The 69,759-nt window shown below is 47.6% G+C and overlaps 3 protein-coding genes across 13 annotated transcripts; 1 reads left to right on the top strand and 2 right to left on the bottom strand.

Moving 5' to 3' along the window:
- Positions 1 to 10,955: 10,955 nt before the first annotated feature.
- SETD4 (SET domain containing 4) lies at positions 10,956 to 24,982 on the bottom strand. Of its 11 annotated transcripts, none has more exons than XM_054655096.2 (11): positions 24,921 to 24,982; positions 23,938 to 24,040; positions 23,344 to 23,439; positions 22,533 to 22,570; positions 22,224 to 22,312; positions 19,737 to 20,166; positions 18,718 to 18,892; positions 18,173 to 18,254; positions 17,792 to 17,872; positions 16,089 to 16,212; positions 14,865 to 15,829 (listed from the first exon to the last, which is right to left on the bottom strand). In XM_054655096.2, the coding sequence occupies exons 2-11, from the start codon at positions 24,005 to 24,007 to the stop codon at positions 15,695 to 15,697; spliced, it is 1,320 nt and encodes a 439-aa protein (XP_054511071.2). In that variant the 5' UTR covers positions 24,008 to 24,040; positions 24,921 to 24,982; the 3' UTR covers positions 14,865 to 15,694. The 11 variants fall into 11 exon arrangements, 9 of the variants coding, with proteins under 9 accessions (XP_077049189.1, XP_077049182.1, XP_077049194.1 ...); XM_077193046.1 differs by having other exon boundaries at positions 23,887 to 24,040; positions 24,921 to 24,961; XM_077193030.1 differs by lacking the exon at positions 24,921 to 24,982 and adding an exon at positions 24,727 to 24,818.
- Positions 24,980 to 31,747, top strand: CBR1 (carbonyl reductase 1). The gene is made up of 4 exons (XM_054655098.2): positions 24,980 to 25,128; positions 26,696 to 27,015; positions 29,482 to 29,589; positions 30,781 to 31,747. The coding sequence occupies exons 2-4, from the start codon at positions 26,730 to 26,732 to the stop codon at positions 31,215 to 31,217; spliced, it is 831 nt and encodes a 276-aa protein (XP_054511073.2). The 5' UTR covers positions 24,980 to 25,128; positions 26,696 to 26,729; the 3' UTR covers positions 31,218 to 31,747.
- Positions 31,748 to 34,440: 2,693 nt separating this feature from the next.
- On the bottom strand, positions 34,441 to 37,919 carry ATP5PO (ATP synthase peripheral stalk subunit OSCP). The gene is made up of 7 exons (XM_054654540.2): positions 37,814 to 37,919; positions 37,608 to 37,658; positions 37,068 to 37,178; positions 36,442 to 36,571; positions 36,215 to 36,327; positions 34,933 to 35,019; positions 34,441 to 34,622 (listed from the first exon to the last, which is right to left on the bottom strand). Exons 1-7 carry the CDS (start codon positions 37,841 to 37,843, stop codon positions 34,509 to 34,511), a joined length of 636 nt encoding a protein of 211 aa, XP_054510515.1. The 5' UTR covers positions 37,844 to 37,919; the 3' UTR covers positions 34,441 to 34,508.
- Positions 37,920 to 69,759: the final 31,840 nt, after the last annotated feature.

The following is a 69,759-nucleotide window of genomic DNA, read 5'->3' as shown; positions in this document are numbered from 1 at the left end:
TAAAAATATATATGTATATATACACACACACATATGTATATATATGATTATATATACATATACATGTATTTATATGACAGGAATGGCAGATTTGTCTTTCCCAACAAGCTGTGGGTCTGCTGGTAAATAAAACCAGTACTGGGAGATAAAAGAAACAATGGGAAGGATTCCACTGATTGATGAATGGAAAAAGAGATTTGCTTTTACTAATGAACTTTGGGTTTGCTGATAAATGAAATTAGACACTGAGAGATGAAAGAAACAATGGGGAAGAAAAACCCCTAAATTCCATAAGAATTCAAAATGAAAAGGGAGGGTTGTACATTAGAGGGGAATCTCTAGTATCAGGTGTTTTGGGAAGTCTGAACCTCTCAAGTGCCTCAGGAATGGGGAAAGAGAGAAGGGAAATGTGGCTGGGAAATTGGGATAAAAAGGAGTCTGTGTCCTCCAAAAACTGGAGAGATCCCAGGGGAATGGCCCATGGCCTCTCCCTTTATTGGAATAAAGCCAAAGGACTGCTCTGTCTCCTTTTTGGCCATAAACCTCTGGTGTGTGTGGATGAATTTTCCTGACACCCAGGGATGGCGATTCCACCACTTCCCTGGGCTGGAAAACCCTGGATAATCCTCACCTGGCACTGAGCCCTGGCCAGGTTGGGCAGTGAGAGGCTCAAGGCACCATCTCCTGCAAATCCATGAGCCCATGAATGTCCCAAATATCTGGGAAGGAGCAGCATCCCAGAGCAGTGCTGCAGGATGTCCCAGATATATTTCATCTAATATCCAGGTGAATTTGCAGTAAAGTCTCAACACACATCCCCTGTCTTATTCCCTTGATACAATTCTCTATAAATCAGTCAGAAGCGTAATAAAAATTATCCTTACAGGGGAAAAGCTGTAAAACTCCTGCCTTTAAGACATTTCTTTGGCTCTGCAGTGATGTTGGGAGAATTACCCATGATATCACCTTTGGTTTGGGTTCTCCAAGGTGCCCAAGGCAATCAGGCACTTGAAATGTTGATTTTCTTTGGGCACACGTTTGAAAACTGCAGCTGGGTTTTTTTCCAAGCAGATTCAACCCCCTGGGAAAATCTTCCAGCGTGGCTTTGCAGCTCCTTTCCACCTCTCAGTGAGAGCCAAGGAATTGTTTTAATTCCTCTGCAGGAGTGTATCAGCCCTGAGGTTTTCGTGGTGAGCTGGGAGAGGAGTTAACAGCGCTATCAAACCTCAGTTGTTTTATCCCAACACGGCTGTGGTTTGGTCTTCAAACAAACCCAAAGATAAGGAAATATCGGCTGTGACCCTTCTTGCATCATGGATATTTGATGAGAGCAAACAGCGATGTGTAATGGGTGATTCACACCTCGCTGCTGCACCACAAAAGGTGTTCCAAGGGCTCTTATTCCTCCCCAAAGGGCACTGGAAGCTGCTCAGGGAGGTGGTGGTGATGCCTCAGGTTTAGATTTTATGATTTTTTTGGATTCTGTGCTGCTTTAGTGTGTGGGTCTGGGTTCACATTCTGGGATGGTGAGCTCTGTGCACAGAGCAGGGAGACAAAACAATTCCTGCTCCAGCTGGGCACCAAGGACAAATGATCCAAATCTCAGCCCCAGAGCACAAACCCCGTGGGCTGGAGAGAGAAAAACAAGCAGGGTGGGACTGCAGGGGCTAAAGCTGGGATGGGACAATGAACTGCAAGATGCAAATGGAGCAGAACTGATCCCAGGGACAGAGCCCGTGCCCGGCCGTGCATTTTGGGGCCATTTTGGTTCATCTTGGGTGCAGCCCTGGCTGGGCTCTGGTGCTGCCCAAGGTGCATCCATGGAGGAGATGCTTTGAATCAATCCCTGCTTTATTCTGTAGCCCTGCCCAGCCTCTGCTCTGGGTCAGGTTCTCAAGGCACCACTGGAGTTGCCTTGGTGTCCCTGGGAGTGTCCCAGAGGTGTCTGGATGTGCCCTTGGGGACAGGGTTTGGGGTGATGATGATGATGATGATGATGGTGGCACTGGATGGTGCTGAAGGGCTCTCCCATTGATTTTGGGATCTGCTCTCCCTACAGCCATAAGAGCATCCAGAGGATCCTGTTCTGGCTTTGCTCCAATTCTCACAGTGAATTCCTCATGAAAAACCTGGGAAAAATCAGCTTTTCTGCTCCTATTCCCTGCTTAGCTCCCTCTCTGTCTCCTCAGTTACAATCCTGTATTTAATGATTTGGTTTTGCCTTAAAACAACACCAGGATGATCCAAAGAGGAGAATTTTATTGCAGAGAAATTGCAAAAGGATCCTGGGAAGAGCAGGAAAAGGCACAAACCCCCATTCACGTCATGAATCACACAAGTCCAAACCCAAAAACAATTGCAATATTTCTCAACTCCCTCCAGACCTGACATTTAAAGATCACATACATTTCCTGCAAGCCTTACAAGAGCTTCTTAAAAATTTTCTTGGCTGCAGAGAAGTGGTGAAGCACCAAATCCAAGCCGTGCACACCAAGAATTTTAACCCAAATATTAATTTGTCTTTACTCTTTAAAAAAAAAAAAATAAATTAAGGAGTTAAAAAATCTGTGTAAGATGCACACTGAGCCACATCTGGAGGATTATAAGGGAGAAATAAAAGACCACTTGGTTTTAAGATGGATGATCAAGATCTTAAGGTCCTGAAATGCCACTAAAATCCACTAAACAGGTCATGTTTTTCTTTTAAACTCCATTGGATTTTAAATTATGTGCAGTTGAAGGAGTATGACACAGTGGCAGTCCTCTTCCCTTAAAAACTCATCATGGCTTAGTCAAACTTGCAGACCCAGAAAGGATTTGCCCCAGAAATGCTCCTTAAAACTGAAATAATAAAAGTGTTGAGCAGTTGTTAAGCCTGGCCTTAAGTCACAGAGTCAGAGAGCTTAGAGCAGAGCTGGGGATTTGTACAGGGTAATTCTTGTGAGGGTGGGCAGGCTCTGGCACAGGATTCCCAGAGAAATCGTGGATATTCCCTCCCTGGAAGAGTCCAAGGCCAGGCTGGATGGGGCTTGGAGCAACCTGTGGTAGCAGAAGGTGTCCCTGCCCATGGCAATGAGATGATTTTAATGTCCCTTCCAACCCAAACCATTTCTTATAGATACAGATTATAATACTGGCTTTTCACAAATATTAAAATGGATTTTATAGTGTGGTGTTAAAGTAACTTTGTTATAAAGATATGTTTTTATTTCTGTTGTTAATTAAGCTTAGTGAAACAGCTGATATCAGTGTGCTTGAGTTAAAATGCCTGCTGGGGTGGGATAACACCCAATGAACACAGGATGAGCACACCTGGACAGATCTGCCAGCCTGCAGCACTCACTGTCTGAAGGCAGCGTGGGCCAGGCCCCAAAGACTGAAGATGATGATGATAAAAAAGGACTAAAGCCACTCCCAAGGAATACACATGCTCTAAGAAAGTGAACCCAAGAAGAAGATATGCTAAATAGTTCTTGGAACATGTAAACTGGTTTGGGGAAAAGTTTACTGTGCATAAGGGTCTGTGAATATGCAAAGGGCTGATGTAATTAAAAGGTATTTAAGGGGCATCCCCAAGGATAACAGGGTGCTCTTGGCTGAGGAACAGCCTTTGCTCTGTGGTCCTTGTCTCCCATTGTCCTTTATTAAACTTTTTACATTTTCACAGGAGACTGAAGCTGTTTTTCACACATTCACGATCCTCTCCATTCAGGAAGTGGAACTCCCACCCAGTCCCAGTTCGTGGCTGCCAGGCACATCCCTCACCTTTGGTGGGGACAGAGCTTGAAGAGAGAGAGAGAGAGAGCAGCAGAAGCATCAGGGCTGAGGAAACATCATCTGGCAGCTTCCCAAAGCAGAGAGGAGCAGCAATTCGCTATGGGAAGGGACAGAATCCATCCCAGTGTCCCGCCAGGACAGAGACTCCGGGGAAAAGCCAAAAGCAGAGAACAAAGTGATGCTCTTGTCCCAGTTTGCATCCACTGGGGCTATCCCTGTCCCAACCCTTCTGGAAAACGTTTCTCCTTTTGGCCTCCAGCACATCTTGAGGCAATAAAGCTCCAGGAACCAATTCCCTACTGCTGGGAAAAGCTCTTTCCTTTGGTTTTTTGGCTTTATAATCCCACCAGGCACCCCCCACTGCTTGTGTTTTGGGAAAGAAGATTTCAGCTTTCCCTATCTGCCTTCTCTGTGCTATTCAGGATTTTATAGGCACCCATCGTGACCCTTCCCTACCCCATTTGTCCATTTTCCCAAACTTAGGGAAATTTCTATCTTAATCTTCATTTCTGCAGGGATCACTTCAGTCTCTGCTCTTTCCTTTAATTCTGCTGGATTCGAGAAGTGATGCCCAAAGCAGTGTCTGCTATACTTATTGTTTTAATTATATTATATTATATTATATTATATTATATTATATTATATTATATTATATTATATTATATTATTATATTATATTCCTATATTATGTTATAGCATATTATATTATTTATGTATTCTATTCTATTCTAGTCTAGTCTAGTCTATTTTATTTCTATATATAGAAATATAAATTATTTATATATATATAAATATATATATTTGTATTTATTTAAATATAATTTAAATAAATTACATTTATTTATATTGTATCAGTTACATATTCTATCATATTCTATCAAATTCAATTCTGTTATATTCTATTATATTCTATTTCTATATTATAGCATAATTTATTTATATTATATCACTTATATATTCTATTCTATCATATGCTATTCTATTCTATTCTATTCTATTCTATTATTCCTGTCTATTAGGATGTACATCCATGAGTTATAAAGGGTACAAAAAATGCTCTGTTCATGAATTTTTGGCTCTTGCTGATCACTGAGCCAGCATTTTCACCCACCACAACCCAACTGTCCCAAGGTGACACCTGTACCCTGCAGGCAGCCAAATCCCCCAGTTAAATTTGCCATCGAAATTCAAAGTGCCCCAGGTGAAGAATAAATCTGTAAGGGGGTAAGTCCATTCCTGAAGAAAAGGCTGGAATATGGCCAGGGCATCTGGGATGGACCAGGACAGGCTGGGCCCATGGGGTGAGGCCACCACAACCCCAGGGAGCTCCAGGCTGGGCAGAGGGGCTGGAAAAGGCCCTGGGGGTGCTGGGGACAGGGGCTGGACACGAGCCCAGGGGTGCCCAGGGGGGCAAGAGGCCACAAGAGCTGGGCTGGATGAGGAATTGTGTGTGCAGCAGGAGCAGGGCAGGGATTGTGTGGGGATCACAGATCCTCTGAACAGACAGAGACACAGTTCTCTGCCAGGATTTTCCTGGGAAGCTGTGAGAAAGTTCAGAGAAGAGAATGAGAAACAATTCTTATCTCCATTTGTTACACCTGTTGTTGTGTACATGTAGAATGTGTTATGGAGATTATTTACCAAAGAGTGATTTCTTAATTAGACACTGGATGGTGTTCAGAGGGATTGGCCAGTTAGGTCAGAGCTGTATCACACTGTCAGTAAGGGTAACAAACTTCTTAGTGAGATAGTATAATATAGTAGAATAATATAGCTTAATGAAACAATTGACCAGCCTTTTGCAATCATAGAGTCAATACCAATTATTCCCCATTCAGGGGACCATAACCACAACAGGATTGTCCCTCTGTGCTGGCTCTGAGAGACCCCTGAGGGCTGGGTCCAGTTCTGCTCCTGCAGGAGAGCCCTGGAGGGGCTGGAGCGTGTCCAGGGCAGGGAACGGAGCTGGGCAGGGGCTGGAGAATCCCTGAGGGAGCTGGGCAGGGGCTGCAGAATCCCTGAGGGAGCTGGGCAGGGGCTGCAGAATCCCTGAGGGAGCTGGGCAGGGGCTGGGGCTGGAGCAAAGGAGGCTCAGGGGCCCTTGTGGCTCTGCACAAGTCCCTGCCAGGAGGGCACAGCCGGGGGGGTCGGGCTCTGCTCCCAGGGCACAGGGACAGGAGCAGAGGGAACGGCCTCAGGCTGGGCCAGGGCAGGCTCAGCTTGGACAGCAGCAGCAATTTGCCCATGGCAAGGGAGCTCAGGCCTTGGCAGGGGCTGCCCAGGGAGCTTTGCAGTGCCCAGCCCTGCAGGTGTCCCCTGCAGGTGGCACTGAGTGCTCTGGGCTGGGGACAAGGTGCCCATGGGGCACAGCTGGTGCTCTGTGACATTGGAAATCTTTCCCAACATCAGAGATTCTGGGATTCTCTGATCTGCTGGATGCTCCAACCTCTCCATGGGTGTCTGGGCTTCTCTTGCCTTTTCTCTGACCACACAGCCCTGCACAAATTCAGAATTAAGTGACATTCAGTGGGGTCTGGCATTCCACTCTCTCCTTCTGGTGGAAACACTTTTTAAATAAAATCCTGATAATTTCTCACCCACATCACCAAGTCCTGAGCTCCTCGTGTCAGCAGAAGGGAGAAAAACTAAGGGTTCTTTGTGCATTTAATGTGCTGCTTATTAGTGACAAAAATAAAGCAAAACATCCCTGAATATTCTTAATAAGATTTACAAGAAGACAACAGTAACTGTTGGAGGATAATCACAAAAACACAAAACTTCTGACTGCCAGAGTTTGCCTTTAATTTTCCTCACAATCTCACATGGTTTTGTTCAATAATTGTGCTGTTGACTTTGGAGTCTCTGATGTGGCATTAATTTGGGAACTGTGAAAAAGTGACAATCAACAGAGTCATGGCAGATGTGGCCCAACAGCCACAAAAAAAAATAAAATAATACTCATATTGTTGATTTCTGCACTGTATGTTATTGCACCAAGTTATTCCATAGGCAGCAGAATCAATAAATCCCCTTTTCCAAGGGGTCTGAATCTGGCAGATCCACTGAGATGGGGTTTGGTGTCTCCTGCCCTGTCCCAAGGGAAAGGAGGAGAGGAAATGGCCTCAAATGGCACCAGGGCAGGCTCAGGTTGGAGATTGGGAACAGAAAATTTCCCTGGCAGAGTGGTCAGGCCTGGGGCTGAGCTGCCCAGGGAGGTTTGGAGTCCCTGGAATTGTCCCAGAGCAGTCTGGATGTGGCCCTGGGGACAGGGATTGGGGTGATGCTGGTGGGGCTGGGGTGGCACTGGGTGATCCTGAAGGGTTTTCCCAGCCTTGATCCTGGGATTCTGAGAAAATCCAACCTTCAGGGCAGGTTGGATCAGTCACAGCTCTCTGATGCTCAGCCTGGAGCAGAGGAGGCTCAGGGGGGACCTCAGTGCTCTGCACAGCTCCTGACAGGAGGGGCAGGGAAAAAATGAAAGGAAATGGCCTCAAATGGCACCAGGGCAGGCTCAGGTTGGAGATTGGCAAAGAAAATTTCCCTGGCAGAGTGGTCAGGCCTTGGGCTGAGCTGCCCAGGAAGGTTTGGAGGCCCTGGAATTGTCCCAGAGCAGTCTGGATGTGGCCTTTTGGGGACAGGGATTGGGGTGATGCTGGTGGGGCTGGGGTGGCACTGGGTGATCCTGGGGGCTCTTCCACCTTGGTCATTCTGTGCCATTCCCAAGAGTCTGGAGAGGAGCAGCTCCAGGGAGAGCTCAGAGCCCCTGGCAGGGCCTGCAGGGGCTCCAGGAGAGCTGCAGAGGGACTGGGGACAAGGCCTGCAGGGACAGCACCCAGGGAATGGCTGCCAGTGCCAGAGGGCAGGGCTGGGTGGGATCTTGGCCATGAGGAATTGTTCCCTGGCAGGGTGGGCAGGGCTGGCACAGGGTGCCCAGAGCAGCTGGGGCTGCCCCTGCATCCCTGGCAGTGCCCAAGGCCAGGCTGGGCACTGGGGACAGTGGTTGGACACTGGGGACAGTGGTGTCCAACCTTCCCTGCCCATGGAACTGGAGGACCTTTAAGGTTCCTTCCAGCCCAAACCATTCCATGATTCCACAATCCCACGCCAGGAATCCACAGGGTTAATGTAACATTCTGTCTGTCCTTTCTCTCTGAGTGACACAAAATCTCAGGGGCAGGGCAGAGGTGACCAGGGCAGTGCCACCTTTGTACAGCTGCAGGAGGGAAATGCTGATTTATGGCACGGGAATCTCAGAGCAGGACATCCCTTAGGAAGGAGCCACCAGAAGAAATCCACTTTTAAATACAAACCCAGCTGAAATGCAATAGCCACAGCTATCACTGAGACAATCTGCCACTTGCCAACGAGAAAACCACAAGAAATGGCTGATAAAAACCGACCTCTGTGAAGCACAGAAAGAAAATGTACATTACTGTTATGTTGTGGTTAATTCCCAGACAATCCTGCAAAATGAGGCTGAAGTGCTACTTCCTGTCACTGAAAGGCAGAGAAACCCAAACAGGGAGAATTCCTCAGGCTGAGGAATGCAGACATACATCATGTCTGCAGCAATCATAAAAAGATCAAATGCAATATTTTCTTTCAGTGCAGACAACAGCTTTGAGATTTCCCATCCAGGCGGCCTCGAAAAGCGCCTCCAGCGTTTCGCCAGCTCCTCCTGACAAAGACCATTTGGTAGTGAGTGATGTTTTAAGTGAAATAAAGCAGTGGAGAAAACGGAGCATGATGAAAGGGTTCTGTTCCTCCCCCTGAAGTGACTGCAGGTTCTGTGCTCACAGGGCAGGCTTTGAGCTTCCTGCCGGTGACAAATCCCACGGGGTGCCAGCGGGGAGGTGAGGGTTGTTTGACAGTAATAGGAAAGGAGCTGCTTTTCATGTTCTGTTCAGCAGCCAGAGAGTTTCTGGCCATAAACAAAGGAGGAGTTGCTGGGACTCCTGTTCCACATCATTCCTCAGAAATTTCAGGGCGTTAATGGAGGGAATGACTCCCCAGCGTTGAAGTGGGCAGAGGGCAAAAGAGGCTGGAGCTTTCTGCCACCAGCACTTGATTTATGAATCAGCTGCAACCATAAAGAACCAGGATAGTCCATCTTTTTAAATTATTTATTAGTATTTATTTTATATTATTTATATTTATTTTTTTGTGACGGTGTTCACAGGGGGTTCTTGGATGAGGGAAGAGATGAAGAATCTGACTCCATGTTTCAGAAGGTTTGATTTATTATTTTATGATATATATTACATTGAAACGATACTAAAAGAATGGAAGAAAAGGTTTCATCAGAAGGCTGGCTAAGAATAGAATAGGAAGGAATGATAACAAAGGCAGCTGTCTTGGACTCTCTGTCTGAGCCAGCTGGGCTGTGATTGGTTATTAATTATAAACATTTCAGATGGGCTAATCAAAGATTTACTTGTTGCATTCCACAGCAGCAGATAACCATTGTTTACATTTTGTTCCTGAGGCCTCTCAGCTTCTCAAGAGGAAAAATCCTAAAGAGAGGATTTTTCGTGAAAAGATGTCTGCAACAATTTTTAATTATTTATTAATCTTGGAGAGCTTCAAGACAGGTAAAAATAGCTCAGGCCCTCCAACTGTGTTTAAAGAATGATTTAAATAACTCACTGTTAGCTCTCTCTTGACTTTCCTCCTTTTAGACAGAGGATTTGGGTCCATTTAGCTGCACATTTGTATCTAAACTGTCAGGAGTGTTTGCCTCAGTCCTCGTGTCCTCTTTGCTGTCTGCTGGGCTCACAAATGCTGCCCCTACAACACCAAATTAGCAGAAATTTGTCTCTTCCTCCCAAGGGGAGCAGCATCTCTTCCTGAGTAACACAACCCAGCAGCAGCAGCAGCAGCTGCTTTGTGAATTACCCAAGGAACGCTCCCATTTCCCCTCCTTGACATTCAACAGTTGCATTTTGTTATTGACTTAGATCCAAATCTTGACCCAGAGGGGGAAGCAGGGGGAAGCTCCAGAGAATGTGGGTGCATTAAGAACATTTTTCACGCTGTTTCATCTTGCAGGGGTCTGGGGTTTCTTTGTTTCATAATCCTCTGCCCATTTTCTCTAAGGAAAACGTTTTACTTGGAAATTAGGAATGTTTTACCATTCCGATTTTTTCAGTGTTGTTTCTCTCTTCCTTTTTTTCTTCTTGCTCTCCACAACTCCCTGACTGATTTTTCTAGTGGAAGGTATTCCTGCCCTGGAAGGAACACCTGATTTTTCCAGTGGAAGGTGTTCCTGCCCTTGCCAGGAGTGGAACTGAATGGTCTTTAAGGTTCCTTCCAAGCCAAAAAATTCTGGAATTCTGGGATACACTGATATAACAGAAAATGAGAGATTTCCCACCTGGGATCTGTGTCCATATCCCTCTGTGCAAGGAGCAGTGACCAGTACAACAAAAAGGCCCCAGCACTGCCAAAAAAATCCCAAAAGGTCCCTCTTGATCCCTCCCCAACATCCTCTGCAGGCCAGACCAGCCCCAGCGAGCATCTCTGTCCTTGCAGAGATCATCTCATGGGAAGAACAACCAAATTCCCTGAAATGCCTTCCCTGGGACACCCAAATTCCCCCAAATTCCATCCCTGTCCTTTCAGAGTTCATCTCATGGGAAGGACACACAAATTCCCTGCAATTCTGTTGGATTAAGCCTTTTCCTGACCCAGAGATGGGGTAACTGAGAGGCATTTTAAAAAACTTTTATTCCATTTTCAGTGCCATGAGAAGGGTGAGACAATACAGATGTTATAATTCACACCATCACAATCAGAAGCCAATTATTTCCTAATTACAATACACTATAAGTTTGTGGTTCATTGATTGTTGTGCACAGTGAAGAACACAAGGCACTATTACTAATATTGTTACTTTAATAATTAATGTCTATAAACTTAATTATAACACTATATTATAATTATATAAAATTATATAAAATTATATTATATTATATTATATTACTATATTAATTACATTATAATAATTATATAATATATAATATTATGTAATATAATATAATATAACATAATATAATATATATTATATTATATTATATTATATTATATTATATTATATTATATTACATTATATTACATTACATTATATTAATTGAATAAACTTAAGTTGAAACACACTATACTTTGTGTAATAGACTTATTTTGTAGACACACTATATAAACCTTCTATTAAACATTAAAAATTTTCTATAAATCCATTTCCCACACAATTCCTTGTTGGTTTATTCTGCACAAGCTCTGGAGGCCAGCCCGGGCAGGCTGGTGCAGCCAGGAGTGGCACCATCCTCCTGCTGAGAGTGTCCCTTGTCCCCTCCTCGCTGCCTGCCAGGGGTCACAAGGGCCCAGCTGGCCCTGCCACAGCAGCCCCAGCACGAGGGAGCTCTAAAGGGGCACAGCCAGAGCCTCTGGAATGTCTGCAAGGGATGCAGAGCTCAGCTGGGATTCCTCCCACCATGGAATGGTTTGGGTTGGGAGGGACCTCAGAGCCCACCCAGTGCCACCCCAGCCATGGCAGGGACACCTCCCACTGTCCCCAGTGTCCAGCCTGGCCTTGGGCACTGCCAGGGATCCAGGGATGGAATTCCATGCCAGCCCTGCCCACCCTGCCAGGGAACAATTCCTCATTGCCAAGATCCCACCCAGCCCTGCCCTCTGGCAGTTTAAAACCATTCCCCCCTTGTCCTGTCACTGTTTGTCCATATAAAAAGTCCCTCTTCCTCCTTTTTAAAACCTTCTTTGGACACTGGAAGGGGCTCTAAGCTCAGCCCAAAGCTTCTCCTGTGCAGGTGAACAATCCCAGCTGTGCCAGCCTTTCCTCCCAGCACAGCTGCTCCATCCCTCTGCCCATCCTGCTTCCAAATCCCCTCCATCCACCAAGGGTGAAGCCCTGATTTCCCCAAGTGATGCTGCAGGAGTCTCAACAGGTGAACATTTAATCCCATTATTTTCTATTTTATGGGTCATTTTCCCTCCCAGCCCCATGGAACAACTCATTGCATCATTATTCATCTCTTTAAATCCGGGTGACTGAAAGCTCCCATGAAAATTCCAGCCCTGCCCTCTGGCAGTTTGAAGCCATTCCCTGTGTCCTGTCCCTCCAGCCCTTGGAAATTGCCTCTTTCCATGTTTTTTTTTTTCTGCTCCTTCAGGTCCTGCAAGGCCACAATGAGGTGACCCTGAAGTTTCTCTCCTCCAAATTCCCCCCAGTCAGTGGCAATGTTTCAATCTGCTCCATCCAAGGACATTATGGAGAGGTGTCTGTGCCAGAGATCCATCAGGCCCCTCATTCTGAAGGAATAAACCACAGGAGCAGACATTTCTGCACTGCAATCCCACTCATTAATCCATCAGAGGGGAGTTCTTGAAATCACCAGGGTTGGAAGAGACCTTCAAGATCATCCAGGCAATGATTTGAGCTCTGTCTTGAGTGACAGATCCAAGAGGAATGCCATGAGGAAACTTGTGAGAGGCACAACAAGAGAGTTAAATCCCAATAAAACTGAGCAGATAAAAGACTACAAACCTTCATGTTTCACTTTTAGAGCAAAAAGAAAATGACATTTTGAACTATTTATCTAAATACAGTAATGGTATCTCACTAGAGACAATGCTTTTTTCTGTTATAAATATAATACAGTAAATAGGATTATAATTGGCTGTGGATTTACTGTAATTCCTTTTTCTCTGCAGTACAGCTGCATCATCTAGTGGACAGCACAGAGATTGCATTTGGTTTATATTTTCTACAATTGATGTGGGATTAATTGTCTTTGGTTTTTCCCTGAATACGCTTCAGTGCAGTGCTTCCTAAACCTGAGTTCTGGGATTGTAGATATCCCCTAGAACCTGCAGGAAAATGAGCTGGAAATGGAATTTTTTCTTTCCATTTCTGGAATGGTTTGGGGTGGGAGGGACATTACAAATTATTTCAGCCCCTGCCAGGTTACTCCAAATCCCACCCAGCCTGGCCTTGGACACTTCTAGGGATCCAGGAGCAGCCTCCTGACCCTGCTACTGTTTAAAGAAACCCATAAAGTTTTTTGGGATATTTTCCTGTGCTCCAGAGAACATTAAATCCATCACTTGAATCACTGACTGCAAACGAACATTGCAAATTCTGCCCAAGTGTGGCAGTTTTTGGACAACACCATTTTTAAAAGCTCTTTCCTTTGGAAATGTCATCGGCAGTGTTTTCATAGCTTATTTAAAAGCTTCAATTATCAGGCTGTGAAGTTGATACTCCCTTATCTTGTCCCAGACCAGACAGGCCTGAGGGCACTCAGCAGTGATGGATGAGCTGCACACATTACAGGAGGAAACTCTCAACTGGGAGCCACTTTCTGCAGGAGATCAAAGGAAATCCAGGTTTTATTGACATAAACTGACACAGCAAAGATTTTGTCAGGAGGTTTCATGTTTGTAATTTTTCAGTGACTTCAGTGACTGCACTAAATCAACACCTCTCTTAAAAAATAAAAAAAAAAATCAACTGTGCTATTTTGGCCTCGAGCTCTTTACACATGAAATCTGGTGGCTCTTATTACCTAAACAAACCCAGTTTGTGTTTGAGTGTTTGAGTGCCTTCCCACTTCAGCTCTCCTTGAATCCCAGGATCACCAAGGTGGGAAGAGCACCCCAGGATCACCCAGTGCCACCCCAGCAGCACCAGCAGCACCCCAAAATCTGTCCCTGTCCCCAAGGGCCACATCCAGCTCTAAAGCTCACCTGAACTTCACCTCATCCCTTGGACTGTGTAGGACCCTGACCTTTGGCTGGGAGGGACCATCCTGGAGACTCCTCACAGCCCTCAAGGTGCTGAGTCTGGCAGCAGAGGAATTGTGAGTTGGAGCAGCCTCAATATTTATGGGGTGGGTGTGCAGGAGCCTTTGGCTTTGATTGCATGGAATCACCAGGGTGGGAAGAGCCCCCAGGATCACCCAGTGCCACCCCAGCCCCACCAGCATCACCCCAATCCCTGTCCCCAAGGCCACATCCAGACTGCTCTGGGACAATTCCAGGGACTCCAAACCTCCCTGGGCAGCTCAGCCCAAGGCCTGACCACTCTGCCAGGGATTTTTTCCCCAATATCCAATAGCAATGAAATTTGAGGCCATTTCCTCTCCTCCTTTCCCTGCCCCTCCTGTCAGGAGCTGTGCAGAGCACTGAGGTCCCCCCTGATCCCCCTTTGCTCCAGGCTGAGCCCCCCCAGTTCAGCTGCTCCCCCCAGGATTTGGTTTCCAGCCCTTTCCCAGTTATTTTTGCCCTCTCTGGCCAAGCTCCAAGCCCTCAATGTCATTTGTTGGGGAACACTGCACAAGCTGGGAGAGAATCCCACTCCCTGCCCTGCTCTGGCCCAGGTTTGCAGCACTCCAGGGCAGAAGCTGAGTTTATTCCCACTGGTGCTCAGATTTGCAGCTTCAATCTGAAAGGGAATTTAGACCAAGAGGGAAATCAAGCTTTTCTCTTTTTTCCCCACAGCTCAATCCCTTTTCAGGGAACAGAGAGCCAGAGTGAAATGTTACCAGCCCATCACTGAGGAGATGCTGTTTGCAGCTCAAAGTAGAGGCTGAGAGGGAGAATTTTGACTCTGAAAATTTGATTTATTCTGTAAACCAGGTACAGAGCACTTCCAGGGCTGCTGCTTCCTCAGGCACCTCAGCTCTCAGCCCTGTCTTGCACACAGTTTAGGTTGAATCAAAAAAGTTTAAGCTTAAATTTAAAGTTCTATTTTGATATATACACATAAACTGCTGTGCTCTGCCTTCTTTCCTGCATTTCCAGACTCCCTTTCCTGCTCTCCCTGGAGGGTGTGCAGGAGTTCCAGGAGCAGAGCTCATATCCAAAGCACCTGGAATAAATGTGGAACAAAAGCAAATCAACTTCTGTCAAACTCCTATTCACCAGGCCAGACACATTGTACAGGAGCTGTTCTTAAAATAACCATCCTCAGGAAAAAAATAAAAGAGAAATAAACCAGCCAAAGAGCCTTATCTCCTTTAACTCTGGCACCATTTTGGGATCAAATGATAAAATGAGAAACACAGCTGGTGTTAGAGAATGAAAAGGGCTTTATTAAAGGAAGGTCAAAGAGTCACAGGGGCAGGGCTGAGCCAGTCAGTGGCACAGAAGGACCTGGAGAAAAACAGGTGAGAATTCCCCCAAAATCCAAAGGAACCTCAGGAGCCACTCAGAGCCAGAAAATCCCTGAATCCTTAAGGCTGGAAAAGACTTTAAGCTCAAAGTTCAACCATCACCCCATGGTCACCATCAAACCAAGTCCTCAAGTGCCACATCCACGTTTTTGGACAGTCCCAGGGATGGGGGACTCTGCCCTGGGTTCCAATGTTTTACAACCTTTCCCATGGGAAAAAAATTCCTGATATCCAATCTAAACTGAGCAGGGTTTAATGGGACTGATTAGAGTGGAAAATATGGTGGCAAGTGACTTAAAAATATAATTTAGGCAAATCTGAAGGTGAATTGGCCTCAAGGATGTAAGAAATGGAGTTCCAGCTCCAGGAAGGATTTTAGAAAAATAAAGCAGACAAGTCTTGTAGAAAATGAGGTAATATATTTACAAAAATAAACACTTTTTAAAATCACATCATGGAAAACAATCACAAGAGAATCCCAATTCCAAATGAAGTTTCTGCAGCTTAAATAAGGGTCCTGCCCTGAAATGCCCTTTAAAAAAATTCTCTTTTCTCCAAACCAAGGAGCTCGAGCTCTCCTCTTCAACTGAACCTTCTGTGTGAAGGTCAGCAAAGACCAAAATTATTCTGATGAAATTTAAATTATTCTTTGCTGCTCAAATCCATTAAAAGAGTAATAATCTGGCAATAATGCCTGAGCAATTACAGCTGTCACAGCTCCAGGGGGCTCAAGTTGTTCCTGAATTCAAGTTGCAAAGAATCTCAGCTGATTTTTGAAGGATCTTGAGGTCTTCTGAGCGCAGCATTTCCACCAAAGCCAGGTGGGTTCTGAGGTTCTCTTTGTCTCTTTTCAACTGGGAAATCTGCAGTTGAGACAAATGGGATGAAATGATTCCAAATTCTGATTATTTAATAGGATGTGAAGAGAAAATCTGTGGAAATCCATAAGGATTTCATTGATTATGGTAAAATAGTGGGGTTTTTAATTTCACAAGAGAAACTTTGATAGTAAAAAGGAAAAGAAAAAAGAGGGAAAGGGAAAAATCATCAAAATTCTTCTTTAGAAAATGACATAGTCCTGATGGAGAAAGGAATCTGAGCTCCCTTGTTTTCCCAAGTTACCTGGAGAAGGACATGCTGGGTCTCCTCTATTAAAAACTGACAAATTTTTGCTGCTGTAGCCAAAGCCTGCTGTTCATTCCTGGCTGAAGAGACATCACCAAGCAGGATCCTCCTCCAGCAGGCACTGGAACCAAAATGGTGGAAGAGTTCAGAATGATTTGCTGCACTCCCCAGCTGGATGCCAAACGTGGCTCTGCTGCCCTGGCCCTCACCTGGGCCTGTAACCCAGCCCAGGGATTTATTTTTAGTTCTCAGATCAATTTTTTCCACTCAGCAATGAATCTTCAAAGCACAAACAGCTCTGAACAAGCCTTTTCTCATTAATTTATTGCCTCATTTCATTTATTCCAAGCAAAGTGCAGGTAATCATTTTCTAGCCCTGATGTTTGAGGCTGATTTGGAATAAATGCTCCAAGTGCACTGAGAGTCCCTGGAGATGAATTTCAGCAACTTCCTCAGCCCTGGAATTCCAGCCTGTGGAACACATGACTCAAGGAAATCAAACCAGGTTAAAAGCATTTAAAATTTCATCAAACCAACAGGAAAAAGGCCTGAAAGGAGCCTGAACCTTGAGGGAACATCTTGAAATAGAAGGGAATAGAGGAAATAGAGGTTTGAAATAGAAAGGGAAAATAATACAGGAAAGGAAATCACCAAAGCAGCAAAAGGGGAGGGAGTTTACAGCCAATGGTGTACTCTGACTTTCCTCTTTTCATTTCTCACCTGGGGTCAACAAATCAGACACAGGAGATCCAAACATTGTCCCAGTGTGTCACTCACAGCCAGCAGAGAGCAAAGAAAGAGTGGGGGAAAACAGAAAATATTGAAGGGGCTGGAAAACAAATCCTGGGAGGAGCAGCTGAAGGAGCTGGGGGGGCTCAGCCTGGAGAAAAGGGGGATCAGGGGGGACCTCAGTGCTGTGCACAGCTCCTGCCAGGAGGGGCAGGGAAAGGAGCAGAGGAAATGGCCTCAAATGGCACCAGGGCAGGCTCAGGTTGGAGACTGGGACAGAAAATTTCCCTGGCAGAGTGGTCAGGCCTTGGGCTGAGCTGGGATCTTACTGTGGGGAAAAAAGAGAAAAGCTTGATTTCCCTCTTGGTCTAAATTCCCTTTCAGATTGAAGCTGCAAATGTGAGCACCAGTGGGAATAAACTCAGCTTCTGCCCTGGAGTGCTGCAAACCTGGGCCAGAGCAGGGCAGGGAGTGGGATTCTCTCCCAGCTTGTGCAGTGTTCCCCAACAAATGACATTGAGGGCTTGGAGCTTGGCCAGAGAGGGCAAAAATAACTGGGAAAGGGCTGGAAACCAAATCCTGGGGGGAGCAGCTGAACTGGGGGGGCTCAGCCTGGAGCAAAGGGGGATCAGGGGGGACCTCAGTGCTCTGCACAGCTCCTGACAGGAGGGGCAGGGAAAGGAGGAGAGGAAATGGCCTCAAATTTCATTCCTATTGGATATTGGGGAAAAAAATTTCCCTGGCAGAGTGGTGAGGCCTTGGGCTGAGCTGCCCAGGGAGGTTTGGAGTCCCTGGAATTGTCCCAGAGCAGTCTGGATGTGGCCTTGGGGACAGGGATTGGGGTGATGCTGGTGGGGCTGGGGTGGCACTGGGTGATCCTGGGGGCTCTTCCCACCCTGGTGATTCCATGCAATCAAAGCCAAAGGCTCCTGCACACCCACCCCATAAATATTGAGGCTGCTCCAACTCACAATTCCTCTGCTGCCAGACTCAGCACCTTGAGGGCTGTGAGGAGTCTCCAGGATGGTCCCTCCCAGCCAAAGGTCAGGTTCCTACACAGTCCAAGGGATGAGATGAAGTTAAGGTGAGCTTTAGAGTGAGTTTTCTTCCTGAGATACATCAGCCATGGTGGATCTCCAGCTTTGATATTTATTGGTATTTATATTTACCATTATATTTAATTTATTTAAATTACTGGTATTTATAACTTCTCCATCTCTCCCAAGCAGTGAGTTTGTAAAAAAACAAATAATTCTATTTTTTTGCTGGATTTTGATACTAGAAGCAAAATCTGACTCCCAGAAAAACTGAATTAAAATCTCACCAGGAAACAAAAAACTCCAGATACTTACTCTAGGAAATCATGATCCTTTAGAATGGAAACTTTGGCCTTTCTCTGCTTGTCCAGTGGTGAGAAATATTTGAGGAGGGTATCTGCAGAAAAATACAGTTTACATATTTAAACAAATTGTATGTATGAGAAACTGCAATCATCAATTCTGAGAAAATATTTCAACCATCTCTTTCATGTAGGACTAAGATCAAAACCTGTTAATTTTTGATGAACTTTCCAGAATTCTCTCCAGGATTCTAACAGAAATCCTGACTCAGACTGAAGTTATGAAACACTCCAAGCAAGTTCAGTCTGTGGAGATCTGGATTTCAATCCTCAGTGCTGCAATCTAAGACATCCAGCTGGAATCTCTACACAGATGTTGTTAATAACAACAAATTTGAAAAATAAAAATGGCCACAAAACCCATTTTAAATTAGGCAAAAATTAAATCATTAAAGTCTATGCAAAGAGGGATCAAACCCTTCTGCATTCCTTGAGAATTCACACACTCAGGTCTCTGGTTTTGTGCCTTTCAATGCTCAGACAATCCATAAATCCAACCTGCTGAGACATAAACACTGCTCTGAGGGTTGTCCATGGCAACAAATCCATATTCCAGCAGCAGCCTCTGATTATCATGAGGTCCATAGCAGATCAAAACTTCCTGGTATTTTTTGCATTGTGAATTTGTCCAAATTTCATAGCTCCTTGTCTGCTCATTAAACCCAGCCTTGACCTTCAGGGAGTGAAAAATAAAAGGATTTTATTCTTGGTAGGGTGAAAAAGGAAATAAACCTTTGAATTTTGAAACCTCAGAGGATTGAAATTCCTGTTCAGTTGTTGGGACCTCCTGGAGGGACCCCAGATCTGCAAACACAGATGGTTCCACACAGGGTTGGCCTCTCCTGTGCTGCCCCAGCCCAGTGGTGGCACCCAGAGCCTGACAGAAGGTGGAAATTCCCTCTGCACACCCCTCAGGCTGCTCTGAGGCTTCAGCCAGAGCTGAAGGAACACAGGGACCATGGAATTTGTGCCAGGACAAGGAATTTGTCCTGCTTTTAGGAGCAGATCAGGGGGGTGTTTACAAGTGGCTCTTCCCAACAGTTGGTTTGGATGCCAACCTCCCCCAGGCACTGTGGGCTCTCCCTGCACCTTGGCTTTGCTGCACAAACTGAAATATTTGAATTCTACAATTACTGAATGTTTGAGCTGTGAGGGACCTTAAATATCTCATGCCACCCCTGCCATGGCAGGGACACCTCCCACTGTGCCCAGTGCCCAGCCTGGCCTTGGGCACTGCCAGGGGTCCAGGGGCAGCCCCAGCTGCCCTGAATTCCATGCCAGCCCTGCCAGGACAGGATTTTGCCCAATATCCCATCCAGCCCTGCCCTCTGGCAGTCTGAAACCACTCCCTGTGTCCTGGCACTCCAGTTCCTGAGGAGCTGAGCCATTCCTCCCCCTGTGAGATCCATCCCTGCCCTCCCCACACTCCTCTCATCCATCACATGAATGCAGATGGCACTGACAGAGTGCACTTTAGAAAAATACAGAAATTTACTGATCTATTTTGAACTTCTTACCTGAACATTTGGGCTGTGGTTGAGCAAATCTAAATATGGTGCCAATGCATAAACATCTGGCTCCAGGGAGAAACAGTCCCTGTGGGGATGTTTCATGTAGATTGTCCTGGTATTTATAGTGCACCAAGCCCACTCCAAAGCACTGAAATTAAAAATAGTTCCTGTGCTCTCAGTAAATAAAGGCTGCAGGGAAGAGAAGAAAGCTTTGGAAGATCTGAACAGCTCTTGGATCATCATTTTTTGCTCCTGAGCCTTCTTTTTTAAGGGTTTTGGGAGCAGATTGATGACATCAGGTTCCATACAAGCAGGGCAGGTGTAAGTCTTGGGTAGAACATCCAGGTAGGGCTTCCATGGAGATTTCTCCCCAGCGTGTTTCTCTGCTATCAAAAACGTGCACAGGGCCAGCAAAGGAGACACAGGGGGCTTCCAGCTATTGAAAATAAAAATAAAACCAAAAGAAAATTAAATTAAAATAGAAATTAAATAAAAAATAGAAATAAAAAATAAAAATAAAAAAAGTAAAAAAAAAATTAAAGGTAAAATAAAAATAAAATAGAAATAGAAATAAAAATAAAAATAGAAATAAAAATAAAAATTAAAAAATAAAAACAAAATGGGAGGGAAAATTAAAATAAATTAAAATAAAATAAATATTATGTATAAGGATTATTATATATAAATATATATAAATAAATATATATAACATATATTATATTATATGTATCTATATATATTATATATTCTATATATATATAATATATATAATATATATTATATATTATATATGTTATATTTATATGCATTATATATTATATAATATATAAAAATAAGTATTTATTTATAAATATTTTAAATAAAATAAAGTAAAAAATAAAAATAAATAAAAACAAAAAGTAGAATAAAAATAAAATTAAATCAAATGCAAATAAATAGAAGCAAAAATAAAATAGGAATAAAAATAAAAATAGAAAAAGTAAGAAAAAAATTAAAGGTAAAATAAAAATAAAATAGAAATAGGAATAAAAATAAAAAAATAAAAACAAAATAGGAGGGAAAATTAAAATAAATTAAAATAAAATAAATATTATATATAAGGATTAGTATATATAAACATATATAAATATATATTATATATATTATATATATTTATATGTATTATATATTATATATTTATTATATATAAATAAATATTTATAATAAAATAAAGTAAAAATAAAAAAATAAAAACAAAAAGTAGAATAAAAATAAAATTAAATCAAATGAAAATAAATAAAAGTCAAAATAAAATAGGAATAAAAATAAAAATAAAAAAGTAAGAAAAAAAATTAAAAGTAAAATAAAAATAAAACAGAAATAGAAATAGGAATAAAAATAAAAATAAAAACAAAAACAAAATAGGAGGGAAAATTAAAATAAATTAAAATAAAATAAATATTATATATAAGGATTATTATCTATAAATATATATAATATATATTACATATGTATTATATATATTATATATATTATATATGTGATATGTAATGTATATAAATAAATATTTATTTATAAATATTTTAAATAAAGTAAAAATAAAAATAGCTAAAAATAAAAAGTTAAAATAAAATTAAATCCAATGAAAATAAATAGAAGTCAAAATAAAATAGGAATAAAAATAAAAATAAAAAAGAAAGAAAAATAAGATCGAAAGAAAAATAAATAAAAGTAAAAAGTAAAATACAAATAAATAAAATAAAAATAAAAAGTAGAAAATAAAACGAAAAATAAAATATAAATAAAATAAAAAAATAAAATAAAATAAAATAAAATAAAATTAAATTAAATTAAATTAAAATAGAAATAAAATAATAATAAAAATACCAATGCAGCAGACCCACAGAGGTGAGATGGGAAATGGACACAGCAGAGTTTTACCTCTCTCAGAGCTCTCTTGAAGTTTTAAAACTTCTTGTATTTCATCCCCAAGTCCTGGGGCTGATTTCCAAGGGGCAATAAAAGCTGGATTTAATACCAATTTCTAGCTGACCCCTTGAGCTGGCTTTTTTCAGGATACACAAGTACTCAATGCCCAGCATGGGACTTTGTTCCAAATTTCCCAAATTTCCAATTTGTTCCTAATTTTCTAAAGGGCCCTGGCTTTGCAGCCCAGTTTTATCTTCCTTGTCCTATTGAAGCTGGCTCCCAAATTCCCAAAAAACCATTCCTAATTGGCATTTAGGGCCAAGCAAGCTCTGAGGCAGCTCCAGCTGCAGCTGTGCCCTCTCTCCAGCTGTGCCAAGCTAAAAGGGGGTGCTCAGTATTTAGCAAATGTTCAGTATTCATCAGATGTTCAGTATGTATCAAAAATGTTCTCCAGCTGAGCATTCCACATCCCCAAAATGCTGGCACCACTCAGGGTACTCAGTTAAAAGCTCCACCACCCCTTCAGAGGATTCATTATTGCTGGAAAACCCCACTGAAGGCCACCAAGTGTCACTTGTCACTTACTTCTCAATGTGTCCTCCCAGGCAGCTGCTGAGGACGGTGCTGGTGGTGAGCAAACACTTCTCAGGCAATGAAATTATCACATCTCCTGCCTTGGAGGGAGGAGGGAAAAAATACACACAAAAACCAGGCAAAATCAGGTGTAGAGACTCATTTAATTACTGTGGGGACTGCTGGTTTCACTTCATGGCTGCACCAGTCCAAAAGGCAGAAATTACATTCACAATGCATTTCTGAGCTTTGCTTGTTGCAAAAATCATTAAATGTCAAAAAATGCTGAAAGGCTCCTGCATCAGAAACAGCATCACTCACCTGGAGAGCTTTTGTTGCCATCAATCCTCTGCCTGTCTCTGAAGAAGGAACAGAGAGCAGGAATAAATAAATGGAGAGATGGAAAATCAGGGATCAGGTCAGCAAGGAAAAGCTCTAACAGAACAGGCAGTATGTGGAACAAAACATAAATTCAATTATGGACTGCTCCAGATAGACCTCATTTATTTTGCTCCAATTTTCTTTATTTTTCAGGATCTTTTCCCTGCATATCCTGCAGCATTTGCTGTCTAATTCTAGCAATTGTTCAGCTTTTTTTTTTTCTCCCACTTATAGCAATTATTCACCTTCTTTTTCTCCATTTTTTCCTCAAACACATTTTTCATCACCATCTGCAGCTCTTGGTTTCAGAGTTTTAACTAAACTTTAGCATTTCTAGTCACAATATTTTTCTCTGATCCATTCTGTTCTTTCTGCTCTGTCTATAATATTACAAAATATTTAAAATAAAACCTACAGAGAGAGGAAAAAATATAAGTATAAATCTTTACAGTAAAGATTACTAAGTGAACCTCAGCTTTCTGCTGAACTTGCTTGGGGATAAAAAGATAAACAAATTATAACAACGTTGAATTCCAAAAACTGCTTTGTTAACACTTCAAATTTTGGCTTTTTCAGGCCTCCATATCTATTTTTTCATGTTAAATTGACATTACAAGAATCCTTGGAAGAGTATCAGTAACTGGTTTTTTTCCTGATGCCAGACAGGGGCATAATTCAAAATGAAGGCTGGCATCTAAAATTCTTAGAAGATTCAGAAATTTGTACCATCAAGAAATAATTAAAGCATTACCCCAGAACTCTGCTGGCCTTAAATTACTGTCTTCAAATCCTCTCTCCTTTAGCCACTTCTTAAGTTTAATGTATTCCAGCTTGTGACTGCAGTTGACTAAAAACAGAAAAATAAATTAATGTTATTAAAGGGCATTCTATTGGACAATAAAGGAAATATAAAAAATTTTACTGCACAGTCAGAGAAACTGTATTTTGGACATTTTAAAGCATAACAGAATGGCAAGAAAGAATTGAACTAAATAAATAAACTAATTTGTTTAAACTTATTATTTAGTTATTTGTAAACTAAATAATAAACTAATTTGGAGTCTCTGGGCACTGGGAGGTCTCAGAAATGTGTGAGTTATTCAGCATGTTCAAGGAATTTTATAATAATGTGATATTTGCCATTAGACAGAAAAGTGAGCTCAGAAAATTCACCATGCTCTGCTTGGGACTGTAAACTAATACTCAGATATTTGCGTATAAAAAAAAGGTAACATTTATGAATGTAATTTTCCAAGCACAAAGGCTTTTGAAAATATAAATAATGAAGTGACACCTTGAGGAACAACTGGTTATTTTCTTATTTAACTTCCAGGTATGATGATACCTCCATCCATAAAACCCTTCAAGTGCTTTCTTCTTCTCTTTCGACCTGTCCGACCTCTGCTTTTCTTCATATTAAGCAACAGATTTTGCCTTTTTTAGACAACCTGAATTTGAAAAAAAATATAAATTAAAAAGAACTGATTTAGAAACATTTAAAGCCACTTTCTAATTTATTACTGTGAGGGTGGGCAGGCCCTGGCACAGGGTGCCCAGAGCAGCTGGGGCTGCCCCTGCATCCCTGGCAGTGCCCAAGGCCAGGCTGGACACTGGGGCTGGGAGCAGCCTGGGACAGTGGGAGGTTTCCCTGCTATGGGATGGGAAAGGATGGGATGGGATGGGATTTCATGGACTTATGGAATATCCTGAGGTGGGAAAGATCCACAAGGATGATCCAGTGCCAGCCCTGCCCTGCCCAGAGCCCAGCAAGCCCAGCCTGGGCATCCCTGGCAGCGCTGGCCAAAGGCTCCTGGAGCTGTGGCAGCCTCGGGGCCGTGCCCATTCCCTGGGCAGCCTGGGCAGTGCCAGCACCCTCTGGGTAAGAACCTTGCCCTGATCTCTTTCCTTTTGCTAAAATTGCCCTGAACTGAAGCTCGAAGCGCAGCTTTTCCCTGCCAGGACGGAGGGCTGCAGGGAGCCGGGATCACCCACAGGCGCTCGGGCTCCTCAGAGGCCGGCCCTCCATCCCAGCCCGTTCCTTTGGGTTGAAAAGACCTCAGAGATCATCGATTCCAAACCCCATCCCCTATCATCCCATCCCACCCCAGAATCCTGGAATCCTGTGCTAACCAACCTCCATTCCCCGCTCGGCACAAACCCCTGGGACGGGAGGGAGAGAAACGGCCCCGGCAGCGCTGCGGGAGCGGAACTTCCTGAGGGACCGCCCGTGCTCCGCGCACTCCCCCTGGGAGCCCCAAGCGCGTCCTCCCCTGTGATTCCCGAGTCTCTCCTGGGGCTAGAATTGCTCCCCAGTGTCCCCAAACCCACCTGCAAAGGGGACACCAGGACCGACATTCCCTCGCCGTCCCTCTCCGCGAGTCCCGCCCGCTCTCCCGCCCCTGAGGCGGGGCTGCTCCGCCATCTTAGGGGCGTCCCCATCTCCCTTCCCCGCGGTTTGCGGGTGCCTGTGCTTTGGATATAACGTGCTCTGTCCTCGCTGTGTGAAGCCGAGGGACGAGTCCCTGCTGTGCTGGAGGTGGGTGATGGGGTGCTGGGTGTCCCGTCCCCCCCTCCACCGGACCCTTCACCCCCGTGTCCCCCCTGAGGGCGTCGGGGTTGATGGCGGCCCGCGGGTTCCCTCCCCTGAGGGGGACGAGACAAGGGGGGCCAGAGGGAGGCTCGTGGTGAGGGGAGAATGGCGTTCCTAACGCTGGGCCGTCACTCTGGAGATTCCTGGAGTGTTTTATACTCGCTGGATGCCTGCTTAGGGTTACAAGTAAATTAGAAAGAAAGAGATGGTAATGATGTCAAAAGGGGGCAAAGCCAGCGTTTAAACTTGTTTTTGTGGGGGAAACGCAGCTTCTTTAAATGCACTGTATCGATTAGAAAAGCAGCAAGCAGGTTTCGGATGCTGTGTTACACAACCAGCCATTGTAGTCAGCCTGTGCTCTGCTGTTTTTCCCGGAAAAGGCTGTAAGTGCTCCTCCTGCCTGGCACTGGAAGATAAAGATACACCATCCTTTTTTTAATATTCTTTGGGAACTTAAAGATCATCCAGTTCCAGCCCTTGCCATGGACAGGGATACCTTGCACTAAACCAGGTTGCTCAGTTTTTGAGCCTGAAGTTTTCAGCAAAACTTGAGCTGACCCAATTGAATATTCCCAAAAGGTGGAAAGTCTTTCTGTGAGGTGCAAGTGCAGAAGAGCTTACTCCTACAAAAAGTTCATTTAGTATGAAAGATTAGTCACTGGTAATTTTTAGTCGAGACATTTCTTCTTTTTACCCATCACTGCTTGGCTTTTCTTCAGAACACTTAACACCAGATATCTCTGTGAATACCTCCTGTTGCCTTAGGAATTTACACGGCTTGCACAGGAATGTAGTTTCACATAATCCGAGGTGGAATTTTAAATAATATTTTAAAGAGAAAACACTAGTGGAAGGTGACCATGACAATGAGACAATCTTTAAGGTTGTGGGGGTTTTAGTTGTTGGTTTCTCTGGGTTTGAATTGAAGGCACTTGAGACAGTAGTTCATTTTTGGATTTAAGAGTTTATTATTTCTTATCAGTAAAACAGTCTCACTACTGTGAGTTCTGCAGCTTTTCATTAGAAGGCGCAAAAGCCTAAACTATCCAATGAAGAACTGACACCTGGATTATTTTCCCTTTTAACCCAATAACTGATCCCAAAGAGCTGCAATGGGGACTTTTCTGCCCAGTTACAAAATGCCACCCAAACCCATGGGGAAGAAGGAGGAAGAAGCATGAAGAACAAACCCAGTACAACACCCTGTGCCCTCCATCTTGCTTCCATCCACAACGTGCTAAAAATCCAAAATCCTCAATTTCTCACCCAATGATACACTTACACTACTCTCTATAATCTATTTCACACTTTTGTGGGTTCTAGTTTATGTTGAAGTCTGGGAAACTTTCTCCATGGATGAGGGTCAGAGTCAGTGCACCCCAGAGCAGACACAGAAATATTCCCGGTGCCCTGGGTTTCCAGAGTCCCTTCCATCCCAAACCATCCCAGGATTCTGATTCCTTTCCCACAGCCATTTTGCGTGTCTGACTGGCCTTTTCTTTGCTGTTGGCAGTTCCTGTGACCTTGGCTCACGTTCCCAGGGGACAATGTCCAGCGTGCAGGTGGCTGTGGTGACGGGCTCCAACAAGGGCGTTGGCCTGGCCATCGTGCGGGCGCTGTGCCGGCAGTTCCCGGGGGATGTGTACCTGACGTCGCGGGATGCCGGCCGTGGCCAGGCTGCCGTGGCACAGCTCCAGCAGGAGGGGCTGCACCCCCTCTTCCACCAGCTGGACATCGATGACCTGCAGAGCATCCGAGCGCTGCGCGACTTCCTCAAGGACAAGTATGGAGGGCTGGACGTGCTGGTGAACAACGCTGGTATTGCCTTCAAAGGTGGGAAGTGCTCTCTTGGGGTACTTTGTGGAGAGGGCAGGGGGTGCATCCAGCACTTTCTGCTTGGGCAAACTTCCCATCTTAAAGGATGATGTGAGAATATGTGCCTGGGGAGGGTCAGGTTGAACATCAGGAGGAATTTCTCCATGGAAAGGGTGCTCAGGTCTTGGAAGGGGTGGCCCAGGGAGGTTTGGAGTGCCCATCCATCCCTGGAGGTGCCCAAGGAAGGCCTGGACTTCCTCAGGGAGAAGTATGGAGGGCTCAACGTGCTGGTGAGCAAGGCTGGCATCACTTTCAAAGGAGGAAGAGCTCTGCTGGGGTAGTTCTGTGTTCTGTGGAGAGGGCAGTGGGTGCATCCAACACTTCTGTGTCAGTGCCATGCTGCATTTTTGCTTGGGCAAATTTCTCATCCTAAGGATTATGTGAGAACAGTGTGCCAGGGCAGGCTCAGCTTGGACACCAGGAGGAATTTCTCCATGGCAAGGGAGCTCAGGCCTTGGCAGGGGCTGCCCAGGGAGCTTTGCAGTGCCCAGCCCTGCAGGTGTCCCCTGCAGGTGGCACTGAGTGCTCTGGGCTGGGGACAAGGTGCCCATGGGGCAGGCACTGCATGGGCTGGGAAGGCTTTTGCAGCTGTAACAATTCCATGTTTCTGTAAACATGCATCCCTGGAGGGGTGTGTTTGCACCACATGGAAATGTTGAGGCACACAGGGCAGTGAGCTGGGCTGGGTTCATTGCCTCAGTGCCCATCTATCTCCATTGGGAATGTCTCCCTGTGCCTCAGGGAGCTGCTGTGTTTTCTCTTCTCCACCCCCTGCTCTGTTCTGTGCACTCTCTGCTCAGGGATTCCAGCTGATGAAAAAGCACCTTCATTGTCCCTGCCTGGGCTTTGCTGTCTGGAACTTTCTCAGGCCATTCAGTCACCTCTAAACCACTCAAATCCTGCTGTGATGGGCAAGAGTTTAACCCTTTCACCTCCCAGTGGGCAGAAAGGCAGGGAAAGTGAGACTCAGCAGTTTCAAGGTGGAAGGACAAATTTTTGTCGTGTGTATGAAATCCAGAATCAGAATTTGCTCCAGACAGAGCAAATCACAAGTGTGGCTGCTGGTTTTATGGTGGGGATTGTAGCCCTGTTCCCCCCTCAGGTGAGACTCCACCTGCAGAGCTGCCCCAGCCCAGGGAGGAGCTGGAGCTGCTGCAGAGAGCCCAGAGGAGGCTCCAGGATGGGCAGAGGGATGGAGCAGCTCTGCTGGGAGGAAAGGCTGGCACAGCTGGGATTGTTCACCTGCACAGGAGAAGCTTTGGGCTGGCCTAACTGGGGCATTCCAAGGGGGAACAGCTTCACACTCAAAGAGAGTAGGGAACTTCTTATGGAGTGGGAGTGCAGTGATGATCTTCTGACTCTTTTGCTTGTTACTTTATAGGAAAATTGCTTAAGATCAGCTTCTTGGGAGGCAGCTGTTAATAGAATTGTCTGAGCTTCAGGGTGTGCTCAGCAAAGATTCCAGCAGCAGTTAAAATATAACTTCCAGATGTTCAGCCTTGACTCTCCTCTAGCTGACAGCTGAGTCAGCAGTAAGTCACAATTCAAGAACTGCTAAAGTTTAACTGTTAAACTGTTAAAAACTGTTTAACTATCAGTTAAACTGTTTAACTGATAAAGGAACTGCTGTGAGTATCAAGCACAGAGGGTGTAACATCTGTGTAAGAACTTGCTGTGATGCTCCTCCCATGGTTACAGTTTTTGCTTCCCAGATTGATATTTCTACCCAGTTTGCTTCTTGCTTCACCAAGTTTTTGCTGCCATCCCAGAATTTATGCTTTCCTTTCTTAGTTGTAGCATTATGTGCTATTGCAGCCTGTCAAAGATTTGCCATCAAGTTTTGTTATTTTGGTTTTGTGCTGCATTTGTCCAGCAAAGTCCTTAATCCAGCAAAAACTTCCTGTATCAAATGGTGCTGGAGCTGTAGTTGTCTTCTGGATGAGCCTCTCTGGGAAGAGTTTTCTGATAAAGCTTCTTAAATCCTGGAGTTTCAGAATGTTACCATGTACCCTGTGAGACACATGAGTGGGGCTTGGGGTGTCAGGAAGTGACACATGGAGCAGGATTTGGGGTTCTGTAGGATTTCAGTTCTCCCCCTGCCAGAACTCTGGCCATGGGTCACAATCTGGCTTCATGTGTGAGATTTAAATGCAAGTGAGTGATTTGCAAATGAGTGCGGGTCATTAAACATGTTTGACAATTAAAACCACATCAAATAATGATCTGTTACAATTTCTCTTTTGAATTATCATGGATTTGGAGACAATGAACACCTGCCCAGTCTATGATCATATACCAGTTTTCTAATTATTAAAAACAGCAGCTAAGAGAAACTCTTGGGGTTTGATAACTTCTATTCAAACAGTGTTACAATTCTAATTTTTGTTGGTGTTTTTTTTTCCCCTTCCTACTTCTTATGACCAGTTCATGACACCACTCCATTTGCAGTCCAGGCTGAGGTTACACTTAAGACAAACTTTTTTGGAACCAGGAATGTTTGCACAGAATTGCTGCCTCTTGTGAAGCCTTATGGTAAGTGAAACATAACAAGTGCAAAAAGAGTTTTGTTTGAATTTTGACCCTTTTCAATGGGAAATCCTCTCCAGTCTCAGGCATTGCACCAGTGTTTCAGATGTGTTTGTTGCTGTAAGTGAAATGTGGTCTCTTCTAATATTTAAATGCATCAAGGTTTTCAAGGAAAAAAGAATCAAACAGATGAAGAACAGGTTTTTATTTCCTGAGGGAGAAGGAATAAACAGAGTGAGTGAATTTTGAGGAGAGAGGAAACAGTGCCAAGGTTGCAGCCTAGTGCTCTTGTACTACATTGAAGGATGGCTGTTAATAAAGTCATTAACAGCATTAATTTCTGTGGCTTTTAAGATTAAATCCCCAAGTTCACCACCAGAATGGCTGTGAAGTAGCAGGTAAGAGGGGAAACAGTGAAATATAATTTTGGAGATGAGTGATTTACTGATTCAGCTGATTTGTTCCTCTTACTGAAGTGCTGGGAGATAAATCCTGGAATTTGTAAATCTCCAGGTGATATTTCTGCTGTAGTAAGAGTGTACCTGCTGATTGTGAAGTTGTTTCCTGGAGGTTTATCTGAAACTTTGCAGACTCACACCTTAAATTACCTCTCATGGCATTTACTAGAAATCAGAACATTGAGTTATCTGATTTTCCAGGAGCTCTGCAAAACAACCCACCTAAAATATTTTACAGATATTGACCTGAGGAGTGAATGCAGAACTGGAGAGCAGCCCCACTTCAATGGGAGCTGAAAATGTGGAGGTGTTCACAGGGGTCCCAGGATGAGGGAAGAGATGAGAATCTTGACTCCATGTTCCAGAAGGCTGATTTATTATTTTATTATATATATTATATTGAAAGAAAATTATCTACTAAAAGAATAGAAGAAAGGATTTCATCAGAAGGCTGGCAAGGAATAGAAAGGAATGGAATGGAATGATAACAAAGGATTGTGACTGACCAGAGAGTCTGAGACAGCTGGACTGTGATTGGCCATTAATTAAAAACAACCACATGAGACCAATCAAAGATGTACCTGTTGCATTCCACAGCAGCAGATAACCATTGTTTTTCTTCTCCTCTGAGGCTTCTCAGCTTCTCAGGATAAAATAAAATTCCTAGCAAAGGATTTTTCACTAAATATGTCCGTGACAGAAAATGTGTGAAGAAAATCCCTTTTCATTCTCTTTTCAGGCCGGGTGGTGAATGTGTCCAGCATGGTGAGCAGCTCAGCCCTGCGAGGCTGCAGCCAGGAGCTGCAGCAGAAATTCCGCAGTGACGCCATCACCGAGGAGGAGCTGGTGCAGCTCATGGCCAAGTTTGTGGAAGACACCAAGAGAGGTGTCCACGAGGAGGAGGGCTGGCCAAACACCGCCTATGGGGTGTCCAAAATCGGGGTCACCGTCCTGTCCAGGATCCACGCGCGGCTGCTGACCGAGCAGAGGAGAGGCGAGCACATCCTCCTCAATGCCTGCTGCCCTGGCTGGGTGAGGACGGACATGGCAGGTCCCAGGGCCACCAAGTCCCCCGAGGAGGGGGCTGAGACCCCCGTTTATTTGGCCCTTTTGCCTTCCAGCGCTGATGCTCCTCATGGCCAGTTTGTCAGTGACAAAACTGTCAAACCCTGGTGAGCTCAGGGAGGTGGAGATGGAAAGGGCTGAGCTCATTCTCCTGATTTCATTCCTAACTCCATCATTCCCTTTTCCCTCTGCCCTGGGTGGGTCTCGTGGAGCTGGGGTGAGGAAGCAGGTGCCTTATCTCTCATCACACTAGAATTTTCCAGGATCCAGAGCTGTTCTGGAGGCTGCACAGGGTTTTCTAAAGATGATGGGGCTGTTCTAGAGCTGCTGTGATCTGTCTGGGGGGAGACTCAAGACTAGAATCACTGTTGGACAGACATTCCTTACTATCAGAACTAAATGGAATTAGGTGAAAATAAAAATAGCACTGAGCTATCATTTATAGCCAAACATAATCAGTTGGTGTTATTGATATATCAATAAATAATTACTGATTTATATTCTGATACTTAATTATTGTGGTACTAAAAACTTAAAAAGTCAGAAAATATATTTTCATTCTCTACAGCAGAGTTGGTGGCTGGAATTTGTGATGTGTGCATTGGAAACAGAAAATAAACTACAGACCTGGCACAGCAAAATGTTCCTCTGTTCCTTTATTGCACAGCCAGAAGTTTCCTTAATAAAATCTGAATTAACTGCTCTCCACATAGCAGCAACAAGAACTGTAAGTGGTATGGAGAGCTCTACATTTGTTGAAATGTTGCTTATTGCCTTCCAAAGTCTCAGAGTTGAAAAATTGCCCCTTCTGAGGCTGAAGGAGCTGGAAACAATTGCCCATAAAGCTGTTGTTAGGAGTGACAAATCAATAATGGGCTTGTTAATTGTTAATCAGGAGTCAGGGAGGCGATGCTGGTGGCTTTGACATTGGCCTCCCCCAGAACAGCTTGGGCTGAGAAGCCTTGGAGTGGGAGGAATTGGGAATCAATTTTTGGGGGGATTATTAATTGCTTATCAGCACAGAACAAAGGGCTGGTTACAAATTGGTTTTTTAAGCATACAGGAGCATTGTTTTTGTGAGCAATTACCTCATCAGTCATGCCCCAGAGCTCCTGGGAGGGAAGGCCAAAAGTTCTCAGGGAAATTTTTTCTGCGGGAAGAAAAAAAACCCTCAGAAGCCTTAGGTTTAGGGGGAAAATTACAAAAGTGTTGGAACCCTGGCTCCTGAGAATTTTAAACTTTCTGTGCTGCCAGGCACTGACCCCAAGAGAACACTGCATTGACCTGAGGGCCTGGAGAAGCTTCCAGAATGGAATGGCAGAACTGGGATTGTGGGGGTGGAGTTTGAATAGAAGTGTGTGATATCACAGGGTGGGAAACTCAAGAGTTTAAGGGTTTAGAAATAAAAATATATAGAGAGCACGATGGAGGTTTTAGGCAGAGGCTGCTCCTTCTTCACCTTCTTCTCCATGGGTTTGGGTGGTTTTGTGTAATTGGATAAAAAAGTCCCCATTGTGGAATTCAAGTGATCAGTTATTGGGTTAAAAGTGAAAATAATTGAGGTGTCATTTCTTAATTGGACAGTTTAGCCTTAAAAGACCTTGGAGAGAGACACTCACATCTCTCTGCAGGGACGGCTCATGGGATCTTTTGTCTTCTCCCCATCCCAGATCCTGCTGCCCTCTCATGTCTATTTCCCACTGGGATATCTCTTGGCTTGTGACACATTCTTCCCATTCATACACCCCTTGCTACATCTCACTGAGGACTCTCCCCACTGCTACAGCTCCTGGACTGTGACAGTTTCTCTCTGTTCATAGAGCTCTTGGTGTGTCCCACCTCTGCACAGGGAAACTTCCCCAACTCTCACACATACCTGGCATTGGTACAGCTCTTGGCTGCTCCTGGATCTCTGCTGGGACATTTCTTGGACTCTCAGCACTTCTCTTGTGTACGTCTCTTGCAAAGCTTCCCACTGGGAAAGCTCGCGGTCCTTGTTGGCAAAGGGCCTCTCCTCCTCCTCAGTCTGTGACAGTGGCAGGACTGACCTGCCCACTGCCCCCGACCACTGCCCGCTGGGGGCCTCCAGCCAGCTGGGCAAGGGGCTGGCGACCGGGAGTTGGAGTTGCCTTTGTCCTTGTTGCTTTTCTTGTCTGTCGCTGTCGGCCTCTGTTGCTGTGGGCGTCCAGCACAGACAGACACAGGGAGCTGCTTCCTGCACAGAGAGCGGCTCTCCTGTGACTGGGCACCGCAGGGCTCTGCGCCCCTTAGACACCCTCAGCCAGGGCCGGGCTCCCTGATGTCACAAGGCTCTCTGGCCACCAGCACGTCCCACAACCCAAAGGGCCCCGACACCGTGTGCCCGTGTCACAAAGGGCCACCCCCGGCAGCCCAACATCAGTGGAGCAGCCAGGAACTGGCTGGGAGCAGCCCCGCACTTGTGGCCTTGGGCCCCTGCTGTGCCCAGAGCCCTGAGAGGCTTTGGCCACGCTGCCACAGGACAGCCCCAGCCCCACAGTGCAGAGCCCTGGCTTTGCCGGCTGCGCTGCCCAGAGCACCAGGAATTGGCCGCACGGACGGGCCGGGCACTCGTGGGCAGCGGCTCCAGGAGCGGCGGGAGCCCGGGGAGCAGGGGTGTCCCTCAGGGCTCTGCCGGGCACCGGGGCTCGGCCCTGCCTTCAGCAGCGACAGCCAGGGGCACCGAGCGCGGCCTCGGCGCCTTTGCCGGGCACGGGAAGCCGAGCGGGGCAGGGGCAGCGCGCAAGGCCGGGTCCATGCACAGGCACCCGGCCGGGCTGGAGAAGCGGCACCACGAGAGCCTCCTGCGCTGCCACAAGGCCGGGGCCCGGCTGCTGCAGCTGCCTCGGGCCGGTGCCTGAGGCCCCGACTCCTGCAGCTCTGCCCTGGCCTCTGCGGCGCCACGGGCACAGAGGCCGGGCCGGGGCTCGCTCCCTGCTGCCCGCAGGGCGCTGCCGAGGGCTCCCCGCCCGCCGGGGCCGGGGCCGGGCGCTGAGGGAGCGGCGCCGCCATTGCTGCCGCCCCCAGGGGCTCTGAGGGGAGCGCGGCTCCCGCCTGTCATCCCTGCCCTCTGTCTGGGCAGTCCAGACTATCCCCCAGAGTTTTCTGGGGAGCCTGGCAGACTCTCCACAGCACTGACCCCATTCATCAGCTCCCCCAGTGCTCTTCCCCTGTCCTTCCCAACAACCTTCCCCAGGGTGAGCCCCTATTTCAAGCCGTGCCACAAATGTTCAGCCACAGCTCCAGAAACTCAGGGCGGCTTCAGCATCTTCCTCCCTCAGGGCTGTGCCTCCCCAGCCAAAACACTCGCACCATCTCCACGAGAAGGAAGAAATTTATTGTTTCCATGTGACAGGTTTCCCTGGGAACCATGAAGACAGTTCTCTAGACAGTCTCTCTCATGATTTTGGTGAGTTTCTGGATCTTGGACCTTGTTGACATGTCCACGTACTTCTCCCCAATATTGACAATCATGCCACCAAGGATCGCTGGGTCAGTCTAAGGAAGGAACATTAAACAGAAAGTTGATTAGCAGTAGTTTGTTACCATAGGACACAAGTTTTACAGTAGTAAAGAAAGAAAGAAAGAAAAAAAGCTTTTCAAAAGAGCCTTTTTTGAGATGATTTTGCTGTCATTGCGTTCCAAAGTGAAGATTTTAGAAATTAAAACATCATAATGTCTATAAAAGCACAGAACTACGCAACAAAGCAACTGAATTCAACAAAATATTTTTGTTTTCATAAAAATCAGACACAGAAGCCTTTAGCATGAACTTAGTGACACTTATTTGCAAGTCAAGAATCCAGACCTTAGTCTCCAGTTTCAACACCTCTCCTTTGGCCAAGAACCCATTCAGAGCACTTTTCAGTTCAGTGAGGTTAGCCTCATCCAAGGGCTGAAAAAAAAGAACAGAAGAGCAGGAAAATGAAGGACTTAAAAATACTCAAATGATATAATGATAATAAATTATATAATAATAATATATACTCAAATGGTATAAATTATATAAATTTTCTTCTCAGGTCCCTTTGATGACACACTTCCACCAGGAATGCAGCATTGTGGAACAGGGATAACCCAAGGACAGCACTTTGTGCCCTCCTGATTTCATGAAACATTTTCCTGTTTGGAAAAAGAACAGGGCAGCTCTACGTGCAGACCAGCCTGACTTTTGTCAGCCCCTGGGCTCACACAGAGGAAGGAAAACCATGAGCTGTTTAGCTGTAATGGGATGAAGAGTTTTCATTGTGCACCAGGAACTGCTGGGTATCAGCCCTCTCTTTGCAGCAATTTGTTCAGCTTGGCAGAGGTGAGACATGTCCTCACTGCTCTCACAGCAAGCACTTCAATCACAGAGAGCAGCCTTAACTGGCAGAGGTTTGTCTTTCCTCCCACTCCCTGTCTTTCCTCCCTGTGGAAACCCAGAGCACCAGGAATGTTTCTGTGTCTGCTCTGGGGTGCCCTGACCCCCAGGGCAGCACTGACTGTGACCCTCATCCATGGAGAAAGTTTCCCAGACTTCAAGACAGACTGAAATCCACAAAAGTGTGAAATAGATTTTATAGAGAGCAGTGTGGGTATATCACTGGGTGAAAAATTGAGGTTTTGGGGTTTTTAGTGTGTTGTGGATGGAAGCAAGATGGAGGGCACAGGGTGTCATCCTGGGTTTCTTCTTCATGCTTCTTCCTCCTTCTCCGTGGGTTTGGGTGGCATTTTGTAATTGGGCAGAAAAGTCCCCATTGCAGCTCTTTGGGATCAGTTATTGGGGTAAAAGGGAAAATAATCCAGGTGTCAGTTCTTCATTGGATAGTTCAGTCTTAAAAGCCCTTGGAACAAGAGATTGTTGGCCATTTTGTGCCTTCTAATGCAAAGCTGCAGAACTCACAGCAGAGAGACTGTTTTACTGATATGAAATAATAAACACCTGAGTCTGAACATGAAACACTGTCTGGAGTGCCTTCAATCCAAACCCAGAGAAATCGATGACTGGGACCCCCACACTGCCACTCCCTGGCCCTGCTCCCATTCCCTGGCCCTGCTCCCACTCCCTGGCCCTGCTCCCACTCCCTGCTGCCCCGCTCCCAGCGCACCTGGGCCGTGGTGACCGTGCACACCACCTCCCCTCGGACGGCGCTCATGATCTTCCCGAAGGCAGAGACGATGCCCGGGGTGTAACGCAGGCGGCCGTTCTCAGCCAGCAGATCTGCAAAACATCCACACAACCGAGGGCTTCAAGCACTACCAGGGGCACATCCCAGCATCCATTCCAATGGATGGCACTGCTGGGATGTTCTCCTGAAGCCCAGAGGTCACTCACTCATCAGGTTGACGGTGATTGGGGACATCTTCTCTCTTGCCATGGCGTCGTTCACGGCTTTTTGTTTCACGGAGCTCTTGGTGTGAGGGTTCATCACCACACTGGACAGCTTGGGGTCCTTCAGGAGGCTCTGAGGGGATACACAAAGATGTGACAAATGCCAGGGGTTTTCCTGGTGTCACAAGGCCCACCTGGAGCAGCCAAGGCAGGCAACGGGGGCACTCCTGGAATGAGAACAAAGGGGCTCTGGAGCTGATTGGAAATGAAATGGCAGCTCCAGCTAGAGAATCAGGGAATGGTTTGGGTTGGAAGGGACCTTAAAGATTGGATGGACAGGGACACCTTTCACTACCCTGGACTGCTCCAAGCCCCATCCAACCTGGACACTTCCAGGGGTGGAGCAGCCACAGCTGCTCTGGGCACCTTGTCCCAGGGCCTACCCACCCTCCCAGGGAACAATTCCTTCCCAATATCCCATTTAAACACCAGGGCCACAAGCAGGCAATGCAGGTGCCAGCAGGATGGGAGTCTCACAGGTCACAGGAGCTCAGCCCCCTCCCTACTGAGGAACAGCAAGGAACCCTCCCCACTTCCACCCCTGGGAGCCCTGGCTGGGAACACCTTACCCAAACCCGGGTCAGCTCCTTCTCCACCTGCTCCAGCTTCTTCTGCTTGCTGGCTGCCGAGTAGAGGGCGGTGGCATAGCGCCCCTCCAGCCCGTACACCTGGATGGGCGGCTGCGGGAGCACGGGCAGGCGCTGAGCGGGGAACCCGGGCAGAGACCCCCGCCCCTGGCCTTGGCCAGCCGGGAGCCCCCCCTGCACCCTCCCCTCACCGTGACCATCTCGGCCCTGCGCCTTGAGCCCCTCACGACCCACCTGGACACCCCCCTTGACCACCCTGGGGACACCCTAGATCTCCTCATGACCTCCACCTCCTCACATCGACCAGCTTGGAGACCCCTTCCGGCCCCTTCAGGACACCCCTGCCCCCTCATCTTCACCAGCTTGGAGACCCCTCTGAGCCCCTTCAGAACACCCCTGCCCCCTCACCTTCACCAGCTTGGAGACCCCTCCTGGCCCCTCCAGGACACTCCTGCTCCCTCATCTTCACCAGCTTGGAGCCCTCTCTACCCTTTCCCTCTGACATCGCCCCTGCTCCCTCACCTTGACCAGCTTGGTCACCGGTCTCGCCGCCGTCGTACTCAGCTGCCGCACCTGGGGGGGGAATAAGGGGGAGAATGGCGGGGTCGGCGCGGCCCTCGAGGATCGGGAGGAAGGGGAAGGTCCGAGACCCCGCGCAGGGCTGGAGGGCGGCAGACACCGCTGCTCCCCCCCAGAGCCGCCCAGGCCCCGCCGCCCCCCAGTTTCACCTTCAAGACGAGCCCCGCTGCCGCCGCCATCTTTCCCGGCTGCCCCCAGGGTCACGGCGCACTGCGCAGGCGCGCCGGGGCCCCGCCCACCCAGCGCCGATAGGGCCGCTCCTGCCGCGGGGCACGCTGGGAGCTGTAGTTCCGTGGGACGGCGCCTTCCGGCCGCGTGCCTCCCGCCGGGATATTGGGGAAGCGCAGCCCCCGCGCCGAGACGGGGTCCCTGTGGGGTCCCTGGGTCACCACCGTCCCTGCAGGGTCCCTGTGCTACCACTGTCCCTGTGTCCCCATCGTCCCTGTGGGGTCCCTGTATCCCTGTGATGTCCCTGTGCCTGGTGTCCCTGTGCCACCACTGTACCTGTGGTGTCCCTGCGGTGTCCCTGTGTCCCTGTGCCACCAGTGTCCCTGTAGTGTCCCTGTGCCACCGGTGTCCTTGTGGTGTCCCTGCAGTGTCCCTGTGGTGTTCCTCTGTCCCCAGTGTCCCTGTGTGCCCTTGTGGTGTCTCTGTGCCACCACTGTCCTTCTGGTGTCCCTGTGCCACAAGTGTCCTTGTGGTGTCCCTATGTACCCGGTGTCCCTGTGCCCACAGCATCCCTGTGCCCACAATGTCACTGTCATTGTCCCTGTGCCCATGGTGTCCCTTTGCCCCCACTGTCCTTGTGCCCTCAGTGTCACTGTCAGTGTCCCTATCCCCCTAGTGTTCCTGTCCCCATGGTGGCCCCATGCCCTCAGTGTCCCTGAGCCCTGGTGTCCTCCATGGACTTCTCCAGCATGGGTACTTCCCACAGGATCAGTTCTTCAGGATCAGCCTGCCCCAGGGTGGGTCCTTTATCCATGGGGTCATTCCTGCAGGACCTGCCCCAGTGTGGGTCCTTTATCCATGGGGTCATTCCTGCAGGAACTGCCCCAGTGTGGATCCTTTATCCATGGGGTCATTCCTGCAGGACCTGCCCCAGTGTGGGTCCTTTATCCATGGGGTCATTCCTGCAGGAACTGCCCCAGTGTGGGTCCTTTATCCATGGGATCCCAAGCCCTCCCACCAAAGCTGCTCCAGGGGGGCTCCTCTCTCCACAGGGGCTCAGATCCCTGCCAGGAGCTGCTCCAGGGTGGAATTCCCATGGGATCACACCTTTTGTGCATCCCCTGCTCTGGTGTGGGCTCCTCCAGGGGCTGCAGGTGGATTTAATCTCCTCCATGGATCTCCAGGGGCTGCAGGTGGATCTCAGCTTCTCCATGGATCTCCAGGGGCTGCAGGTGGATCTCAGCTCCTCCATGGATCTCCAGGCAGCCCTGCCTCAGCCCCACCTGTCCCTCCATTCATGAGGAGCATCCCACGAGTTCTCCCAGACTCAGCACCAGCTCTGCTTCCCTCACAGACACCTCCAAAACCTGGGATTTATTTCCTCCCCATGGATGAACTCCATCCCAAGACCTCCCAATTCAAAGGATCTTCCAGGTGGGACAGGCAGCTCCGTCCCTCTCTCTGGTGACCTTGAGCAGCTCGCTCAGATCCCTGAATTATCTGGGATGGTTCCACTCATCCTATCCCTAATTCTTCCATCTTTTTTTTTTATTTTTCCCCGGCAGAAAATGGATGGATGGATGGATGATGGATGGATGGACGGATGGATGGATGGATGGATGGATGGATGGATGATGGATGGATGATGGATGGATGGATGATGAATGGATGAATGGATGATGGATGGATGGATGGATGAATGGATGATGAATGGATGAATGGATGATGGATGGATGGATGGATGATGGATGGATGGATGGATGGATGGATGGATGGATGATGGATGGATGGATGATGGATGGATGGATGGATGATGGATGGATGGATGGATGGATGATGGATGGATGATGGATGGATGGATGATGGATGGATGGATGGATGGATGGATGGATGATGGATGGATGGATGGATGGATGATGGATTGATGGATGGATGATGGATGATGGATGATGGATGGATGGGTTCATGGATGGATGGATGGATGGATGATGGATGGAGGGATGGATGGATGGATGGATGGATGGATGGATGGATGGATGGATGGACGGATGGATGGATGATGGATGATGGATGGAGGGATGGATGGATGGATGGATGGATGGATGGACGGATATATAAATGGATGTGTGGCTGGACGGCTGCAGGAACTCTGCAGGATCCCAGCACTAGGTGCCGCTCTCGCTGCGCGTCCCGAGCGCTGGGATCGTTCCAGGACAGTTCCACCGAGGCTCTTTAGAAAACGCGGCTCAGCGTCCCAGCGGGAACCAGGCAGTGGCTCCAACGCGAATTATTTTGGCTGTCAGGGTTTAATTCCCTCCTCTGTCCCTGGCTGCGTCCCGGGGTGACACTGCAAGGCACAAGGACAGGTTTGAGCCTGAGGCACAGCTGGAGCCAGGCTGGGAGAGCTGGGAATGTTCAACCTGGGGAGGAGAAGCTGCAGGGAGAGCTCAGAGCCCCTGGCAGGGCCTGCAGGGGCTCCAGGAGAGCTGCAGAGGGACTGGGGACAAGGCCTGCAGGGACAGCACCCAGGGAATGGCTGCCAGTGCCAGAGGGCAGGGCTGGGTGGGATCTTGGCCATGAGGAATTGTTCCCTGGCAGGGTGGGCAGGGCTGGCATGGAATTCCACCCCTGGATCCCTGGCAGTGCCCAAGGCCAGGCTGGACACTGGGGCTGGGAGCACCTGGGACAGTGGGAGGTGTCCCTGCCATGGCAGGGGTGGCACTGGATGAGATTTAAGGTCCCTTCCCACCCAAATCATTCTGTGATTCTATCACTGTGCTTTCAACAACTTGAAGAACTACACTACTGAGAAAAGCATGTCTAACATGTAGAAAAATACTTGCTTTTCTATAATAATTTTATTTATTTTTTATAGTATGCCTGCACTGAAGTTTTCAATTGCACTTATTTCAAGCATGGTTTCATATCCCAAATAATTTTATTGTTATTCTGGAACATTCTGTGATCTTGCAGCAGTTTAATAGACAGAAAATCTGTTTTTTTGAGGCCAGGGAAGTCACTGAGTGCTGAGGGCACTTTACTGAGCTGGGGATTGGGTCAAAGCCTGATAATGCTTTCAAGAATTAAAATCAGAGCACCTTTCACAGGTTAATTTTGGACAAATAACATCCCCCAGATGATAAAGAGTTTGTACCTTGATGCCTTCCACTGGAAGGAAAATTTAAGCCCAGGTAAAACCTGTCCTTGTATTTGGACATCTGTCACAATAATGGACTCCTCCATTTTCATAGATGGGAGGGTTTAGGAGTTTTTCCTCCTGCAAAGCAATTAAATATTATATTCTAAATAAATATTGCCCCTTTGCCATTTGCCTGTGTCCCTGGTATCAGTCTGGTCACTTAATGAGCACTTGAACATCTTCAAGCTCAGGAGAAACACCTGGAAGAACCTTCCCTTGTGGGTCTGTCCCTTTAGTGCTTGTGGGGTTGTGACCTTGAAGTGCTCCTTTTAGTCATGTAGGGAATAGAAAAAAACCATCTTTTTTTGTCTCCTGCTGAGTCAGAGCACCACTGAAACCATGCAAAGTGTGTGTGTTATCTTCCTTTCACTGAGAACCCTCCAGAAGGAAGGGGACAGTTCTCAGGCCATGGTGGTGCTGGGGAGGAGCTTCCCTCAGGGCTCTGCTTCAGGAGGCATCCAAAAAACAGCAGCAAGGCTTGTCCAGCTCCACCACCAACTGATGGCACAGAGAGGTGGAAGGAGGAGGTTCTTAACAGCCCACCTGAGGTCCTCACAGTGCCACCAGACCTGCACCAGGGCTTTGGGAAGAAACCCAAAATCCCCAGTAATGATTGAGCTGCTGAGCCCAGGTTTGGAGCAGCGCTGGGAACGCCGAGTGCTTCCCTCCCTGCCTCACCTGAAACCTGAGCTCTGCTGGTCCCCACCTGTTGTTCAGTAATTGCACCTGGGAGTCCCAGAGGAGCCAGGCTGGAGCTGGAAACCTCCTCCTGACCTGGAGGAAAAAACCTTTGGTGTTTACCAGCAGTGGGGGAGTTTTCCTCTCCTGGTGCTCCAGTTCACCCCAGAGAACCTGGCCCCAAAAGGTCAGGACTGAACTCACCCCCAGCACAGCCATGGGCTCATTCCTGCAGCTGCAGGAGGGCTTGCAGGGCCTTTGTTGGGCTTTGTCCCTCTTTCCCAAGGGCTCCAGGGGCACGGCTGTGCTGGATCCAGCCCAGCTGGGCGTTTTCCACACCTCTGCTCCACGAGCAGCTCCCCTTGGGCAGGTAAATCAAGAGCTCCTAGGGGATGGAGCCTGTGCCCACCCTCCAAAATCCCCTGCCCAGGCACGACCTGACTCATTTCCCCATTAAGAAAGAGTTTTTTTGCTCACTGGCAGGGACAGAAAACCTTTAAAATTTTTTTTTCCTCCCCTCCAAACCGGAAAGAATGATTAAAAATGCACAAAAATGGTCAGGGGAATTCCAATGGCAGGGCCAATGTCACTCGGGGTGGGTGACTGAACTCTCTGCCCTCAGCAGCACAACTCTCCTCTAAAAGCTGCAAAATCGAGCACCTCAAACCACATCTTCCTGCCCTCCCAGGGGGATGTCAGCTTAGTGTCTTTCAACAGGAAAAAGATTCTTCATTATTATTTTGTTGTGCACGCGACGCTTCCGGGGGAGCTCGTGGTGGCTGCAGTTATTTTCCATGCAAACGTTGTAAGAGGGGGAGAAAGCCATAACCAGGTGCCTGTGGACTTTAAACACTAATCTAAATTCTTTTAAGATGCTGCAGGACACCTGAAAAAAAATAATAATTAAAGGGTGAGCTGGCTGAGGGAATAAACACTGACTGCAAATCTTTAACTAGGAAAGGTGATGTGGGTCCACCTGGATTTTCTTAGAGATGATTTGGTTTGTTAATTTGTTTTATGAGGTTGGCCATGAAATGTCAAAGGTAAAAAGAACTGTTTTGGGAAGCTCTGAGGATAACAGACACAGGGTAGGTGGTGCCAGGAGCTGAGTGTCACCATCTCCCACCCTGGCAGGGCAGCAGGCAGAACGTGGCCCTGAGGCTCAGGAGATTTGGGACCTATTTTCAGCTCTGCTTTGGACCTGCTGATTGGCTTCTAATTATTCCACACCTCAGTTCCCCCATCTGCAAAAAAAAGCAAGATACCAGCATCCTTTATAAATAGCTCTCAATTCTGTTGATGAAACACAGTTTATTAATAGCAGTGGTACCTTCTCACACACGCTGCTGAGGGGAAAAAAAAAAATCGTTGTAAATTCACAAATGTCACTCAAATGATGGAAATGTGCAAGTGGCTCTGGAGGAAATAAAGCAGAGGAGGAGCACCAGGCCTGGTTAGATATTAGGGCTCCAGTTTGTTCATTGCCACAAGAGGGAAGCCAACACTAATAAAATAACTTTATTTGTGCATTAACCGTGCTTATTGTGGAGGGGTTTACCCGTTTCAAGGCTGTTGTTTGTCCTCTTTTCTCGTGGCAAACTTGTACTTGATCATATGTCAAAAGCCAGAGAACATTATTCCACATTCCCTTTGGTCAATGTCCTGTGAAATGAATTTCATGGATTTGCCTGTTTGAATGGCAAAGCCATAAACCTGAAACAGAAAGTTGGGAACGAAACGGAGCCGGCTGCTCTTGGAGTGAATTTTAAAAAAGGCCTCGTACAAGTAAGGGGAAGTTTGGTGGATGTGGGACTTGAAAAAACAAAGGTGGTGTTTCCCCTTCTGCGGGTGAGCATGAGAAACTAAAGACTAATCACAGGCAGAGGTATTTTTAGGAGTTTTTACACCACAGCAGTGACAAATTAATTCAGGAGGTCTTCTGACTCTTGTTCACAACGTGTGTGAGCATCTTCTCTGTGGATTCATTACAGCAAAGCTGCTCTCACTGCCTGCTGAGACCACGGGATCTGCAGATTTGGGGGATTTCTGGGGCAGGGAGGAACCTGTGAGAGTCACCCTGGCTGGGGTCACACGTTGGTGGCATAACCCTGGTGGGTCAGGATTTGTTGTCACATCTCCACCTCGGGCTTTTGGGAAGGGCTGAAAGCAGGGCTTGGGCAAGGAGAGGTTTTTAAAACACTTCCTGTGGAACTGAACAAAAAATCCTCACCCAGATTCCTTTGGTGGATCTTTTCCTGGCTGTCCCCTGGATCTCTGTGAGATGGGAACATTTGAGAGTCTCTGTTCAGGTTTCTGCAGAGCTCTGGGACATTTTTGTCCCTCTCAGAGTGGTCAGGCCTTGGGCTGAGCTGCCCAGGGAGGTTTGGAGTCCCTGGAATTGTCCCAGAGCAGTCTGGATGTGGCCTTGGGGACAGGGATTGGGGTGATGCTGGTGGGGCTGGGGTGGCACTGGGTGATCCTGAAGGGTTTTCCCAGCCTTGATCCTGGGATTCTGAGAAAATCCAACCTTCAGGGCAGGTTGGATCAGTCACAGCTCTCTGATGCTCAGCCTGGAGCAAAGGAGGCTCAGGGGGGACCTCAGTGCTCTGCACAGCTCCTGACAGGAGGGGCAGGGAAAGGAAGAGAGGAAATGGCCTCAAATGGCACCAGGGCAGGCTCAGGTTGGAGATGGGGACAGAAAATTTCCCTGGCAGAGTGGTCAGGCCTTGAGCTGAGCTGCCCAGGGAGGTTTGGAGTCGCTGGAATTGTCCCAGAGCAGTCTGGATGTGGCCTTGGGGACAGGGATTGGGGTGATGCTGGTGGCACTGGGGTGGCACTGGGTGATCCTGCAGGTCCCTTCCCACCCTGGTGATCCTGGGACTGCTGGCAGTGCTCAGAGATCATAATTCCTGGTGTTTGGAAGTCAGGATTTTTGAGGAATGGCAGAAAAGGGAGGCCCAAGCAGTGCAGAACATCACCTTGGGTGAGGTTTCCTGTGAGGACCCCGAGGATGTTCCCTGCAAGGGCAGAGAGGGAATCAGGGCAAGGTTGGGGAAGTCACAGACAGGGATTGCAGTCCCCAAAGGACATTTGCATAACAAGCTGCTTTGTTAATTCTTTTTTAATATCCTTTAGGAACATTTTGGATGTTTTGTTTCTCCTCCCCTTCACAGCAGGCAGAACTCAAACTGCTGCCCTAAAGAATCTGAATTGAGGAGGAATTCCTCCTCAGTTCCTCAGAGGAACTGTCAGGCTGAAAAAGGGAAACAGGCAGAAATATTCCCCATGCCCAGGTGGGCAGCTCCCCCCTCCCACACTGCTCAGGAATTCCCACCCTCCCATCCCTTCCCCTTCCCCTGGGATGCTGTTTCAGGCCCCAATCCCCTGGATGTGTTTAACTCTGAGGACGTGAGCAGTCACACTGGGCAGATTCACATGACTCCAGCCATGCCCTGGCATAGGGATCTCCTGAATGAAGGGCATGGCAGGAAATGGCCAGGTTAAAAATAATGCCTGGGTTTTGTCCCTGCTGCAATGCCTCTGACACCAGTGGAATTGTACAGGCCTGACCGGGCTCCAGCTCCCTCACCTGCCAGTTTCCATTGCTGTGTTTATGGAGGGATAAAAGCCAGGCCTGTGCCTGGCTGGGGGGAATTCAGGATCCTTTGTGTCCTTCAGGACAGGGCTGTGCCCCTGGAGCTCCAGCAGAGCTGTGTTCCCCCTGTCCCCATAGCCCAGGCAGTGCCACAGGGGTGGCTGGGGTGACAATCAGAGCAGGTCCTGCCACTGCCCTGTGGCCTTCTCATGGGACAGGAGCCCCTCTTGTCTTGCTTGGCCTCTTGGCTGCTCCTCTTGGTGTCCTGCACCGGTTTCAAACAGCTGGGAGGTGAACACTGAAATAAAGGTGTAATAAGGCACCAGGAAATCTCTCCTCAGAACGTTTCTCCCTCTTTTCCGTGGCCAGGTGTCCACGTGGTGCTTTTTGGGAGCCCCCAGGCTGTGCCACAGTGACTCCAGCAAGGCCAAACTCACTCTCATTGCAGTCCCCCTGTTGTCCTGCCGATCCCAAAGCTGTGCCACACCCTCTCCCGGGAATCCCCAAACCTGGGCACTTTGGGGGGCAGAAAATCCCACCCCAAAGCAGAGCCCGGGCAAGCAGCCCCGTGCACCTCCTGAGGGATCTCTGACAGATCTATCTTTAGTGCCACAGTGAGTCACACCATTGTGATCTGACTTTAGCCTTTGTCGGAGCTATGAGCCAGGCCATGGGACCGGCTGCGGGCGAGAGCATTATGGGATGGAGCTGTAAAATTCCACTGCTGCCTCCTCTCCCAGCCAGCAGCGAGCGAGCGAGCGAGGAGCGGGGGGTGTGAGGCTGGCACAGCATCGCGGGGCATCCTCGGCACGGGGAGGCTGCCGGGCACAGCTGGGCACAGCTGGGCACAGCTGGGCACCCGGGGCCGGCCCGGGGTGCCCGCAGTGGCGGGGTGCTCGCCGCGGATGCTGCCGCGTTGCTAAGCGACAGCGACAGGCAGAGATGCTCCTGCATCCCGCACAGCCGCGGGGTAGCCGGGCTGGGCCGGGCCGTTCTGCTGGAAAAAAATTCATTTTCTGCTGGCCAGATGGGCGCAGGGGTGCTGCTGCCTCCTCCCCGGGTGGGATGGGAGTCACGGGATTGCCGGGATAGCGGCTCCTGCCGTGCCCCGGGGGCTGGGCAGCTCGGGGAAAATGGGAATAAACAACCGGGGGGTGGCGGGGATGTGACAGCCAGAATGGTCCCATTAGCACAGAGCCCCTGCCAATGGTTCTCTCGCGGATACATGGGGTCACCGAGGGTGGCAAAGCCCTCCCAGACCACCGAGATCCCCCCTTTGTCACCGAGTGCCACCTCCAGCCTTCCTTGGGCACCCCCAGGGCTGGGGACTCCAAACCTCCCCCTGCCAAATGAAATCCTCTGTGAGTCCCACGTGTTGGTGGGACGAACACAGACATTGACTGGACATTCTGGGACAGTTTTGAGGCCCTCAGCACCCCAGAACATTGGATGGTCCCACCACAAACCAGTGGGGAGTTTTTAGCCTGATGAGTGCGGTTTTGGCAGAGCCTCCCTGCCGAGCCCCCTCCTTGAAATGATTCCAGGACCTGCTGTTGCACACAGAAAGAGAAGCCCAATCCCATTGTGGAGGAAGCTGAGGGGTTGTTCTAGAAGGCAAAGAGCAGCCAGCCTGGTCCCCAGGGCCACAGAGAAGGTGGCACCCGCAGTGTCCTGGCCCAGGGCAGCAGAGGCCTCTGCACAGGGCAGGCTTTGAGCACAGCCCAAATGCCCAGGGCTGAAACGTTCATTTTTTTGGGCAGATCGTGGTTGGCAGCAGGTGCTGAGAGGGGAGGGATGCAGAGGAGCTGATAAAGGCAGCAGACAGCTCCTGGCACGTGAGCCTGGCTGGGTTTTTCCGCTGCGCGGGGCGGGAGCCGAGCAGGGAGGGAAGCAGGGCAGGAAAACCACACTGGCAGCATCGCCAGGGGTCTGGGGACAGAGATCAGCAGCTGCCCTGCCCTTGGCTGGCACCTGAGGACACCCCAGCAGCTGCCAGAGCAGGGCCTTGCTTGGACACATTTTGGGGGAGCAGCAGTTTCGTGGTGGCTGAGCCCCTCCTGTCCCTGCACAGCCTCCTGCTCCGGGGGTGGAACCAGGTAAATCAGGCACAAATCTGAAATGATCTCCCAGTTCAGGCATGGGCTGGGATGAGATAGATCAGAGCAGGCTCTGGAGGAGCCGAGGCACTGCAGCTCGAGGCAGAAACGCTCTCGTGGCGCTCGGTGGCGTCGGGCCAGGAGCAGAACAAAGGCAGCCACAGAACTTCCATTTTTCACCAAATTGCAGCAGACTGAGGCAGATTTGGCACTCGAGGCTCCTCAGCCCCTCCCTTCAGGCTCCTCGGTTTTTGTTTGTACAGAAGGCAAATTTAATAATTTAATTGCAGGAGAAGATGCTCAGAATTTGCACTAGTGTAGGAAACCCCCTGAGCACTTTGGAGGGAAAACCACTGCTACAGCCACACAAAATTCATCCTTCAGGGATGGCACCTTTTTTTTTTTTGTCAGGTGAGATAAAAAAGAATACAATCTGTCCTTTTATTTATTTTTTTTTAATTTACTTGGAATGGTTGCCCAGATGGATTTTCAGCAAGATATTTCCTCCACAAAACACTTCCACAAAAACAGTGACAGTAGAACACAAGGGGTAGGAAAAAGGCGCAGAATTTCACCATAAGTCTGCAAATCTTCCTGTCACCTCGTGAAGAACAGAGCTGTGAGTGTGGGGAGGTCCTGGAGTTGATTATCCAGGAAAATTTTGGACTCCCCATCCCTGGAAGTGTCCAAGACCAGGCTGGACAGGGCTTGGAGCAACCTGGGATTGTGGAAAGTGTCCCTGGCTGTGGCAGGGGCTGGAACTGGATGAGCTTTTAGGTCCCTCCTAACCCAAACCTCGTGTGATTCCATGGTTAATACAAAAGATGACTTATCCCAGCTCTTCCTGAGGGCTGAGAGTCACCACAAGGAAATTTAGAGGATAAATTGCTCCTTGCCCCCAAACGGTGCCAGATTAAGGGCACAAGAAGGAGAGCAGTGTTCAGCTGGGCAGAAGCAAAAACAGGAACAAGACAATCTCTAATGAGATTGGAAATGAAAAACAGCCTGGGGGTGTTTTCTCTGGGAGTTTCAGGGTAAATACCACTGGGTTTTGGGTATCATTAATATCTGATCATTGCAGCTCCTCTTTAGCAGTGGCCCCACCCAGCCCTGTCTCTGTTTCACGGGCACGTCCCAGCAATTTGCCAGCTGCAGGTTGTGCTGAGGCTGGAAATAACTGTATCATCATTTCATTAGCACCTGGCTGGGGGAGAGCATCCATTAATGCAGCTCTGGAGGCACCTCCTGTGACAAATGAGGGGGGAGGCCCCACTCCAGCCTCTCCTGTAGCGAAAGGGAAGCTGCAATTATGTCTTGACATTTTTCTACTTCCTCAAACAGATCACCACAGCTTCTTCTTCTTCTTATTATTATTATTATTTTTCTTTTCCTTTTTCTTTTTTTTATTTTTTTTTAATTCTCTTCTCTTTCCTTGCAAGAAATAAGGTTTGATTGTTTGTTTTGTGCTACAAGAGATGGCACAGCCTCCTTTTTGCTCCAAGTGACTCGGGGTCAATGTAATCTGAAAAAACAACTCCAGCAGAACAAACTTGTCTCAGATAAATCCCCAGGGACTGAATCTGCTGCTGCTCTGCCTCAAAAGCCATTTCTATGTTGCATGTTTCCCTTTCCTTTGTGCCCATCCTGGTGGATAAGGGAGAAGTCAGGTCGTCCTTTAGCCCTGCATGTGGGGGCTGTTCCTGGATAAAGGAATTTCTGTGCTGGGAATAAAAGGAGTTGATCATCCAAAAAATCTTCTTGAACCTGTTTGGCCCATCAGGATCATCTCCTCAGCTTTCCTGCAACACTCAGGCCACTGATCCTCAAATCCAGGCCCAAATTCCTCTCCCCAGCCTCTGACAAGTGTTAAAAGGTGCTTTTTGGGTTAATTTGCTTTTTATGTCCATTTCAAATCTAGCCCTTGGATTTTGCCTTTGGGTTTGCTGGTGAGGGGTAGCCAGGTTTGCTTACAAAGACATCTACAAAGATTTATTTTAAATATTGCCAGAAGCAGGATCACAATTATAACTTTTATTAATATATTTATGTGATAGATTTAGAATTACTGGATACATTTGGGATCACAGAATGGTTTGGGTTAAAGACCCTCTGATTCCAACAACCCCTGTCAAGAGCAGGGATGGCATTCACAGATCAGCTTGCTCAGGGCCCCATTTACTGTTATTTATGTTTACTTTGAATTCCACTGAAACATTTATTTATGCCTATGTTTCAAATTGCAGTGAATTGAAAAATGAACCAAAAAAAGGAGTTCATTTTTGTGATCTTTTAATCTTTGTTTGTTTGAAGAAACATTCCCCCTAAGCAGAGAAGAAAAAGAAATCAGGATTTTAATTTTTTTTGGTAGATGTAGACATTTCAAGATGTTTTTCCCTTTTTTTATTTTTTACAATGAAGGGAAAATGAAAACAAAAATAGTATAACTCCTTCCTTTGTCCAGTCATTTTTAACAGCAGAGCCCTAAAATCTGGTTTGGAAGAGGGAAGATGCGTTACAGAAATATCTCAGCAGGGATTTTTTGCCCTGCTCCTGGCCCAGTGACAGTAACACCCTCCTGAATGTTTTTCCAGCCCAGGGAAAGCTGCTGATGGCTGCTTCAGAGGCCAATCTTTGTTTGTCCATTGCAGTCGTGTCAGAACCACCTGACAGCACCAAACCGCGAGTGAAGAATGCACCCCAAAATTCAGGGATGGGGAAAATCCAGGGGAATGTCCCTGCCTGAGGCTTGAGCTGCCACAGGAGCTCCTGGCTGGGCATGGATCTGTGGGGGATAGCAGGAGCCAGCCCTGGGTGCTCCCCTTGTTGTGTCGCTGTGCTCCAGGGACTCCTCAGCCCTGAAACTGCCCTGCAGCCCAGGCTGTTCCCTCTCTTCTGGCCTGGGGAAAAGGCAGAGCTTGACCCTGAGCTGCTGGGGCTGAGGTGGCCCCAAAGATCACAGGGGATTCTGATCTGTCACAGCTCTGGAGCTGGAGAAGGGCTTGAGGAATTAATTCGTGGCTTAATTCACATAGGAGGTGTTGTCTTGCAGCTCTGGTCCCTGTGTTGGTGTGTGGAGGACAGAAGGACAGACAACAGGACAGAATTCCCAGCTCCTTGCCCAGGCTCCTGTCACATGAACAAACTGAAATTTGTTCTGGCTCCTTGTCACAGACTCCCCTGGATGAGCTTTGGGCTCCTGCTCACTCCTTGACAGGTCACTACAATTCCTGTGAGGTTCTGCCTTGAGGCTGGAGGGATCCCCTGCACCTCCCTGGCACAGAATCCCCAAATCCCTGGTGCTGGCCCACCCCTGCCAGCCCATGCAGTGCCAGCTGTGCCCCATGGGCACCTTGTCCCCAGCCCAGAGCACTCAGTGCCACCTCCAGGGGACACCTGCAAACCCCCAAAGCTCCCTGGGCACCTCTTTCCAAGGCCTGGGCACCTTTTCCATGGGGAAATTCCTGCTGAGCTCCTTCCTCCCAGCTGCTTTCATCTCCTCCCACAGCTTCTGTTTGTATTTGCTGAACCTTTTCAGAGGCCTCTCATTTGGTTTCTCTTTAAAACATCTTTCAAACCGCTGCAATGGTATGAAAACCAACAAAAAAATATTAAATAATTAATATTTATGAGTTGCATCTTTTAATTCAGTGAGCAGTTCTGAGGAGCAAGTCACAGGAAACGGGGTTGGGAAAATCGATTTGCTCATCAGTGCTGAGCTGCTTCTCCACGGGACATTGTCAAATGCTTTTTCCAGCTCATGTTGGACTGGCCAGATGAAACATTCCCATGTGGGTTCCCATCTGGGGGGAGTGGGTATTGCAGGAAATGCTGAGAATCCCCCCCTCACTGAGCTCTGCTGCCTCGGGGGAAGGTGCCAGCAAAGGAAAACCAACCCAGAGCACAAAAAATCCCTGCCCAGAGGTTTGGAATAGCAGCTGATGGCAAGGAGAAGGACAGAGACACCATTTGTGGGTGACATTTTTCCAGTCTTTAAATTTAAACAGGGTTAATTTAGAAAGTTCTAGAATGGCCATATCTGTTTCCAGGAAAAGGAAAAAAAAAAAAAAAAAAAGGCAAAAAAAGCCTGGATTTCTCAATCAGCTCAAATGTCCCTGGCCATATGTATTGGCATTGGGACTCCTCTTTCCACACAAAACTAACCCCAGGATTAGGAACACCAGTAATTATTTGCTCAAAGTGAAGTCTAGAAATAAACCTCATCAGGATCCAAATCTTGTTAAATATTTTGTGGTGCTGCTGGACAGAAGGAAGGCATTTCAGATTTGTAGTTATAATTAACTATCAGGAGGGAGAAAATGCTCCCAAAGTTTCCTTCTCTTTTTCTCTCATTTTTCAGAGACTTTTATGTGGGCAAATTCTACAGCTGGAGAATTGGAGAAAATATTGGAAGAGGGATGGGAGTTAAGAAATGGAATTGTTCAAGTGCTAATGAGATGTAAATTGATATATAGGAAAACAGGGAACACTGGCTGCCAGCATATGGCAAAACAAGGAAATCCAGGTTGGACTTTTAGAGATTTAAACAGGATTTTAAGAGAATCTCTTTATTTGCAACAGAATTAGACGAGTTCAAATGTGGCCCAGAAGTTGTTTAATGAAAGTGGGGATGGGATCACCACAGCAGGATCCACAGGAAGTTTTCCAGGGCTACAAAGGGGAAAAGAGAGGTTGGAGAGAGCCAAGGTGGCAGAGTCTGCAGTGCCTGCTTGTAGGATTTGGATTTTGGCAGAATGTTGCATTGTTTGATGGGGTTTTTCTGTTGATTGTGAAGAGAGCTACATCCACAACTATATCTGTATCTATTTATTCTATATCATCTATAATCTCTATGTCTATGCCTGCCTATATATCAGTATCTATATATCTATATAGCTATGTATCTCTGTATCTAATCTATGTTTATATCTCTTTATCTCTCTATTTCTATATCTTCATATCTCTGTCTATATCTATCTACATCTATATATCTACATTATTTCTATGTATCTCTGTATCTCTATATCTACATTATTTCTATCTATCTATCTATCTATCTATCTATCTATCTATCTATCTCTATCATCTATATATCTCTGTCTATCTCTATATCTATATATCAACATCTATATAGGTGTATATAGCTATAATCTATATATCTCTATATATCCATATTTATATCTATATTCTATATCCATATTTTTATTGGATATACAATATCCAATACAGATATGGATATAGAATATAGATATAAATATGGATATATAGAGATATTTATATCTGTCTCTCTATCTATAACTATATATCTATATTTAAATCCATATCTATATTGATATACCTGTATCTATATCTCTTTATCTCTATCTCTAGATCTATCTATATACCTATATTTATATATCTATATATCTACATATCCCTATCTCTATATCATCTATATAGCTCTATGTCTATGTCTATATCTACATATCAATATCTATAACTATATATCTATATCTAAATCCATATCAATATACGTGTATCTATATATCTACATATCTACATATATCTATATCTATATCATCTATATATATCTATGCCTATGTCTAGATCTATATATCAATGTCTTTATATCTATATCTAAATCCATGTCTATATTGATATATCTGTGTACATATATATCTTTATACCTCAATATCTCTATCTATATATCTGTATATCTTTATATCTATATATCTATATATCCATTTAGTTATATATCTACATATCTACATATATCTATCTATATTGATCTATATTGATCTATATCTATATCTATATCTATATCTATATCTATATCTTTATATCTATATCTAAATCCATATCTATATTGATATATCTGCATCTATATCTCTTTATACCTTATATCTCTATCTTTATACCTCTATATCTCTATCTTTATATCTATATATGTATATATCCATTTAGCTATATATCTACATATCTACATATATCTATCTATATCTATCTGTATTTATCTATATTGATCTATATTGATCTATATTGATCTATATCTATATCTATATCTATATCTTTATATCTAAGTCCATATCTATATTGATATATCTGCATCTATATCTCTTTATACCTCTATATCTCTATCTTTATATCTATATATGTATATATCCATTTAGCTATATATCTACATATCTACATATATCTATCTATATCTATCTATATCGATCTATATCTCTATCTTTGTCTATATCTATATCTATATCTATATCTATATCTATATCTATATCTATATCTATATCTCTATATCTGTATCTAAATCCATATCTATATTGATATATCTGCATCTATATCTCTTTATACCTCTATATCTCTATCTTTATATCTATATATCTATATCTATATCTAGATATCAATATCTATATATCTATATCTAAATCCATACCTATATTGATATATCTGTATCTATATATCTTTATACCTCTATATCTCTATGTCTATATCTATATATCTACATATCTATATATCTATATCTATACCTAATCTATCTCTATCTCTATCTCTATCTCTATCTCTATCTCTATCTCTATCATCCATATATCTCTATATCCATATATCCATATATCTATATATCTACATCTCTCCATCTCTGTATATCTCTATCAATATCCCAGTATCTCTAGCCATACAATCTCCCCATCCCTCTCCCCAGCAGCAGCAGGCCCTGTGCAGGGAATGCTTTCCAAGCTGTGCCTTTCCCCCCTCTCCAGGTGCTCCCTGATCCCTGTGCACCCCCTGTGTGTGGAGAGACCTTTGGAGTTTCAGAAGGGATGAGCCCCTTTGGGTCACACAGAAACCAGCCCTGCGATTTCAGCCTTTACTCATGACACCCCTGCTTCCCACCTTCTGTCACCTGCCTTTCCCAAATGCCACGAGGAGCAGGGTGAGCCCCTCCAGCTCCTCCTGCCAGGCCAGGAAAGCACAGCTGACTCAAATCTCTCTGTCCTTGTCCCCCCTGAGAGCAGCTCTGACAATTGTTTAAATTATTCTTCTGCTTGTTACTTGCCCCAGGCAGTTCTGACATCAAGGCTCTCTTGTGCAGCTCTCCAACACTTCTTGGAGGAAGAGGTTGGAGAACCTGCTGGAATTAACCCAGAGGAGCTCTGGAGCCAGGCTGGGAGAGCTGGCAGTGTTCAACCTGCAGAGAAAAAGCTGCAGGGAGAGGCCAAAGCCCTGGCAGGGCCTGCAGGGGCTCCAGGAGAGCTGCAGAGGGACTGGGGACAAGGCCTGCAGGGACAGCACCCAGGGAATGGCTGCCAGTGCCAGAGGGCAGGGCTGGGTGGGATCTTGGCCATGAGGAATTGTTCCCTGGCAGGGTGGGCAGGCCCTGGCACAGGGTGCCCAGAGCAGCTGGGGCTGCCCCTGCATCCCTGGAAGAAAATATGAAAGTGCTCATTTCTACAGCTCAGCTACAGAAGTGAAAGAGGAAACAATTGGTTGGTTTGATTTGAATTTCTCTTCTGTTATTCCTTCTGGCTGTTCCAGAACTTTCCTCTGCCCTCACTGGGAGCAGAAAGAGGCCCCTTTCCCCCTCTGCTTTTTTGTTATCATTTTGTCACCTCACCAATGCGTCCATCAGTTTGTTGGTGATTTTACAGCACAGCTCCAGAGCTGTTTTCTGGAAATGAGTAAAACAAACATCAGGAAGAAAGTTGACACAACATATTTTGGTTGGGTTTTTTTTTTTATTATTTCTTTCTTTTAATCACAAAATCTTGCTGGGCATTGATCAATGTTTTTTTTTTTTTTTTTTAAACAAGAATTGCTCCAGATTAAACAAGAAAAGAGACCAAACCACCCAGGGTTTGCTTGTTTTGGACACTGTTGTTGCAGAGGTGTAGCTGCTGAGCATTGTGCCACTTTGATCAGCTGCACAGAGAAAACACACAGCAAGTTCACAATTTATTCTGCCAGCTGCCCAGGCAATTATTTGAAGCTCCTTAGTTCACCTGACCTTTAAAACTTCTTTTAACACACAATCACATCTGATCAAGTGGAGTGTTAAGGTCAGCTCTTGCTCTCAGAGCAGAGCAGAGCCAGCCTGTTGTGCAAGCAGAGCTGGACATTTAAAGGATATCATTGTTCTGTGATTGCAAGAGAAGATGACTTCAAAAATCCAAGACTAAAGGTGATGTGGAATTAAATTGTGGTTTAGAGCCAAACAAACTGAGCCAAAACAGGGCCAAAGATAAAAGTGCTGCCATTTGGCCAGGCCATGGCCACTTCAGCTCAGCCCTGGCTGCTCTGTGCTCGAGCCCTGAGGAAATGAAGCCTGTAAAAAACACGTGCAGAACCTGCTGGAATGTTCCATGACCCCAGACTGGAACACTCCAGCCCCATGGAGCACCTGAAGCGCTTTTCACACACAACTGAGGTCAGGCCTAATGGCCAGGGGGGAAATGCTCCCCTGTTCCAGCCCTGCTTCCCTCTCAGATTAAACTCCCACTGACTTCACTGGCAGCTTTTCATGGAATAACAATTGGATAAACCCCAAGGTCTGACTCAGACAATGGCCCCAGTGGCTCCTGAGGCTGTTCAGGAAAAAAAAGCCTCTTTGGGGTGATGTTGTCTTTGAGGACAAAGACTTTGTCCTTTGGCAGCTGCTGCTGTGAGAAGGTTCCAGTCCTGTCCATGCTGGTATTCCAGCTCAGGACCTTGGGATGTTCTTCCTTTGGAGATGTGGGAGCTCAAGGTGTGGCAGAGGGACAAGGAAGTGCCTTGGTCTTGGTTTTCCATGGCCCAGTGACAGCAGAGATGTTGGTTTTGACCAGAAGGGAAGCCAAAAATCTGCTGGCTGCAAGGTCTGTGGTGGATTCCAAAGGCTGGACCAATTTTAAATCTCACCAATCCCCCTTATTCAATTCACCGAGGAGAGAACAACCTGCAGGGAGTAAACAGGGAGTAAACAGGGAGTAAAACATCCTCCACTTGTTTCAACTCCTTGTGCCATGAGACAAATGACACCTGGGATTGAATCTCCTGAGGGATGAGAACTGGACCTGCCCCATCCCATCCCATCCCATCCCATGCCCTGGGCTGAACCCCAGCAGGGATCAAGAGAGGGATTGGGGTTGGGATTGGGATTGGGATTGTGCCCCCTCAGGTGATTTCCCACCTGCAGAGCTGCCCCAGGCCTGGGCCCAGCCCAGGGAGGAGCTGGAGCTGCTGCAGAGAGCCCAGAGGAGGCTCCAGGATGGGCAGAGGGATGGAGCAGCTCTGCTGGGAGGAAAGGCTGGCACAGCTGGGATTGTTCACCTGCACAGGAGAAGCTTTGGGCTGAGCTCAGGGTGGCCTTGCAGGGCCTGAAGGAGGCCAACCCAAACCCTGCTGGGATTCCATGACCATCAGCCCCAAGGGCAGGCAGGCAGAATTCAGGAATGGCTCAAAGGTGGTGGAAAGGATGGAAATGTGTCCTTGGGGAAGGGCTGGGAGAGCTGGGACTGGGGGAAGGCGCCAGGATCCCATCCATGCCCATGGACACTGCAGGGAGGGGCAAAGGGACAAAAACTGCCCTGGAATTCCCAAGGAATTGTATTTGCTTCCACATGAAACCCAGGGTAATTGATCCCCTTTAATGATGTTCCAAGGAATCCTGGCATGGGGTGAAACACTTCCCTGATCTAAGAGTGGGAGAAAAAGGAAAGAGGCAGGACCAGGCTGTGCCCAGTGTGCCCAGTGCCAGAGCTGGGGCACAAAGGGGAGCAGAGGAGGCTCCCTGGAGCATCTGGGAATGCTTTTCCCTGTGGTGGAAAGCCCAGGTTGCCCAGAGGAGCTGTTGGGAGCTTTCCATCCCTGGAGATCCCCAAAACCCAGCTGGACACAATCCTGGGCAAACAGGGGGCCTGGGCCAGGTGCTGGTGCCACCTCAGCCCCTCTGAGCCTGGGACAAACGGCCAGGATTGATTTCCCAGCCCCTGCCTTGCAATAAATGTCCCAGCCCTTGCCAGCCAACAGAGAGTTCCAGAGCCACCCAGCAGTGCCTGAAAACAAGCTGCAATCTCCCAAATTGCCCCAGATAAGAGGCAGGGTTATCTCACAGGTATCAGCACTACCTCACGTGCAGGTACAACGGAACGGGAGCGAATCTATTTCTCCTCCAAAGCAGGAAGGATTACTCAATGAATTAATCTGCAGTGAGTCACAGGGTAAATTTAAGTAGTTGCTCACTGTTTTGTGTCATAAAAGTGGCAAGAAGAGATTTATGGATAACTGAAGATCTGCTGTTTGATAGCAGGGAACAATGGAGCCCTGCCAGGTGCCACCGTTTGTGTCCCCTGGCAAGGAGAGCCCTGGCCAAGGTGTGGCAGTGCCAGGGGACACAAAGGGCTGGAAAAGCTGAGGGTGGGAATGCCCCTGTCCCACTATGACAGCCCTGAGGGAGCTGGGGGTGCTCAGCCTGGAGCAAAGGAGACTCAGGGCTGCCCTCCTCACTCTGCACAGCTCCTGAAAGGGGCCTGTGCTCAGCTGGCCCTGGGCTCTTTCTCCAGCAGCACTGACACAACCAGAGCACACAGCCTCCAGCTGCACCAAGGGAAATCCAGGCTGGAGAGCAGGGAAAAGGTTTTTCCAGCAAGAGTGAGAAAGTTCTGGAATGGCTGCCCGGGGAGGTGGTGGAGTCCCCATGCCTGGGTGTGTTTAACAAAGCCTGGATGTGGCACTGGGTGCCAGGGTTTAGTTGAGGGGTTGGGGCTGGGCTGGACTCGATGGCCTTGAAGGTCTCTCCCAACCTGGTCACTCTGGGAATTCTGAGAGTTCTGTGTGAACCAGAGGTGACAGCAATCCCAGCTGGTCCCTGAGGTGCTGCTCTGGTGCCATCACAGCCAAACTCCTCTGCCCTTCCCAGCTCTCTGCATCCTCTGATTTCAGCTGCAGGGGACAGCAGGAAAGGGTTTTCAAAGATATGAAATTCCTACCAGGGTCATGAAAATTAGGAACTGGACAGGAGAAGCTTCGGGCTGAGCTCAGGGTGGCCTTGCAGGGCCTGCAGGAGCCCCAGGAAAGCTGGAGAGAGACAATTTCCAGGGGATGCAGGGACAGCACCCAGGGAATGGCTGCCAGTGCCAGAGGGCAGGGCTGGGTGGGATCTTGGCAATGAGGAATTGTTCCCTGGCAGGGTGGGCAGGGCTGGCATGGAATTCCATCCCTGGATCCCTGGCAGTGCCCAAGGCCAGGCTGGACACTGGGGACAGTGGGAGGTGTCCCTGCCATGGCAGGGGTGGCACTGGGTGGGCTTTGGGGTCCCTCCCAACCCAAACCCTGCTGGGATTCCATGACCATCAGCCCCAAGGGCAGGCAGGCAGAATTCAGGGATCTGGTTGTATGACAATGAGCATTTTAAGGCTGATCAACCCCAAGTAGCTCTGGATGAGCTGCATTCCAGGCTGCTTCTCGCTTGACAGGGATCTTAGTGCTGGGAATTGGTTTGGATAGAGGACAAAGGGCAAAAAATGCCAGAACCATTGAATGATTGAATGATGGAATGGTTTGGGTTGGGGGAGACCCTAAAGTCCATCCCATTCCACCCCCTGCCATGGCAGGGACACCTTCCACTGTCCCAGGCTGCTCCATCCTGGCCTTGAGCCCTTCCACAAAACCTGGCTGTGCTCACACCACAGCTGCACAATGACCTGTTGGGTTTCCCCCTGGGATGTTTTCCTTCTCCATGGTTAAGTTTTCCAAACCAGGGATTTACTTCAGGGCTTCAAGGAGCTGAACTTAAGGTCATTCCCTGAATCTGTGCTCAGCCTTTGCTGATATTCACGGGAGAATGGTAGAAGGGAACAACAAAACAAAAATCCGGAGCCTTTTGAGAAATGCTCCTATTTTTCCTCACAAACCTGAGCGCTCCCAAGATCCCAAATCCTGCTTCTGACCTCACTGGCGCCATCATTTCTTTTCCTCTAGGGAATGTTTCCCTCCCAGGCTGGGTGTTGGGGCTTGATGGACGCGCTGCCTCATCCGTTGTGGCAGAGCCAGCATCTTCTCCCAGAAACATTCCCCACATCCAGCGTGGCCAGCAGAGCCGAGCTGCGTCAGGGAGGTGACGCAGGGAGAGACGCGCGCAGCGCCCCTGGCTAAGGATGCCTCAACCCCAGCTCCCAAACGCACAGCGACGCGCCCAGGACGCATTTGGAGGTCTATTATCTAAGCCTGCCATGAATAAAGATTTGTTTTTCCCTTCTTGAGCACCGTCCTTCCCATTGGAGGGCAGAGCTTTGGGGCAGTGGAAAATTTTTTTGGCGGCGCAGTGGAAATTTTCTTCCTCTTTTTCTTAGGCTGCTTCAAACAAATCTGCACTTTGGTCTTTCCACACAGATTACTTCAGTTGTTGCCCTCAGGAAGCTTCTTTAAGCAGAAACTTATGTTGTGCTCATGGTTTTTGCAAATTCCAAGGACTTCTGCTGGTTTCCAGCAGGTCAAGGGAGATGATTCCACCCCGGTGCCCCCTCAGGTGATTTCCCACCTGCAGAGCTGCCCCAGCCCAGGGAGGAGCTGGAGCTGCTGCAGAGAGCCCAGAGGAGGCTCCAGGATGGGCAGAGGGATGGAGCAGCTCTGCTGGGAGGAAAGGCTGGCACAGCTGGGATTGTTCACCTGCACAGGAGAAGCTTTGGGCTGAGCTCAGGGTGGCCTTGCAGGGCCTGCAGGAGCCCCAGGAAAGCTGGAGAGAGACAATTTCCAGGGGATGCAGGGACAGCACCCAGGGAATGGCCTCAAACTGAACATTTTCCAGGTTCAGATCAGACATTAGGAACAATTTCCTCCCTGTGAGGATGGGGAGACCCTGGGATGGAATTCCCAGAGCAGCTGTGGCTGCCCCTGCATCCCTGGCAGTGCCAAGGCCAGGCTGGACACTGGGGCTGGAGCAGCCTGGGGCAGTGGGAGGTGTCCCTGCCATGGCTGGGGTGGACTGAGATGATCTTTAATGTCCCTTCCATCCCCAACCACTCTGGGATTCCATGATCCCCCACCAAAATGAGGGAAGGAGGGAATGGCTTTGTTGCTGTGCCTCTCCCAGAGAACACCCGGTGTTGCTGGTCCCAGTCTCTGGAACTCCCTCACTTTGATTTGCAGGAGTGATAATTTGTGGTGCTTGAAGTTAAGTGCAGAACGCCACAGAAAGCAGCTGGAGATGGAGGATTTTGGGTGCTTCATCCAGGAGTGAGGATCAAAAATCCCAAGGGAGAGGCTGGGGCAGAGAGAGGAGCCTGGGGAGAGGTTTTGGTGCTGTCCCATGTGCCCAGCAAGGGGAGGATTCGTGGCTCTCACTGAGGATGAGCTGGCAGTGCCAGTTAATCCCTAACAGGAATGAATGAGGGGCTGAAAAAGCAACAAACACAAACGTAAAGAAAGCAATATGAAAGAAATGAAATGTTCCACTTTGTGACTCCCCAAGAGAACCTGGGGGAACTGCAGAAAAGCAGGATTGAAAGGGAAAGGGAGTTTGTAGCAGAGTAAGTACAAATTAACATTAAACTGCTGTGAAATTCCCAAGGAATTATATTTTGCATCCACATGAAAACCAGGGTAATTCATCACCTTTAATGATGTTACAAGGAATCCTGGCATGGCTTGAAACACTTCCCTGCTCTAAGAGTGGGAGAAAAATGTTTACCATGAGCATTAAATATGGACATTCATCATTATGTCTAATGCCAGGGCAAAACCACTTCCATGCTGTGAATGTTCAGCCCAGTATTGTAATATTTAGAGTGAATAGACTGACTGAGACAAGTCTAAAATTCCTAAGGAGCTCATGCAACTGAAGGCAGAGAAAACCTCAGACCTCCTCAAATGTTTGGGCAGTGGCTGCTGCTGCTCAGTTTTCGTGAGGAGGAAAATGCTTGGAGGAGCAAGAAATGGAACATGAGGTGAGCTGAGAGTGATTCCACAAAATCTTTTGGGGCTGAGACAAGGAATGGCAATCCCAGAGTCACATTTGCTGTGTCTGGGAAGGACAGCACAGCCTCTGGGTCAATGGGTGCAATTTTCCCAGCTGGGAGAGAGCTCAGAGCCCTTCCAGGGACTAAAGAGGCTCCAGGAGAGCTGGAGAGGGACTGGGGACAAGGATGGAGGGACAGCACCCAGGGAATGGCTGCCAGTGCCAGAGGGCAGGGCTGGATGGGACACTGGGAATCAGGAATTGTTCCCTGGCAGGGTGGGCAGGGCTGGCATGGAATTCCACCCCTGCATCCCTGGCAGTGCCCAAGGCCAGGCTGGACACTGGGGACAGTGGGAGGTGTCCCTGCCATGGCAGGGGTGGCTCTGGGTGGGCTTTGGGGTCCCTCCCAACCCAAACCTTGCTGGGATTCCATGACCATCAGCCCCAAGGGCAGGCAGGCAGGCAGAATTCAGGGATCTGGTTGTATGACAATGAGCATTTTAAGGCTGATCAACCCCAAGTAGCTCTGGATGAGCTGCATTCCAGGCTGCTTCTCGCTTGACAGGGATCTTAGTGCTGGGAATTGGTTTGGATAGAGGATAAAGGGCAAAAAATGGCAGAACCATTGAATGATTGAATGATGGAATGGTTTGGGATGGAGGAGCCCCTAAAGTCCATCCCATTCCACCCCCTGCCATGGCAGGGACACCTTCCACTGTCTCAGGCTTCAAGCTCCCTGCCAAGGCAGGAATTCCCTGATTCTGAGCTCCCTGAGTGCCTCTGTCCCTGTGATCCCCCCGTCCCTGAGCTCAGCTCCCCCAGGGGTGTTGGAGAGGCTCCTCTCCTGCTGGGGTGGTTTTTCTGTTGAGGGGAAATTGCCCTGCCAGGCACATGCCCAGATCTGCCTGTTTACATTTTGAAGATTCTGGGGCTGTGTCCAAAGTCTACTGAAATCATTGGGAGCCTTCCTGTTTGTTCCAATGAACTCAGATCGAGCTGAGCATCAACAAAAATCGAGATTTACCCAGGCCCTTCCTCCTCCTCCTCCTCCTCCTTCCCTTCCCTGGCTTCTCCTCTCCCTCCTCCTCCTCCTCCTCTCCCTGTGACACCATCACCACATAAACCCAGCAAGGCTTAACCAAGATTTGGGATATCAGTGACATTTAAAGCCTCCAGGAATCAGGAGCTGCATTACAACAAGGAGCCTCTCCTAATCCCAGGCTCTGTAATCCCCCTGATTATCCAGGTAATGAGGGGCTGGAGCCAAAATCATCTCAGCCTGCTCAGGGTGTTAATCCAGGGACTAGAAAATTAATGATCCCTTTATATCTGCACGTTTACCTGGCTGGAATCTCTCAGGGGCTGGAATATTGGGTGTTCTTCACTGGATTTCTTTTATCAGCCTTATTTTTTTTTTGAGGTTTTTTTTAATTACTATTATTTTAAAGGTAAAACTGGTGAATTTTTGCAGCATAATTGGCTGAAGTAAAAATTACCAGGCAAATAAATAGAAGTAGGAAAAGGGCAGGGAGGTGAAGCTGCATTTCAACTTTTTTTAATGTTTCAGGTTCCAGGCTCTGGGTTTAACCCAGGCTGTAGAATCATGGAATGGTTTTAGTCAGAAAGGACTTTAAAGATCATGGGCAGGGGCACCTTCCACCATCCCAGGCTGCTCCAATCTGGCCTTGGAAACCTCCAGGGATCCAGAGGCAGCCACAGCTTCTCTGGGAAATGTGGAAGTGATTTAGGAACCATGGGGAGGCTATGGAGAAGGGGACCAGTGAGGCTGGCAGTGCTTCTCTTGCCTCAGCCTGCGGATTTCTCCCCTTTTCTAGCCCTGGGGATCCTTTGGAGCTCCCACATGTGCTGTTTGTCCTGGCTGGTGATGTCTGGGGATGTTTTATGTGCTGGAACAGGAGTTTTGTCTGCCCCAAGAGGGGCAGAGCAGCAGAAGTGGCCCTGGCAGGGGCTGTAAGACACAACCATGGCTTGGGGCCACCTTTGTCTCTGCCCTGGTGTCCCCTCTGCTGTGCCCAGGAGTGCAGGAGCTCAGGGATTTGGGATGGGAGCTGTGAGTGGCCTGGAATCCCTGGAGACATGGGGACATTGGGGCAGTGATGGTTCTGCTCAGAGCTGGGTGGGTTTGATCCAATCCTGGTTCTGATCAGAGCTGGGTGGGTTTAACCAAACCCTGGTTCTGGTCAGAGCTGGGTGGGTTTAACCAAACCCTGGTTCTGGTCAGAGCTGGGTGGGTTTGATCCAATCCTGGTTCTGGTCAGAGCTGGATGGGTTTGATCCAGTCCTGGTTCTGGTCAGAGCTGGGTGGGTTTAACCAAACCCTGGTTCTGGTCAGAGCTGGGTGGGTTTAACCAAACCCTGGTTCTGATCAGAGCTGGGTGGGTTTAATCCAATCCTGGTTCTGATCAGAGCTGGGTGGGTTTGATCAAACCCTGGTTCTGGTCAGAGCTGGGTGGGTTTAACCAAACCCTGGTTCTGGTCAGAGCTGTGTGGGTTTGATCCAATCCTGGCTCGGGTCAGAGCTGGGTGGGTTTGATCAAACCCTGGTTCTGATCAGAGCTGGGTGGGTTTGATCAAACCCTGGTTCTGGTCAGAGCTGGGTGGGTTTGATCAAACCCTGGTTCTGATCAGAGCTGGGTGGGTTTAATCCAATCCTGGTTCTGGTCAGAGCTGGGTGGGTTTGATCAAACCCTGGTTCTGCTCAGAGCTGGGTGGGTTTGATCCAATCCTGGTTCTGATCAGAGCTGGGTGGGTTTAATCCAATCCTGGTTCTGGTCAGAGCTGGGTGGGTTTAACCAAACCCTGGTTCTGGTCAGAGCTGGGTGGGTTTGATCCAGTCCTGGTTCTGGTCAGAGCTGGGTGGGTTTGATCCAATCCAATCCTTACAAGGCCTTGCAGAGACCAATGGCCTGTGTGGTGTGATCCTGAGCAGAGGATTTTGTTTAATTTAGTGGGGATGCTCAGGGGGCAGGGCTTTGGGAATTGGATAAAATTCAGCAGATCTGGAGCAGCTCTGTTTATGTGTGTGTGTAAATCCTGGAGCTTGGGCTGAGCCAGCTCAGGGCTGCAAAGGCCTCATAAACTGTAGATTATCCTGACTTTATTCCAGCACTTTTTATCCTAGGAGTGGCTTATTTCTGAGTCATTTCTAAACATGATCCAAAATGTTGGTACAAATGTATCCAAATGGTTTTACTTATTTACAATAATCTTCACCCCATGGTTTCAGGCCTGGATTTCTGGAATTAGGAACCTGAGCCAAGGGAATGCTCCTGTGCCATCTTTGTCTGCTCACATAAAGCTAAGCAGGTTTGCAGGAACAGGCCTGGCAGGGCCCATGGGAAGGGTTAATTACATCCTCCCTATCACCAGGATGTAAAAACTTGATAACCAGGCTTGAAGATGTAAAAGGGGAGAGGTTTTCCTAATTTAAAGCAAGAACTTGTGACTTAGCACAGCTTATTCCCTAAAAAAGCCTTGGGAAAGGGAGTTTCACTGACAGGGTGCCCCCCCTGGGGCACAGCACCACCTCAAACGAGCATTTATGTTTTTCATAAGCAGCTGCCTTAAATTTTTAATCAACCTTTGGCAGATGCTTTCATGTTGCCGAGCGTTTCATCAATGTTTCAGCAGTGTCACATTTCCCAGGCACTGCTTGGCCACAGGTGGGGCAGCCAGAGCCAGGAGGGTGCCAGGGACGGGGGAGGGATGCAGGGATGCAGGGATTGAGGGGTGCAGGGATTGAGGGGTGCAGGGATACAGGATGCAGGGATACAGGAATGCAGGGTGTGCAGGGATTGAGGGGTGCAGGGATTGAGGGGTGCAGGGGTGCAGGGATTGAGGGATGCAGGCATACAGGGATGCAGGGATGCAGGGATTGAGGGGTGCAGGGATTGAGGGGTGCTGGGATTGAGGGGTGCTGGGATTGAGGAGTGCAGGGATACAGGGGTGCAGGGATACAGGATGCAGGGGTGCAGGGATTGAGGGGTGCAGGGATTGAGGGGTGCAGGGATACAGGATGCAGGGATACAGGAATGCAGGGTGTGCAGGGATTGAGGGGTGCTGGGATTGAGGGGTGCAGGGACACAGGGGTGCAGGGATTGAGGGGTGCAGGGATTGAGGGGTGCAGGATTGAGGAGTGCAGGGATGCTGGGATGCAGGAATGGGGCAGGGACACAGGGGTGCAGAGATTGAGGGGTGCAGGGATACAGGATGCAGGGGTGCAGGGATTATGGGATGCAGGGATTATGGGATTATGGGATGCAGGGATTGTGGGATGTAGGAATACAGGGATGCAGGGATGCAGGGATGCAGAGGTGCAGGCATTCAGGGATGCAGGCATGCAGGGATTATGGGATTATGGGATGCAGGAGTGCAGGCATACAGGGATGCAAGGATACAGGATGCAGGGTTGCTGGGATGCAGGGATTGAGGGGTGCTGGGATGCAGGGATACAGGATGCAGGGATACAGGATGCAGCATTCAGGGATGCAGGGATGCAGGGATGCAGGGATTGAAGGGTGCAGGGATGCAGGGAAAGCCACCCTGGGCCAGCCTGCTGGAGGGGAAGCCCCTGAGAGCTGCTGCAGTGGGAACTGAGGAGTTTTCCCTGCTGGAGGGTTATAGGAATGTGCTCCTTGTGGATGGAGGGACAAAATTATCTTCTGTGCCTTTAAAAAGGAAATAAGCTTAGAAGTTTTGTTTGGTTTTTTTTTTTTTTTTCCAATTAGGTGAAAAGACATCTCATAGGCTTGGGGGACTTCACCTGAAACGTAAGGACGGCCAATTGGACAGGAACCAAAAAGTCCCACCTGAGCAATTTACTAGAAAAAGAAGAGAACAAAGAAACCAATGGCTTTTGTGAGGTGTTTTACCAGGAGCAAGAACCTCTTGCACCTGGATTGGTTTTTCTCTGTAAAGAGTTTTGTTATTTTGCCTTTATTAAAACTTTTCTGTTTCCAACACTGCCACAGAAGCCATCCTGCTGATTTTATGCTTTCTAAGGTAGCTGAGCTATCTTGGGTGTGATATAAATCTCCAAGAGCTTATGAGACCTGGCTTGAGGAGCCCCTTATTTCAGAGGGTGACAGTGGCAGGGATTTTGCAGGAGCACAAAAAGCACAGATAAGACAACAGCAGGGACTGGAGCAGGATGTCCTGGATGTGCTGGGAAGTGGAGGAGCAGCAGGGCAGCACTACAGGCACAGAACATCCCAAAAACCCCCCAGGGAATGGGGGATCAGCTGCGGCCCGAGGCAGAGCAGCTCCTGCAGGGCTGCGAGGATGAGGTGGGAGTGAGTGATGAGGGATTGTGCTCAGCAGGAGGGAAGCAGTTTGCTTCCCTCATTGCTCATTCCCAAGCACTCGAATGTTTGGGTGGTATTTCAGTGGCAGGGTTTCTGTAAGGGAAGTGTGATGTTGTTTTATGGGGTGCCAGCCAGATCCCACTGAGCCGCGCTCTCGATCCTCAGCCTTCTTAGTCACAGCTTTTTCCAACAGGGAATTCAGCTGCTCAGAAAGTTGCCAGTGTTTCAACATTATCACTGCTGAGGACAGGCCTGCACTTCCATTTTCGTGCCAAAAGGGCTGCCTCAGTCACAAATGTGGGGTTTTATGGGTTGCTATTGCTGTGATAAAGGAGCGGCCCTTCGTGCTGCCCCAAAACTTTTGTGTTCTACCAGAAGGCACAAATTTTCCAGGCAGTCCACACATTTCATCTGCACTCATTGCTGAGCACTTCAGGACAGCCCAGAGAGGCATTTAGAGCACTTTTCCTCAGCTGCACAGAAGCAGCAGTGCAGAGAGTGGAGTTTGAAAGGAACACTTCATTCCCCCCTCTCCTCGCTCTCCTCGCCCAGCTTGAGGGAGCAGGAGATTGTTCAGCACCATGTCAGCAAAGTCTTCTGGTCATTGCTTCCCCATGAAGAAAAAAACACTTCTGAACCCTCAGAAATAGTTTTTCCTCGATGGCCCAGCTTTTAATCCATGATTTCAGGCTCCAGTGGTCGGCCTGAGCCATAATAAACCACACTTGGAACCACAATAAACCACACTTGGAACCACAATAAACCACACTTGGAACCAGATGGCTCCAGGTGGAGGTCCTGAAATCGAACCTGTGTGATTTAAAACCAAAACATCTGCCCAGGACAGAGGCTTTGAGAGCAGCAATAATGATCTGAGAGAGGGAAGGAGCTGAAGGCCAAGCAGGTGCCAGCTCTGGGGCAGGATTTGGTTCCATCTCCTCTCAGAGATTTTGGGATGTGCTCTGCATCCCACTCCTGGCTGCAGTGGTCACTCAGGAGTGGTGTTTTCCCTGGGAACAGGGAAACTGTTTCCTGCCCAAGGAGTTCCTTTGCATCCACTGCTGTTTCTGACTGCTGGAAACGAGCAGGTTGGATTTTAGACCTGATTCTGCCAGAGCAGACTTCAGGGCTCTGGAGGAACTGGAATGTGCCATTCTCCGGTGTGGACACCGTGACCCTGCCCAGCTCCCCTGCAGCAGCTGCACTCACACCCTGCGCTGGCAAGGTCCAAAAATAGGTCACATTTCAGACTCTTAATTGTCATTAATTTTTCAGAGGGCTCCATGTGCCAAGGGTCACCTTCCCCAGGCTGCCAGGGGCGCCCAGGGAGGGAATGTTGGGGGGTCTGGGCAGGAACAGGGGCTGGAATTGCATGGAATTTCATAGAATTTCATGAAAATTCATTGAAATTCATGAAATTTCATTGAATTTCATTTCCTTGTGGGTTTCCCTTCCAGCTCTGTGATTCCATGAGCAGTTGGATTCTGAGCAGACCCACCTGGGGATGAACTGGGAGAATTGGGAAAGATCTGTGCAGCATTCTGGAGGCTCTGATCCCTCTGGTTTGCTCTGCAGGTAAATTTCAAGGCCAGGATTTTGACAGTTTCTCTGATTTTGCAAGAAATTCAGTTTCCAGAAATTCAAGAAATTCAAGAAATTCAAGAAATTAAAGAAATTCAAGAAATTCAGAGATCCAGTTTCTCAGATTTTGCAAGAAATTCAGTTTCCAGAAATTCAAGAAACTCAAGAAATTCAGAAATTTCGTTTCTCTGATTCTGCAAGAAATCCAGTTTCTTTGATTTTGAGGCTAAATTGCAGTGATCAAGTGAAGAGGGTGCTGCTTGTCAGGACTAAAGTGACTCTGTGTTCCTTCTAACTGTGGTCATTGCCTGAAGAATGAGCTCCTAATTCTGTTTATAAAATGATGAACAGCCTCCAGCTCCCCTTTGGGAGAGGGGCAAGGCTGAGGTGGGATAGTGCAAGAAATCCAGTTTCTCTGATTTTGCAAGAAATTCAGTTTCCAGAAATTCAAGAAATTCAAGAAATTCAAGAAATTCAGAAATCCAGTTTCTCTGATTTTGCAAGAAATTCAGAAATCCAGTTTCTGTGATTTTGCAAGAAATTCAGTTTCCAGAAATTCAAGAAATTCAAGAAATTCAAGAAATTCAGAAATCCAGTTTCTCTGATTTTGCAAGAAATTCAGAAATCCAGTTTTTCTGATTTTGCAAGAAATCCAGTTTCCAGAAATTCAAGAAATTCAAGAAATTCAGAAATCCAGTTTCTCTGATTTTGCAAGAAATTAAAGAAATTAAAGAAAGCCTCCAACTCCCCTTTGGGAGAGGGGCAAGGCTGAGGTGGGATACAGCAAGAAATCCAGGGAGTCCCTGGCAGGAGAGAGGGAACCAGGGCCCCAAAATTAACAAACCAGGGCCCCAAAATTATTTAATGCTCACTTTGAATACAGGAGCAAAATATAAAACCAGCAAAAAGCCCCAATTCCCTGGGGGATGTGGTGAGCTGGAAACCTGGGCTCTGTACCCTGTGGTAGTCTGGACCTGTGTTACACAGTGAAATAAAAGTGACTCAGTGCCAGAATTTATTTTAGAAATGCCATTAAAATGCTCAATAAAAGCAAAATAAAACCAAGAGACACATGATCAGCATGGAGCAGTTATTAGGGAAACAACACCAATCCAGCATAAAATACTTTATTAAAGACAAAGCAAATCAATCTTCCCTGTGAGTAAGAATTCAGTCACCAAATGAATTCCAGCCATAGAAGGCAGAATAGGAAGTTTTGCTCTAAATTTCACCTACATGATTGTAGGTGAGTATTTAAGGATTGGGAACTGCTGGATGTTTAATTCCTGGTTCAAAGGGTTCTTTTGGGTACCCCTTGGCTTTGACGAAAATTCTGTTTTTCAAATCTGCCATGGTTGTACAGGGGTCAAACAAATGGCTCTGCCTTTCATTCTGTACCTTAAAAATTGAGAAAGATTGGGCTGCCCACACAACAACAGGGTAAAACAAAAGGTCACAGAATCCTGGAATGGTTTGGGTTGCAAGGGACCTTAAAGATAATTCAATTCCAACTCTCCACCATGGCAGAGACACCTCCCACTGTCCCCA

This window comes from Agelaius phoeniceus, chromosome 2 (assembly GCF_051311805.1).
Source record: "Agelaius phoeniceus isolate bAgePho1 chromosome 2, bAgePho1.hap1, whole genome shotgun sequence".
NCBI classification, from domain to species: domain Eukaryota; kingdom Metazoa; phylum Chordata; class Aves; order Passeriformes; family Icteridae; genus Agelaius; species Agelaius phoeniceus.
Note: the sequence above shows the minus strand (reverse complement) of the source record. Positions and strands in the feature narration are given on the sequence as shown.

What these genes read in the sequence shown, in the direction of transcription:
- CBR1 (XM_054655098.2), top strand. Translation starts at nt 26,730, where the DNA reads ATGTCCAGCGTGCAGGTGGCTGTGGTGACGGGCTCCAACAAGGGCGTT. An exon ending in CGCTGGTATTGCCTTCAAAG is followed by an intron (nt 27,016 to 29,481) that starts GTGGGAAGTGCT and finishes TCTTATGACCAG; the next exon opens with TTCATGACACCACTCCATTT. An exon ending in GCCTCTTGTGAAGCCTTATG is followed by an intron (nt 29,590 to 30,780) that starts GTAAGTGAAACA and finishes TTCTCTTTTCAG; the next exon opens with GCCGGGTGGTGAATGTGTCC.
- SETD4 (XM_054655096.2), bottom strand. Translation starts at nt 24,007, where the DNA reads ATGAAGAAAAGCAGAGGTCGGACAGGTCGAAAGAGAAGAAGAAAGCAC. An exon ending in CAGTGTTTATGTCTCAGCAG is followed by an intron (nt 18,255 to 18,717) that starts GTTGGATTTATG and finishes ATTTTTCTGCAG; the next exon opens with ATACCCTCCTCAAATATTTC. An exon ending in AGTCTGGCAGCAGAGGAATT is followed by an intron (nt 16,213 to 17,791) that starts GTGAGTTGGAGC and finishes TTTTGGTTCCAG; the next exon opens with TGCCTGCTGGAGGAGGATCC.
- ATP5PO (XM_054654540.2), bottom strand. Translation starts at nt 37,843, where the DNA reads ATGGCGGCGGCAGCGGGGCTCGTCTTGAAG. An exon ending in CGGTGACCAAGCTGGTCAAG is followed by an intron (nt 37,179 to 37,607) that starts GTGAGGGAGCAG and finishes GTGCTCCCGCAG; the next exon opens with CCGCCCATCCAGGTGTACGG. An exon ending in GCACGGTCACCACGGCCCAG is followed by an intron (nt 35,020 to 36,214) that starts GTGCGCTGGGAG and finishes CTTTTTTTTCAG; the next exon opens with CCCTTGGATGAGGCTAACCT.